Genomic DNA, 69,029 nt, shown 5'->3' on the forward strand with positions numbered 1-69,029 from the left:
CCCACCTCCAATGCTTGTAATTGTGTACTTCCTAACCGTATACCTCACAGTGTAGCAGAAATTTGTCAGCCCTCTGCTCCGGAATGTGCTTTCCCGGGAAAGCAGCTGGATGGAATGTGCCAGAGTAGGGCTTCCTCGCTGCTCAGGAGAATCAGGAAAAGTGCATTTCGCCCCCACGCTGTCCCAAATCTGGGCCTCCCCTCTTTCCCCCTCTCCCCTTCCTCCCTCCCTTCCTTCTTTCCTGTATAAAAAGAGCGCACAGAAATTTTTAAACACCGTCAAATATTCAGCCCACAACACGAGATGCGCTTGTCACTTCAGTCACATCATCCGTGACAGGGACACGTCCACGGGATCAATCAATAGCTGACTCGGCCTTCTGCACTTTGCTTTTATTGTTTTCAGTGAGAGAAAACGCTCACCAACTCCACCCCACACTCAGCTCCCCGCAGCAGTCTAGGAAGTGACCTTGACCCTAAGTGAACGTGACCCTGACCTTGAGCGCTTAGCCCTCAGGCAGGATCCGCGGGTGAGTCAAGAGCAAACCCTTAAGTCCTCAGGCTCTGAAGGGGTAATGGGGCAACAGGGAAATGAGCGCCTTTCAGCCCATCACGTCTTTCCCTCCAACCCAGGCTGGTTTCAGCGTTGAGCCTGAGTCTGTGAACTTTGTGGAGCATGGCAGAACCGCACTTCTTTGCTTCAGGTGGACTGAAATCACCGCGAACACTCCAGACTGACCGGTGCCAGCCCTGGACGCGGAGCACCTCAGCCCCTCTCACATGGTCCAAAGCTGGAGGTTCACCTGGTGGCCCTCCAGCGGGGGGTGCATGTGGGGTGACCTGCCCCGGGGAAAGGGGTCAGGGGCGGAGAGGATGTAGTCAATGCTGAACTTGATGTCCCTGTGCGCGTCCCTCCTCAGGACTTCAGGGCTGGCCGGGGTCGGGGGCTCGCGGCGGGGGCCTGGGGGCTCAGGGGGCCCCGGGGGCGCCCCCGCATCTCTCCCGCGTGCCCCTCTCGCCTCCTCGCCCTTGGGGCCGCGCCGGCGCCGCCGCCGGCGGAAGTTGCCGTTCTCAAAAAGGTCCAGCAGCGACTCGCAGCCGCCGGCGAAGGTCCAATAGTTGCCCTTGCCCTTCTCGTGGCCGTCGGTCCGCGGCACCTGTGCGGACGAGGGGCTCAGCGCGCGGCGGGCTCCCAGGGGCGCCCCGCCCACCGCGCTCCCTCGGGGAGCCCCTGGCGGCCCCGGAAGGATGCCCCGCCCTGGGGGTGGGCGCGTCGCTGGGGAGCTGGCGAAGGCTACGCGTGAACTTTCCAGCGCACGCCGCTGCAAAATGCACCCTCACAGCCCAATCAGGGGTGCCTTGGTCCACGGGTCCCCAGGCCTGGGACACTCAGGGGCCGCACGGGGGTGGGGGGCTCACCTTGACGAAGCAGCTGTTGAGGGACAGGTTGTGGCGGATGGAGTTCTGCCAGGCGCGCTGGTTGGCGCGGTAGTACGGGAACCGGCGCATGATGAAGTCGTAGATGCCGGACAGGGTCACCCTGCCCGTCGGGCTCTGCTGAATGGCCATGGCGATCAGTGCGATGTAGCTGCAAACAGGGGCGCTCAGGCCAGGCCGGGGCAGGGGAGGGACCCCGGAGCGCTTCTGCGTCTGGAGTCTCCCGGCCGCGCGGGGACCACTCCGCTCTGCCTTCCCCGGGGCACCGGGGAGCTGGGGGCAGGGGTGGTTGTTGGAGTCGGGGCCCCCTGGAGCTCCCAGCGCAACTCTGCGCAGACCGGGAAAGCTCACCTTCACACTTGGGGCTTCCCCGGGGAGGATGGAGAACCTTCTCGGCTACCTCCCAACGTGCGGATAAGTGAGCCCTCCCGCACCCAAGCCGGTCTTGGCCTCCTCTCGGAGGAGGGCCCCCGCGACCCCTGCGGCCCCGGCCCAGCCCTGCGGTCACCTGTACGCTGGCCGCGTGAGCCTCTTCTCCTCGTCCGAGCTGCCCGTCGGGTAGTCGTCGGCGTCGTAATTGAAACAATTGTAGGGATACTGCGAGCTGTCAAACATCGCGGTGCGCCTGCCGCCTGCGGGTCGCCAATGCTGCCGCCTCCTCCGCGCCGCCCGCCGGCGCGCTCCAGGACTGCGCGGAGGTTCTCCCCTGTGCGGACCAGCGGCGTCTGCGCTGCCGGCTGCTCTCCGCCCGAGCGGGGAACCTGGGCTCCCCGGGTCCCCCCGCCCGCCCCCACCCGTCCTCTCGCATCCAATCCCGGAGCGGGGGAGGCCCCTGTTGCCGGTAAAGCGGCCGAGGGGAGCGGAGAGCAGGCTCGCGGTGACCCCCTGATCGGCGGGGGGAGGAGGGAGCCACGCGCTGGGTGGTCCGACGGGCGGAGGGGGTGGGGTGGGGGGGCCACCCCCTCCCGCTCCCGCCGACTATGCCTCGTGCTCTTTGCGCTGCCCCAGACTTAAGGGCGGAGCTCCCTGGGTCCCCCAAGCCTGCGAGCACCCCAAGACTCAGAGGTTCTTCCCTGGCTTCTGGCTCCCCAGAGCGCACTCCGGAGCTGCCAGGAGCCCGACCACAGAGAGGGCGGGGGCGTAGCCCCTTCCCCACCAGGCTCTGCCCAGCTACCTTCAGCCCCAGTGCAATGGTGGCCAAGGTGTGTGCCGCCGGGACCCTGGATCAGAGCTGGACACAGGGTCCAACCCACCCTGGCACGCTCTGTCCCCGCTGTGCTGTCTCCCTCGTATCCTCCTTGGGGGGGCCCTTTGTGGAGCTCTGAGCCCAGTGGCCCCCTGCTCTGTAACTTCCTCATCAGCCAAGCCTCTGCTTCACTGGTCCTTCTGGGGGTCACCGGTGGGCGCCTGGGGGAGAAAAGACAGGGGGAGGACGTTTTAGCAAGAAGTCAGGTGGGATCCTAAGGAGGGCCCTTTGTTTCAAGGTGGCCGTACCAGCAAAAGGCATGTCCACGAACAGTCTGCAAAATTCTGGCCATGAGCCCTGTCAGTGCGTCTGCCCAAGGCCAGGACACCTGAATAGTCTTCTTCCAGAAGATTCTACCTTCAGAGCTGCACCTACAGCTCTGAAATGATCTGTGCTCCGTCCAGCCTGTTGCCCCAGCGGGGGGTGGTGGCCGGCCTGCTGATGTGGGCGCCCAGGACCCAGGGGCGCCGTGCCAGCTCCCTCCTGGCTCCGACTCCTGCAGTGGGATCTGAGGTGCACTCGGGCTCAGACACAGTCAGGGGCTCCGCAGCATCCTCTCTACCAGGTGTCAAAATGAGAAATGCTGGGATATGGGAACATCAGACGGTACAGCCCCTCAGGAAAACATTTTGGTTGTTTCTTTAAAAACTAAACGTGCAGCTACCATGTGACCCAGCAGTTGCACTCATGGGTGTTTATCCCAAGTGAAGACAGAACTTTATGCAAGCACTTGTGACGTGTTCAGAATGATTTCATTCCTCTTTTCCCCAAATTGGAATCAGCCTGGATGTCCATCAGCAGGGAGGCATCGGGCAAGCTGTGGTCCAGCCACACGCCAGGCACCACCACGGTGCCGAGGTCCTGTGGCTGGTCCGGAAGCCCCCCGACAGAGTGAAATGAGCAGAACCCTCCCCCTCACAGTGAGAAAACCAGCGATCTGCACAGTCATGACTTTTCTTGAATTTGTCAGAGAGCTAAGGTTTCAGGGCAACAACTGAAACCCAGGGGACCAGGCCCATCAGAGGAGAGCAGTCCTGAAAGCCCGTGCCTGCCGTAGGTGGGCCGGGGTGGAGAGTTGCTGAAGCCGCAGGAGTGCAGCCGGCTCTCCTGTGGGCCTCGCTGCACCTGGGAGGGGAGGAGAGGATGCAGGGGCCGGTCTAGGGGTGCAGACTGGCCCAGTGCCCGCCGGAACCCATCAGTGTCGGCCCGGGGAGGGCCAGCCAGCCAGGGCCTCGTCCCCAGGGTGTGGCCAGTTCAGAGACAGGTCTCGGGACGAGCTTCTGTTGCATAAGAGAGTGGATGGTGGGAGAGGCACTTCAATCTGGTCACTTGTTTAATTGAATCAAACATGAAGGCTGATTGGTTAGAAAACCTTCCCAACGTGTTTTGGTTCCTTAGGTGTCTGAACCTTGCTTGGCTTCCTTCTGAAAATGACTTATTATTTGGGTCATTATTTGGGGCCTGGCAGTGGGAAGAACGGCTTCTCCGGTCTGTCAGCCGGAAACGTCCTCAAGACACCGCTGAGAACAACAACCCCATGAGCCAGGCCGACCGTGCAGTCCCCTCCACAGGCCGGGAGGGTGACCAGCTCACCTGAGTCAGGTCACCCGTGTGGGACCTAGGCCCTTCAGGGGAGGATGCGGCTGCAGTTCCAGGGTCAGGGGCGGCCTGCGGGCGCTCACATGCCTGAGCACAGGGGGCCTGTGTGAAGACGGGGCACCAGCTGGGCAGAAGGGCAGCCCTGAGCCCCAGCAGCCCTCACCCAGCACGTCCGACACAGACGTGGCACAGACGACCCCAGAGAACAGGAGGAAGACGGGACTTCGTGTGACCTCTGCCCTTACACACTTTTGTATTTTGTAATTAAAAGTTGTGTTACAGAAGGTTCATAAAGGACAAAAAGGTTGAAAATTGAAAATCTCAGAGACAGAAGCCGTCCCCCTCTGCAAAGGTGGAGAGAGGACCCGCCGTGCCCTGTCGCTCCGCTGTGGCGGTGACCGTCTTCCCCTCCAGGGTCCTCTCAGCCTCACCAATCTGGACTCCTCTGGGGAGGGGGCTCGCCAGGCCTGAATCCCAGGAAGCGAGACCACGGGGGGCCATGCACAGGGGAGTGGGAACTCTTGAGCCCGGCCATGGGGTCTGCGTGGGCTCGGGCTCGGGTCGGAAAGGCCTGGGCTCGGGGCTGGGAGGCAGGCGCTCCTGCGGAAGTGGGAGTTCAGGGTGGGGGGTGGCTGGGCCGCTGAGAAGGGGCTGAGCGGGCGGAGCTGCTGGGGTGCTGGGCCGCACCCCTAGTCCTCACACGGCCCCGTCTGGTGGGAAGTGGACCCGACCTCAGATCTGCAGTGGGAGGGGGTGTGGGAGAGCACGCTGAAGTCACCCAGGCTGGAGGCCAGGAGACCTTCCAGGATGAGGCATTTGGGCAGCACCTGAAGGTCAGAACGAAATAAGGGTGGGGTGGAAGGCGGGGCTACAGCCCAGGGCTGCCCAAGACGGTACTTCTAGAAGCTCCAGGAAGGCCAGGGCCCTTCAACCCTCCATGTAAATTCTGTCCTCTCCTTCTTCGGTGCTGAAATAGTTACCAGTGCACAGAACTCCTGTTCAGCACTCGCTGAAGAGTGACCGTTGACCCCACGGGTGTTTTTGGGCCGGGCGCTGCCTGGCTCCTGGACACAAGGGTGGCAAGGCCACCTCCCCTGGCTCCCGGCCTGCCCTGGGGGCTGGCGGGGCCCCGGGCCCTGGTCACCGAACGGGCAGCCGGCCCGCTCCGGGCCCCGTGGCGGGCAGGCCTTGCTGAGGGCTCACCAGGCCGACGGGCCCATTGGGCCGGAATTGCAGGTTGCTGGTTCTGAGGCCTTGGACTCTGATCGTGAATGCAGGTGCTTCCCAGGCGGAACTGGTCGCCTCTGCCGTAGGAGGCTGCTCTTGCTTTTCTCAGGGTCTCCTCTAGATGGTGCAAGGGAGCCAGGCACAGCGTGTCCGCCACGGCCTCCCAGGCTCCCCCAGGACGACAGTGACCACAGGGCACGTCTGACTGAGTGTAGCTGAGGGGTTGCAACCTGGAGCAGGGACGGGACAGAGCTCAGGCCTCGGGGGGGGTGGGGGGAGCGGCCAATCCGAGCCCCTGCAGCCCAGCGGGGCTGCTCTGGACCTGGGCGGCCCACTGTGGCCCCACAGGCCCCCTGCTGCCGTAGGCCCCCTCTGATCCCATTTAAGCTGCAGGCTGGGAGCCACCCCCCGGAGGGTGAACACGGTTCCCAGCCCCCACCCGGCCCGCAAACCCCTGCTCCTGAACGCCAGCTTCAAGCAGAGTAAGAAAGACCCAGGTGTCCAGAACAACATGTGGACGCCGGGCTGGAGAGGGAGGGGGAAGGGAGAGACAGGAGGGGAAGGGGGCGTGGGAAGAGTCAGGAGACGGATCGACACACAGGACGACCGCCTGTGAAGCAGAAAGCTGGGGGAAGCTGCCGTACACGCGGGGGGCCCAGCTCGGTGCTCCGAGGCGCTCCGTGCAGTGTGGGTGGGGGGAGGTGCAGGAGGCGATCCTTGCCTGGAAAATTCCACCGACAGAGGAGCGGGCTCTAGTCCATGGAGTCAGAGTCGGACATCTGTGAGCACACTCGCATAGCTGATTCTGTTGTACGGCAGAAACTAACACGCTACAAAGCAACTATACCCAATTTAGAAAAAGGTAAGAAAGACCCCTCTGTGCACGTGGGGACCCCCGACACGGACTCTCCTGACCAAGGCGGGTCCTCGTCCAAGCCCCTCCTGCCCCCAGGCTTCTGGGTGCCTCTGCTTCTGTTCCATCTGGGTGAGGGCTGGGGCAGTGGGTTGAGGGAGAGTTTCTGGGGGGACTGGGCAGGACCCTGGGAGGGTAGCCTGGGGCCCCTGAATCCAGGAACCTGCACCTCTGGGCGTGGCCTTTGGGGGGCTGGTCCCAAGAATTGCACACTTGACTTGCTCCCCCGTGGGGAGGCAGGGCCGGGGCCTCCCTGTCCAGCGGCCTCCCTGTCCTCTGTCTCAGGCTTGTGGGTGGGGCCGGGAGAGACGCTGAGCCCCCCACCTGCATCTCTGCAGCCTCCCGGACACACTGCATCCCTCAGACCCAGGGGGCAGGGGCCGCACATGCCTCCCCACCCAGATACTGGCTGACTTGTCCACTCAACGCGCTTAATTCAAGAAGTGCTCTCTGCCCTCAGACGGCCGCCGCCTCCTGCCCCCTGATTTTACATAACCAGCTCTCAGGCTGACTGAGGAGGGCTTTTGTTTGGATTTCCCCCATTTGTTTTTTCAATCACGCTTGAATTCTTGCCACTTTCTCCATGGCCCTGTGGCAGGTGCTGTCCTATAACACTTGTGGACCAAGCACGCCGCCCAAATCTCATGGGGAAGCTGGCTCCCAGAGAGGGATTTAACTGAAAGCCTCTCCTGGCCTGTTCACAACGTCCTCTGCCTCCCTGGCCCCCTCGGCAACCCCCCCCAACCCCCCACTGCAGCAGTCTGAGTCCCAGGCACCAGGCACTCCCACGATAATTTGGGAAAGTCCCTTCACCCGGCTGGGCATTGGTTCAGATGGTGAACTGGCACATCGGAATTCAGATTTCCTGCACAGCTGCGCTGAGACGCACACAGGACCGGGCCGGGGGCCCTCGCCCAGCTCACGGCTCAGCCCTGCCCCCCTCCCTCCTCCCGTCCAGCAGCTTTATCTGCTGTTTGAACCTGTATCAAAGTAATAGATGGACTGTGGCTCAGATCGTGAACTCCTTATTGCCAAATTCAGACTTAAATTGAAGAAAGTAGGGAAAATCACTAGACCATTCAGGTATGACCTAAATCTAATCCCTTACGATTATACAGTGGAAGTGACAAATAGATTTGAGGGATTAGATCTGATAGACAGAGTGCCTGATGAACTATGGACAGAGGTTCATAACATTGTACAGGAAGTGGTGATCAAGACCATCCCCAAGAAAAAGAAATGCAAAAAGGCAAAATGATTGTCTGAGGAGGCCTTACAAATAGCTGAGAAAAGAAGAGAAGCGAAAGGCAAAGGAGAAAACTAAAAATATATCCATTTGAATGCAGAGTTCCAAAGAATAGCAAGGAGCGATAAGAAAGCCTTCCTCAGTGATCACTGCAAAGAAACAGAGGAAAACAAAGATGGGCCCAATAAAGGACAGAAATGGTATGGACCCAACAGAAGCAGATGATATTAAGAAGTGGTAGCAAGAATACTCATAAGAATTGTACAAAAAAATCTTAATGACCTGGATAACCATGATGGTATGATCACTCACCTAGAGCCAGACATCCTGGAATGCAGTCAGATGGGCCTTAGGCATCACTACGAACAAAGCTAGTGGAGGTGATGGAATTCCAGATGAGCTGTTTCAAATCCTGAAAGATGATGCTGTGAAAGTGCTGCACTCAATATGCCAACAAATTTGGAAAACTCAGCAGTGGCCACAGGACTGGAAAAGATCAGTTTTTATTCCAATTCCAAAGAAAGGCAATGCCAAGGAATGTTCAAACTACTGCACAATTGCACTCACCTCACACACTAGCAAAGTAATGCTCAAAATTCTCCAAGCCAGGCTTCAACAGTACATGAACTGTGAACTTCCAGATGTTCAAGGTGGTTTTAGAAAAGGCAGAGGAACCAGAGATCAAATTATCAACATCCCCTGAATCATAGAAAAAGCAAGAGAATTTCAGAAAAACATCTACTACTGCTTCATTTACTATGCTAAAATCTTTGACTGTGTGGATCACAATCTGTGGAAAGTTTTTAAAGAGATGGGCATACCAGACCACCTTACCTGCCTCTTGAGAAATCTGTATGCAAGTCAAGAAGCAACAGTTAGAACCAGACATGGAACAATGGACTGGTTCCAAATTGGGAAAGGAGTATATTGGTCAAGGCTATATATTGTCACCCTGCTTATTTAACTTATATGCACAGTACATCCTGTGAAATGCCAGGCTGGATGAAGCACAAGCTGGAATCAAGATTGCTGGCAGGAATATCAATAACCTCAGATATGGAGATGACATCACCCTTATGGCAGAAAGTGAAGAGAAACTAAAGAGCCTCTTGATGAAAGTGAAAAAGGAGAGTGAGAGAGCTGGCTTAAAACTCAACATTCAAAAACTAAGATCATGGCATCATCACTTCATGGCAAATAGATGGGGAAAGAACGGAAACAGTGAGACTTTTTTTTTTTGAGCTCCAAAATCACTGCAGATGGTGACTGTAGCTGAAATTAAAAGACACTTGCTCCTTGGAAGGAAAGCTATGACCAACCTAGACAGCATATTCAAAAGCAGAGATGTTACTTTGCCAACAAACGTCCATCTAGTCAAGGCTATGGTTTTCCCAGTGGTCATGTATGGATGTGAGAGTTGGACCGTGAAGAAAGCTGAGCGCCGAAGAATTGATGCTTTTGAACTGTGGTGTTGGAGAAGACTCTTGAGAGTCCCTTGGACTGCAAGGAGATCCAACCAGTCCATCCTAAAGGAAATCATTGGAATATTCATTGGAAGACTGATGCTGAAGCTGAAACTCCAATACTTTGGCCACCTGATGTGAACAAAGACCCTGATGCTGGGAAAGATTGAAGGTGGGAGGAGAAGGGGATGACAGAGGATAAGATGGTTGGATGGCATCACCAAGTCAATGGACATGAGTTTGAGTAAGCTCCAGGAGTTGGTGATGGACAGGGAGGCCTGGCGTGCTGCAGTCCATGGGGTCACAAAGAGTCGGACATGACTGAAGGACCGAACTGACTGACTGAATAGACGGACCCAGTTTCAAAAGTCAAATAACATTACCGATCAGATCAGGGAGAAGAGTGGACCCCTGCCCACCTCACCCCTGTTCCTGAAACAAAGGCCCAGAGAGGTCGCTTTGTGTCCACCTTCCTGGGTTAGGGTTAGGGTTAGGCTGGGCTGTCCTGCCTTGTTTGCATGTTATCTCCATGTTTCTAAATGGCAAACGTTTTATTTTGTAAGTTTTATAACCCCCCCCTTTTTTTTTCTTTTTTTAACCTCCCATCTTCCTGAGAGAGGCCTTGGGTCTCCCCATTGCCTTTCAGTTCAGCTGCATCACATTCTCCTTCTGAGGGAAACAGCGCTGAGTGCTGCCGTGGCCGTGGCTGGGAAGCTCAGCACGGCTGAGCGGACTGTCACCCAGACGTCATCTGTCCCTCGGGCTGTCCTCACCGTGACGAGGGCTCCTCCGTCCTGGTCTTTCTGGGTCTGAGCCCGCTCTGTGCCTTTCGCCGTCACACTGGGGCCTGGCCGCCTGCCGTTGCCCTTTGTCCTGACTTCCTCCCCGTCCCCAGCCCACCAAGCAGTGTCTGTGGGCCCTCGGTGTGTGTGCAGTCAGGTTGCTGCATGTCCATCTGTCCAGCCTCACCTCCCGGCTTCCAGGAGGCCTCAGGGGACTGCCCCAGCTCTGAGCCTCTGAGCGCTGCCTCGTGTGGTGAGGGGATGAGACCGTGCTACTGGATGGGTGTCCGTCAGACTCTTCGGGAGCCTCTTGCAGTGAGGCTCCTCTGCGGTCTGACTGTGCATCACCCAGTCTTCATAAGAATCCTGTTAACTCAGGTGGACTGGAGACCCCCAGCCCACCGTCACCGGGAACTCCACCCGCCCCTTGGCCGGCCGGCCCCACCTCCGGCCGCGCTGGGCTCCCAGCTCGTCCTGGACTGAGGCCCTTAGTCCCCGCTGCACTGAGGCCGAGCAAAGCTGTCTCCAGGGCTTACCTGCTGCCCAGCTCTGGGCCCCTGGGCAGCTCCGCGGAGCTCAGGGCCTCCTTGGTGAGGCTGCGTGCCCTCTGGGGGGTAGGAGATGTCCCCCAGGTGTGCCCCTTTGGCGTGGCCATCACTTTGAAGAATGGAGGGGACGTTGCCCTTGGGGGAGGGATGTTCCATGGCTGAGGGAATCTTTCTCTGCAAGTGTTCCTCTCCGCCCAAAGCGGGGGTGCCTCTGGATCTGGAGAGACTCTTACTGGGGAGAGCACGAACTTAAAACACATGTAACCACCACAGCCTTGGCCCTGCTCCCCCTGGTCATGGCCAGAGCAGACTTCCCCTGCTCCCTTCTCCTTCTGTCTTCAGCTCAGGGAGTTCTGATGGATGGGGAAGCTCTGGGTCGGGGCTCAAAGGCCGCTGTACTGGAACACCACAGATGGGGCGGCTGAGATGCAGGCTCTTCTCTGTGTTCTGGGAGCTGGAAGCCCAGGCCAAGTTTCTGGCGGGTCCTCTCTCCCACCTTGCGGATGGCCGTCTCCTCCCCGAGTCCCCACGTGCCCCCATCTGTGTGCCCGGGACACTTGCAGGGACAGGTGAGGGAAGCCTAGTAAAGGCACAGGGGCTGTGATTTCTCTGCTCGAAGAACAGGAGGTTCAGGTGAGCCCTCGGCCGGCAGGCTCCTCCAGGGCCCGGCCTGCCTGCAGGAGGCGCTCTGACCCACTGCGTCCGTCAGTGGGGCCCTGGGGGGCTGGGTCTCTCCGGCCACCCTTGGCTCAGCCCCAGTGCGTGCCAGTTCCTGCAGGTGAACACGGTGCCCATGTGATGCCAGCCCTGGAGAGACTTGGGGAGCTACACTCAGTTCCCTGGAAGCAACCACACCAGGCATGGGACAGGCACGCCCTCCTTCCAGGCCGGACACTGGCCATGCCCAAGGGTGGACAGGCTGCTGGGCAGCAGGAAGTGAGGGACCCAGATGCCAGTGAGGCCCGAGCACATACTTGCTTCATCTTTATTGCACTTTTACCACATTGCAAACTATTCCATGAAAATGCCTCGAGGGTAGCCAGCTGCAAGATTGGTAGCATGTGCACAGGCTCCAGATGGTGTGAGGACTGCGCGGTGCCTGGGGGACGGCTGGCCCTTGACTTCGCCTGAAACCCACGTGGTGTTCATCCCTCGACGCGAGTCCGTGAGGGCCTCGGGAGCCTCCTGTGGCCCCGGGAAGGGAGGAGAGTTTCTACTGAGAGCTCGGTCCAGAGTGGGAGCCCTTCTCAGGACCGTCTGGACCGACGGGTGGCCCCCAGTGTGGCCTGCGGGTGGTCGGGGTCTGTACAGATAACGTCTCTGTGTACGTACATTTACATCATGTATAAATACAAAATTGTAAGTAAAGGCTTCCTTTCCGTACAAAAGGGTGCTGGCCCGCCACCAGGCCGCCTCTGTCCGTGGGCACAGCGTGCGCCCCCGGCTGCCCGGGTCTGAAGCGTGGCACCTGCCCCGGCAGCCTGTCTGCCCTGTGTGGGCTCAGGTCCCGGGCAGCTGGCCTGGCCGCGGCCCGCGTTTACTACCTCCCAGCCGCGGCTCTGTGCTCGGGGCCCAGGTCGTCCTCCACGACACTGTGCAGCCCGTCCTTCTCCACGCAGTCCCCGACCGCCTGCAGCACGATGCGCAGCCGCCGGTCCAGCGCCTCCAGGTGTGGCTGGAACAGCACGGGGGCCACACGGTCCGCGCGCAGGGACTCGGCCATCAGCAGGCTCAGCCGGTGCTCCTCCTGGGCCAGGAGCTGCAGCCGCAGGTATGTGGACCGCCGGATCCTGCCGGAGATGGAGGTCAGGCTGGCGCCCAGGGAGGAGCCTGCCTGAGCCTCATCCCTGTTCTGGCCAGCTTCGGGTGTGCCGGGGAGGGTCCCACCTGCAGGGGGTTCCAGCAGGCCCCGTCCTTTCTGGCGGGAGTGGGGCGGGAGGCAGCCATGGCTGGCTCCGTCTCTGGGCCAGGGGCATGCGGAGCCGGAGGCTTGGCCCTACGGCCTGTCTCCCCAGTTGTTAAAGGGAGGGGCTGGGTTCGGGAGTCACATGTGGGGAGCGTGGGGGCTGGGGGCCTTGGCGTCTTCCTTTGCATGGTGGGCGGGCTGTTGTGGGGACAGGGAGCCGGGTCCTGGGAGGCACTGCCCCCGGTGGGGTGGGAAGGCTCAGTCTGGCCTGTGGCTGCGGGAGGGCTGGGCCGGGGCGTCTGCAGGGGCAGGGCCCTACCTGCAGCACTGCTGTAGAGGCACCAGGATGGACAGCTCGTCGTGAGAGTGCTTTCCAAACCTGAGGGAAGAAGGGCAGAGCTGGGGGGTGGGCGGGGGCACATGGGCAGAGCCGCCAGGCCGCCCCTGGGGCTGGGCGGGGGCCTGCTTCCTGCCGTCCCCAGCCCAGACGCAGGGCCTGGGATGAGGCAGGTGAACACAACCTGTCGGACCCTCAGCCGCTGGACTGAGCGGAAGCTTGCCAGTGAGAGGCCCTGGCCGGGCTGGGTGGACAAGGCCCGAGGGCAAGGGGCCTCGGATCCAGCTGCAGGGGTGTCTTTTCCAGCTGAGAGTGAGGGCCCCACACACTGCCCAGGTGCCCAGAGCTGATCCCCCGAGGTGTCCAGGCACTTGCAGCCCTGACAGCCGGACGGGCCTGAGCCCTGCATACACGCCCGCGCTGGGGCCCCGCCCCCCAGCTCACAGGAGCCCAGGCTAGGGCCCTGCGTCACCCCAAGGGGCCTTTGGGGGCCGGGCCATCCCTCCCACAAAGCGCCTGCCCCCCGGGTGTGTCTGGGCCGGGGGACAGCTGACCCCTCGCGGTGGCTGGAAGGACTCACCCTCTCCCGTTGTCCAAGTGGATGATAAACGTCTCGTTCCCAAACTTCTCGAAGGTCTCATAGTGATGCCGGTCCATGTTTCCTGTGGGGACAAGCCTGCTGGGAGCCTGCGTGCGTCTCGGAGGCGAGCCCTCCCTGCCCGTCTGGCCTCCGCGCGGGGAGCATTGAGTATGAGCACGGCCGCGGCGGCTGGACCTGAGCCGGGCACTCGCTGGCAGGCCGGGGGCCCTGGACATACCCATGAGGAAGTCGAAGATGCTCATGTCCATGACATCCAGGATGCGCTGGCTGCTGTCGTAGGGGGGCGTCTGTTTCACCTCCTCGCAGTAGTCAGGGTCCACTTCCCACCTGCAGGGGACCCGGCATCAGAATGGTGGCTGGTCTACGACAAGGAGGCCCAAACCACCCCCTGGGGCTGCCCGGCTCAGGACAGCGCATCCACGGGGCCGCCGGGGGACCGAGTGAGAACACGTGTCACCGCAGAGCCAAGGGGCTGCAGGTGACAGCGGCCTGCGTGGGCTGAGGCTGCATTAACAGGAGCTCGGGGCCAGGAGGTGACTGGACCACGCCTCCCGGAGGCCACATGTGTGGACAGCCCGGGACGGCACTCTCGCAAGGACATCTCCATGGCTGGAGGGTCAGCGTCTCTCTCAATGGGGGAAGGGACCTGAAGCCTCGTCCAGTCGTGGAGAGACCCGGGGGGCAGTCGGCACCCAGTGCCTGCGTGAGGGGCCCTTTCTGATTATCTGCGGCCTCAGGCGCAGCCCTGCTGCTCCTCACACCGTCTGCTGTGGACGAGACCCCGGGGCTCGTTCTCTGCAGCAGGTCAGGCAGGAGCCAGCCCTCCCGAGACCCCAGGGAGGCAGGATTCCAGAGTCCCCGGCCCAGCGCGCCCCCAACGCACTCTGCCTTCTTGCGCTTGTGGTACGAGCGTCGCCAGGGGTTCCGCCAGGTCTTCCTTTTGGCCAGGGACAGGTCGGGCAGGAAGGCGGCCAGCGAGCCCTCGATCTGGTCCGGCTTCCCGCACAGGGCATGCTCCGTCGAGCAGTAGTACGAGCACTCCCCGTAGAAGCAGATGTTGTTGGCTGCGGGCGGAGGGGCGGTCAGCAGGGGCCCGCGGGCGGGGTCTGCGTGTTGCACCCTGTCTGACTCGTCCCTCCCCGGGCGGGGCCCGCCCACGGTCTCACCCTGGACTTCAGCCACCTGCCTGAGCCCTGCGTCGCAGACCACGGGACCACACAGCTCGGGATGCAGAACTCGGATCGGAGTCTGGGTTCTTCCCCATTACCGTCCAAACTAAGTCTGGGGTCTGTGGAGGTTCTGTTCAGTGGTTTGCAAAAGGCCCTCATTCCAAAGTGAGGCAGCGTGGGGGAGATGCTTGCAATCATGACCGAATAAGCACCTAGTACTCGCACAAGAAGCCTTCCATCTCAGTAATAAAAAGATAAATAACCCAATCTATAAATGGGCAAAGGAGTTCAAGCATCCTTCTCCAAAGAAAATATAGAAATGGCAAACAAGCACAGGGAAAGATGCTGGGCACCGTGAGTCACTGGGGAAATGCAAATCAAATCCACAATTTCTCACCCACTAAGACAGTTTTGATCAAAAGAACAGATAATAAACAGTGTGGTTGAAGGTGTGGAGAAATTGGCTGCACCCTGATGCAGCTGTGGTGGGAATGTCAAATGGTGCAGCTGCTGCGTTGGACACAGAACCGGTGATCTGGCTACCCCACTCCCAGGCACACACCCGAGAGAAAGGAAGACACACGTCCACGCAGACCCTTGACAAACATATTCCCAGCAGACCATCCCCAGAGTCAGCGTGGTTTGTCCATAACATGGAACAGCATTTAGCCACGAAAGGAATGAAGTGGAGCACCGCGCGGATGAACCATGAACATTATGGATAAAGCCAGACACTATGCATGAAACCCTGGGAACAGACAAACCTGAATGGAAGCTGGCAGCTCTCAGAGCAGAGAGGAGGGGAGAGTGGGGTGACTTTGAACAGTGATGGCTTCTTTCAGGGTGAGCAAATATCCTGGAATCAGTGGGGACTGTTGCACAACACGGAGAATGCACTAAAAACCACTTAACTGTACACTTCAAACACTAGACTTAAGACATGTGGTCATATCCCCGCAGGAGGAGAGTGGAGAAGCGCCTCTGGGCTGGGCGGCGGGCGTGTCTGTGCGTGCGTTTACCTATGGAAACACGTTCTTGCGCTCCATCACTGCCTTTGTTTGTGGGGGAAACAAGCCCCAAGCCCGTGGCCCCTCTGCCCTGGCCCCCACCCTGCCAACAGCAAAGCCCGCCCGGCCGCCCTGCACCTCAGGATCCTGCAGTCACTGCTGCGACCGGGCTCAGCCTGAGGTCTCTTGTGTCGACATGATTCAATCTCGGCCGTTATCAGGAGGAAAATCCTCTCCGAGCCCTGGAATTCGTGTCTGTAACCTCTAAGCCTAAGCTGGCTTTAGATGGAGTCATGTGAAGAGAGAGGCATTTCCTGGGCCCGCAGCCTTTTCCTCGTCAGGAACCCAAACCCGGCCTGTACGGGGGCGTCAGGGTGGGGCTCCTCCAGCCTGTGGCCTCTCACTTCTCCACTCTGCAGCCCCATGCGAGGCTGGGGCCTTCATTCCTCCAAGCCTCGGTCCCTGAACAGGGGGCTGTGCAGTTCCTGACCCAGGGAACAGAGAGGACAGGTGTGGAGAGGCTGGGCTTGGGGACGCAGTGCTGTTCCCCTTGACAGTGATGCCAGGGCAGCGGGCCAGATGGCGGGGAGGACCTGAGGACTCCAACGGGATGGGCTCCCTGGGGAGGGCCCTGGTCTCCGTGAGGATCAAGGGGTCCCAGCCTGCCAGCCTGAGGGTCCCAGAGAATCCAGGCTGGTTCCTCTGAATGTTTTGGGGCTTTGCTGGCAGGAGGGGTGAGTCCTTGCCCATCTCAGATGCCCCGAGGGTGTGTGGGGGGTGTCACAAGGGGCAGGGCTGCTGGGGAGGGGTCTGTCTGCTCTGGGAACCTGTCTGGCCCCCGGCAGGAGTCTGGACACTGACCACAGAGTAACAGAGGCCCAGGGACCACCCGGCCACCCCCAGCTAGTGTGGGGAAGAGCTGATGTAAAGGTGGCTGAGTGGCAGGGAGGGGCAGGAGAGGCTGGGGGGGTGCACGACGCGCCCTCTCCCCATCTGCCGCGCCCCGCCGCGCACCCCGCCCCTTGCAGCCTAGACCTGCACAGGACGCGGGCTGATCTCGGGATAAGAGACGCGGTGACAGTCACCAGGAAAGCAGGAGAAAGGTGTCACATGGCAGACGCGGGCTTGGCCGCTGGCCCCCACTCAGTCCTATGGTGATGGGGACTCAGCTGCCCCCCACCTGACGCTGCCCCCAGCTGGCTGGCCACCCCACCTCTTAGCCCACCGGGCTCCCCAGCCTCTGCACGCTGCACACATCTCCCCCATTTTGACTGACCCCGGAGCAGGGCTACTCAGGGCCCTGAGGCTGGAGGCAGCAGCATGCATCGGCGCCTCCAGCAAAGTTTGGCCTCTGCAGCCTTCCCGGTGTGCTTCTACACCCCGCGACGGGCGCAGAAATGCCAGCAAAGCAGAAACGCTCCAAAGGAATCTGAACAGACCTCATTTTCTACAGTGTGATCAAAGCTGGTTCCTGCTAGCCTGCTGCTTAAGAGAAAACCAAACGCTTCCCAAGGCTTTGGGGGAGAAATCTGGCTGATGGAGCAGAGGCGGTGGGAACAGAAACAGTCTGGGCAGAGAGGGCGGGTGTCAGCGGCAGCAGGCGGAGCTGAGCCCAGAGCCTGCGGCTCCAGGACAGGGAGCAGGAGCGCATCCAGGCGGGGCCAGACGCCAAGCTGGGGACCCACAGGACCGGGAGAGCGGCCAGGAGCCAGGACCCCCACAGGTCCCGCCTCTGGGACTGACCAGGCTGAGCGACGGTGCGGCTTGGGGCCGCGAGGGAGGGTGTCAGCACCCGCCGATGACGACGAGGGAGACCCGGTCCGGGTGCGGACGGGTACGAGGGTGGGGTGGGACGCCTGCATCTCAGATCACCCGCCTAGACTAACAATTGACTGTCTGCTGACCGAGGAAAGGAGCCCTTGCTCCTTTACAAACCTCCGTAAGACCACCGAGCTCGAGGAACACAGCAGCGGCACAGCTAGGAGGCCCCTGGGCCCCAGTGGGAGGGAGATCCAGCGGAGAGACTGCTTGACTTGTGTCCGTTTCCTGAGATTTCGGACTTCAGTGCCTCCGCTTCCTTGCAACAAGCTACTTTGTCCCTTCTGCTCGGGCTCATCAACCGGTTCAGAAATGAAAGGGACAACACGGGACGGGCCGCAGAACCAGAGACTCAGGGTAACGCCGCGGCGGGAGAGACAGCTGCCCAGTGCCTCCCCCCAGCGAGGGACTGGTGGAAGCAGCCCCGTCCAGACAGAAGGCGGGCGCAGGGCTGGGAGGGGACCCTGGGGATGGACTGGTCACCTTCGCTGTGAGGATGCTTCCAGGTGTAGCGAAACTGCTCAGACTCCAAGCGGCAACTAAACCATTTAAAGCCGGGTTGTGGGGACAGGGGGCCACCGGGGGCTGGGTGAGCCTGCGTCCCCTGGACGTGACTGAGGTGGGCACGCGCCCCCACAGGCCGACAGGGCTCAGGCAGGGTGGCCGGGAGGACCTCAAGAGACCCTCCCAACAAGGCTCTTGCTCGCGCCTTTGGTTTCGTCACGTGGGCCAGACACTCGTTCAAAGGGGATGGAGCCCTCTCGCCTCAGGGGTCCCGTCCTGCTCTCCTCTCTGTGGGCTCGGAGAGGAGGAGCCGTGAGCACTGGGTGACAGAGACGGCGCCTAATGAGACGAGGGCTATGGGCCTCAGTTCTGACCAGTTCATCACGTGGCCGAGAAGCGTGCTGACCTACAAGGAAGGAGCTTCTGGGCCAGTGGACCTTTGGACTTGGCGAGTGGATTCTGTGTGTGTGAACTGGCTGGGCAGGTGCCAGGCACAGCTGAGGCAGCCTGCAGGGCCCGGCCATGCTCTGTGGGTCTTGGTGGCCCAGCTGGGTCGCTGCACTCCGCTGTGCCAGCATCACTGGGATGACGCAAATGTTCCAAGACGAAATGCAAGTGACAAAAGCCCCAGGATGTAGGAGGGGTTCCTCGGGGTCCAGTCTCAGGAGGGGTCGCCTGGGCCAAAGGGGGTGGTCAGGAAGGGAGCCCAAGGATCAGATCTGATGCAAGCGGGCAGACGACCCCACTGAGCCTGACTCTCCTTAGTGTGTGCGCTGAACGGTGACACCACGAAGTCAGGACCTAATGCACCTGGAGTGGGCAGGGGCTGAGGGCGGGGCAGTGCCAACCCTCCAGGGACCAAGGGACGCCCCACTCTGTGTCCAGCGCTCCACAGAGGAGAGGGCAGCTGCAGGGCCCTAAGCCACGTGAGGGTCTTTCCGGGGTGTTTTTAATCTGGGGGCGTCCAGAGAACGGAGGTCTGCTCTAGCTGCACCACCTGGAGAAGACTTCCCGGGAGGGTGGGAGTTTGCCTCAGCCTTTGGTAGCAGCAACATCTCCCGCAGCCCAGGGGCAGAGTCAGGAACGATGAAGACCACCTGGCAGCTCTGAGGCTTAGGGCAACGCAGACACAGCGCTGAAGCCAGGCTGCTCACGGTGCAGGGGCAGTCCCGGGCACCCGGGGAGGGGGTCACCCGGGGAGGGGGTCACCCGGGAAGGGGGTCATCTGGAGAGGGGTCACCTGGGAGCGGGGTCACCTGGGGAGAGGTCACCCGGGGAGGGAGCTCATTGGGGAGGGAGGTCACCTGGGGAGATAAAGAAGGTTCTCCACAGCTTCTTGTCCCTCGTGACGTCCCGGATCTCCTTGGTCATGTTGACTAGCCTGCCGGCCACGGGAGGAACCCGGCGGAAATCCAGGATCCTGGTGGAAGGACAGGGAGTGGCGTCCTCACTCGTGCCTCTGGGCGCTCCACCGGATCTGAATGGACTTGCTCTCCCCTGTCAGGCCCCAACCTCCGCTCCTCCCCAGAAGCCAGGGGCCCTGCAGAGCCCAAAAGGAGTATATCCTCTTCTGCAGAGCTGCACCAGATCCAGGGCCACCAAGGGAAGGGCCGTTTTGCGGGACTCGCGACCTTGGGTCTCATCAGAGAAGCTGACGCCCCAAGTCTCCTGGCCCCTATTCCTGACAGCCAGCTCACAGCAGCCCACACCTGCGGTGGCGATGACGCGGGGCGCCCGCTGGGGGACGATGATGATGCGGGGCGCCCACAGGGGACTCACCTGTCCAGGTGGAAGGCGGCGATCTCCGCATTATGCCTCTCGTAGTCGGAGAAGTAAAAGAAGTCGGGAGGCGTCTCCTGCTCCCTTGTTTGCCTGGAGAGAACAGGACAAGACAGAAGCAGTTTTCAGGGAGAAATCCTCCCAGTGGAAGGCTGCATGGCTCGTGCCAGCTCCAAGGAGCTGATTGTCAGGCTCTCAGGAACCTTGGGAGTGAGTGTTAAACGTAGTCATGGGGAGGGCCCTGCTCCGAGGTGTCCGCTCCGCTGTCCCGCCTTCCTGGAGTCTTCCCAAGCTCAGTCAGCCTCCCGTCCCCACCAGCCTGCAGCTCCCAGCATAAAAGGAGTCCTCAGAAATTCAGTCCTCAGCCAAAGGAATTCAGAGTTTGGGTAAAAGTCCTACAGAGCGCACGTGAGCACCCTGAGAGCTCTGACAAGGCCTGCAGCCCGGCCCATGGGGCACGTGAGCACCCTGAGAGCTGACAAGGCCTGCAGCCCGGCCCATGGGGGTCACAGCGGACACCGTGTTGTACACATGTGAGACCTGCCAGCTAAGCTCTCACTGCAATCTGTTGCCTCTTCCTCGGAGGTAGCTCCTTTCCCAAGCCTCCCCTGACCCACAGCGAGCATGGCCACCTCCATCCCTCACATCCCGGGCCCCCGGGAAGCCTTGCTGGGCCGGCCGCCCAGTCTCCATGGGCGCGTGTGGTGAGGGGAGCAGAGCCCGGCCCTGCCTGGGCCCCACATCCCCCCGAGACGGGAGGACTGAGGAGCTCCAGGAGCCCATGGCTCTGATGTCCTGGGCACCCCCATGAGCAGCAGACAGCCCCCCACCCAGCCACGTGCAGGAGGCCACAGGCAGGACAGCGTTGAAGGGCAGACGTCACCCTGCAAACACAGCGATGGCCGGTGTTTGACCTCACATGTGGGGACACCTGCTCCCTGTCCGAGGCCGAGCGGGAGCGAGCACCCTCCCTGGATGAGATCCAGGTCTGCTCCAGGCCCGCCTCCACCACCAGGACCCTCTCTCCAGGAGGCACCACCCAGGAGGAAGCGCAGCCCTCAAACTACAAGCATCTGCAAAGGTCGCGACCTTTCCCCGAACTGGGAACACAGATCCAGCGAGAACTCGGGCCTCCTGTGGCCTGGGGCACAGCACACCTCCCCTCAGGGCGGAGGCGGAGGTCGGGCTGGAATGCGCCAGCCCAGCGCATTTTCCAGGTGACGCTTCCCAGCCTGCTCCCCTGTCCGAGCCTTCCTCCCCAGTACGCAGCAGGGCTCGGCCAGAGCCCCTGGAGCGTCCTGCCGCCCCTGCCGCCGATAGCACCGCCGGCCACACGCGCAGGTGCTGGGACCACACGGCCACCCTCGGGATGTGAGGCTCAGGCCGGCAGGGCGCAAGTCCACTGGTGGGCCTCTCACTCCCTGTGCTCTCAGAGCGCCTGGCAGGACACACCCCTTCCTCCACGCTTCCCTGAATGTCACCTGAGTCAGCCTTTCCAGGAACCAGCTTGTGACTGGCAACAGACCACTGCCCACAGTTCCAGCAGGGGTAACACTGGCCAGGACAGGACTCTGGCTGGGGCGGCCTGGCCTTGCCCCGGGCCCTTTGTGAGCTGCACAGGGTACCCCAGGGACGGCTGCTGGTGGCCCAGGCGCAGGCCTCCTCGTCCCCAGGCGCGGGTTTCTCCGTCACAGACCCTGGAGGGGGCTGGCACGCGGGGCGCAGGCTGCAGGGTGCCCAGCGGAAGGGAGGGCCACACTAGTGAAGATCCTGAGACTTCATGGAGACCGAGTCCGCGTTTCTTGGTGGAATATCCTGATTTTAAATGCTGGCAAGCCAGTTTTTTTTCAGAAGACGCTGTGGTTCAAACCAAATAAGTGCGGCTTCCTTACTGGAAGCCGCCCACGGCCCTGTGTCTGCAGCTGCTGGCGGGCTGGGCATTTCTGAGGCTGAAAGCGGCAGCTGACTCAAGTCCCTGGTTGAGCCGAGCATTGTCTACACAGCACTGGTTCTCCAGAGTTTAACTGGAAAAGGGGTGGTGCAGATTATAGCAGGTTTCTTTTCTGCAGACCCTCTGTGCGCCTGGAGCATGCAGACCCCAGGACGGCCCCCTCCGAGAGGCGGCGTCTTTCAGTCGCCTGCAAACCCCACCCCACATGTCCCTGGCCTTTTATTTTTTCAGTCTGTTGTGGAATTAAGAATTATTTTTGTTGGAAAGTACGTCAGAACTCACTGCCAGCCTGTGGCGCAGAGCCCTCCAAACAGAGCCCTTTAAAAACATGGGCTGCAGTGGGCCCTCAGACCCCGCCCCGGGGCCCCCGACCCCGCTCCAGGGCTCCCGTCACCGACTCTGCTGGGAGCGGCCTGCACTGCCCTCCCCAGCCCGGCGCGGTTCAGCAGGACCTCCGACCTCAGTCGCCACCACCACCATGGCTTTAGCCTTTGTTCCCTCTCCTTGACCTTGGCTCACCCCAGTGAGGTCACCTGCAATGCAGGTGGCTCTGAGCCTGCGGCTCTTGGAGAAGACCAGACACTTCCTGGAGGCTCTGTGACCAGGTTCCAGAACAGTTCCTTGTTCCTTCCCATCTCCCACCTCGGGCTTTTCCAGTGACCTCCGTCCCTGGGCCATCCACAGGAAGGCAGCTCTGCTCACCCACTGCCGGATGCCCTTTCCAGCAGCCCAAGCCTGAGAGGAGACTGCAGGGTTCAGGGCTGTGCGTGGGTGTGGAGGGCAGGTGTCCAGGGCCCCACTGCTGAGCCGGGCACAACCTGTGTCCGTGGGAAGCCGGGCCCAGGGCACCGGCCCCTCTGGGGAGAATAGAACTTCTTTCCTCACCTGTCTGCCCACTCTTCTGCCACTTCCTGGGTTGGGCTGGGGAACAGCAGGTGCTTTGGAAAAGTACTGAGCCCAGTGCACCGGGTGGGAGAGTGGACTCGGCTGAACCAGGTCGCCTGGCAGCCTCTCCTTCCTTCAGGTGTGGGACGGGAGTCCTGGGGCGAGGCCCATCACAGGCCTTTTCCTCAGAAGGGGGGCATGCGGATGTGAACAGGAGGTGCTCTCGAGGAGGCCTTAGAATGTCACACGCCTCCTGGCTCAGAAGCCCCAAGGCCACCAGAGAGCAGGCTCTGCAGGGCACCCCGATACCTTCAAACCCCAGGCCTGTGAAACCTGGCCAGTGTTCTGGGGGCCGCATGCGTGCCCCTCTCTCCTGCCTCTCCAGAGGACCACAGCCAAGCCCCTTCCTTTAGAGGGACTTCCCTGAGCTCAGAAGAAAGCACAATAATACCCAATTGTGGTTGTTCAGACTAAAGTGAGACTGACTACTATGCTGACCTCCCCCAGGAAATCTGTGATCAAAATCCCTAGAACCTATGAATATACCACCTTAAATGGAAAGAGGAACTCTGCATATGTGATCTAGTTAAGGATCTTGAGATGCAGAGATTATCCTGGATTATCTCCATGGACCCAACATCATCAAAAGTGTCCTTAAAAGAGGGAGGCGCAGGGAGACTTGAAGGCAGGAGAGGCAACACTGACTGCTTTGAAGACAGAGGCTCTGGGAGGGGATCTGTTGCCTTCTCCAGCGTCCCTCAGCAGAAAGCCAACTCCCTCCAGAGTCTCTGGAAGCCCACAACCCACAGATCCATTTTAGATTCAGACCTCCAGAACCATAAGAGACTAGGGCTGTGTGGCGTTCAGATCAGATCAGTCGCTCAGGCGTGTCCGACTCTTTGCGACCCCATGAATCGCAGCACGCCAGGCCTCCCTGTCCATCACCAACTCCTGGAGTTCACCCAGACTCACGTCCATCGAGTCAGTGATGTCATCCAGCCATCTCATCCTCTGGCGACCCCTTCTCCTCTTGCCCCCAATCCCTCCCAGCATCAGAGTCTTTTCCAATGAGTCAGCTCTTCGCATGAGGTGGCCAAAGTATTGGAGTTTCAGCTTTAGCATCATTCCTTCCAAAGAAATCCCAGGGCTGATCTCCTTCAGAATGGACTGGTTGGATCTCCTTGCAGTCCAAGGGACTCTCAAGAGTCTTCTCCAACACCTCAGTTCAAAAGCATCAGTTCTTCGGCACTCAGCCTTCTTCACAGTCCAACTCTCACATCCATACATGACCACTGGAAAACCATAGCCTTGACTAGACGGACCTTTGTTGGCAAAGTAATGTCTCTGCTTTTGAATATGCTATCTAGGTTGGGCATAACTTTGCTTCCAAGGAGTAAGCGTCTTTTAATTTCATGGCTGCAGTCACCATCTGCAGTGATTTTGGAGCCCAGAAAAATAAAGTCTGACACTGTTTCCACTGTTTCCCCATCTATTTCCCATGAAGTGATGGGACTGGATGCCATGATCTTTGTTTTCTGAATGTTGAGCTTTAAGCCAACTTTTTCACTCTCCACTTTCACTTTCATCAAGAGGCTCTTTAGTTCCTCTTCACTTTCTGCCATAAGGGTGGTGTCATCTGCATATCTGAGGTGATTGATATTTCTCCCGGCAATCTTGATTTCAGCTTGTACTTCTTCCAGCCCAGCGTTTCTCATGATGTACTCTGGATATAAGTTAAATAAACAGGGTGACAATATACAGCCTTGACAAACTCCTTTTCCTATTTGGAACCAGTCTGTGGTTCCATGTCCAGTTCTAACTGTTGCTTCCTGACCTGCATACAGATTTCTCAAGAGGCAGATCAGGTGGTCTGGTATTCCCATCTCTTTCAGAATTTTCCAGTTGATTGTGATCCACACAGTCAAAGGCTTTGGCATAGTCAATAAAGCAGAAATAGATGCTTTTCTGGAACTCTCTTGCTTTTTCCATGATCCAGGGGATGTTGGCAATTTGATCTCTGGTTCCTCTGCCTTTTCTAAAACCAGCTTGAACATCAGGAATTCACAGTTCACATATTGCTGAAGCCTGGCTTGGAGAATTTTGAGCATTACTTTACTAGCATGTGAGATGAGTGCAATTGTGCGGTAGTTTGAGCATGCTTTGGCGTGGCCTTTCTTTGGGATTGGAATGAACACGGACCTTTTCCAGTCCTGTGGCCACTGCGGAGTTTTCCAAATGTGCTGGCATATTGAGTGCAGCACTTTCACAGCATCATCTTCCAGGATTTGGGAGAGCGCCACTGGAATTCCATCACCTCCACTAGCTTTGTTCGTAGTGATGCTTTCTAAGGCCCACTTGACTTCACATTCCAGGATGTCTGGGTCTAGGTCAGTGATCACACCATTGTGATTATCTGGGTTGTGAAGATCTTTTTTGTACAGTTCTTCTGTGCATTCTTGCCACCTCTTAATATCTTCTGCTTCTGTTAGGTCCATACCATTTCTGTCCTTTATCGAGCCCATCTTTGCATGAAATATTCCTTTGGTATCTCTGATTTTCTTGAAGAGATCCCTAGTCTTTCCCATTCTGTTGTTTTCCTCTATTTCTTTGCATTGATCGCTGAAGAAGGTTTTCTTATCTCTTCTTGCTATTCTTTGGAACTTTGCATTCAGATGTTTATATCTTTCCTTTTCTCCTTTGCTTTTTGCTTCTCTTCTTTTCACAGCTATTTGTAAGGCGTCCCCAGACAGCCATTTTGGTTTTTTGCATCTCTTTTCCATGGGGATGGTCTTGATCCCTGTCTCCTGTACAGTGTCACGAACCTCATTCCATAGTTCATCAGACACTCTATGTATCAGATCTAGGCCCTTAAATCTATTTCTCACTTCCACTGTATAATCATAAGGGATTTGATGTAGGTCATACCTGAATGGTCTAGTGGTTTTCCCTGCTTTCTTCCATTTCAGTCTGAATCTGCCCTGTATCAGTTTTACAGCAGCACCAGGAAGGAGTGCAGGCTCTTTGGCAACATCACAGCAGCACAAAGGGCACAGGGTTTAGCAACCTTGGAAAGGTTGTGAAATGCAGTCTGTCTCCTCCAGAACTGATTATGCTGAAACCACCACACTTTTAAGAAATGATGCAGAAGGTTCTGAGACAAGGCGCCTCTGTTTCCACAGAAGCCTCGCGGGCCCTCCTTGGGCTGCACGATTCATCCTGGGGCAGCCTCGCAAGGCTCTGATCCTTGTCCCTGTTTTCTGGTCGTTTTTGATTTGGGGCTTAGAGGCAGACGGGATCTTAGTTCCCCAAGCAGGGATTGAACCCCCTTCTCTGGGCACATGGAGTCCTAACCACTCAACTGCCAGGGACATCCCCTGTCCTTGTTTTAATGACACAGGTCATCTGCAGAAACACACAGCTGGGAATGGCAGGCCCTGGTCAGGAACCGGGTGTCTGACCTAGTCAGAGGCGCTTTCTTTTGGGCTCCCAAAGTCAGACACGGCTCCAGTTGTGGGGCCTGAAAATCAGAATCTACCAGGATCAGAACCACCTTCCGGCACAGTGAGGCTCGAGGGTGCTGGCCCCCAGCCAGCTGGTCAGTGTCTGCTCACAGAAGAGAAGGGGCCACAGCCCCAGAGGGTCGGCAGCGAAAACCGTCCCCGTGTCCCCAAGAAAGGTCCTGGCTCCCAGGGAGGACGTGCCCCCGGGAGTGCATCTAGTCTCTGCAAGGCGCTGCCCCGCCCCCCAGGGCTTCACCGTGGTGCCCCCAGAGCTGCTGCCGGACCACCGTCCCCTCTGCAGAGGAGCAGCCCCCCGACTATTCCCACTGTTACCGTCAGCATCTCAGCCTTCGTCAACTTGTGGGAAAACAGAGAACTTTTGCTTTGGTTAAAAATAGAGTAAATTGGCAGCTTATGACCAAAATCTGTGAAGGAACAAAAGCCAACATTTAACCAGCTCTTCCTCCGAGCAGACTGCCCCGCTGAGCACTTTCTGTGAGCACAGTCCCTGGGTTGTGACGTGAAGCGTCCCCCACCCTGTAGACAAGGACACAGCCAGCGAGGGGGTCCACTCGCGAACAGAGGGGCCCCAGTGCAGGGCCCAGTGCTGGGCTCCGAGGCCCTGCTTCAGCCCACGGGGGCCCTGGACTGAGACGGAGGCTGGGGCTGCACTGGGCGGAGTGGGCCCCTCTGCACTGGACGTCTGGGAGGAACACTGGCGGGGAAGCTCTGCCCACCCAGGCCCACCCTGGCTGCCGCCCTCGCCAGGCTGATGGAGCGGGTGCGCCCCCGATGCCCTCTGAAGTGTGGCAGGTGCTATGGCTCGGGGGGACGCCTGCAGGGGGAGCAAAGCCCCACGGACCCCGGCCCCACCCTGCCAGCCCATGCAGAGTGGGACGGGGCCACGCACTCCCACGCAGTGAGCGGGAGAGAGGGCAGCTAATTGTCAGGTCAAACTCTGGAAAAAGAGCACTGTGCGACCGCTCAGGGCACACACAGCTCGCACACGGCCTTCCTGTGTCCCGTCTGCGCTGAGGGCCCCGAGTGCCTGAACTCAGGCCGGAAGCTGAGGCCCAGACAGAGGGGCCTGCTGCGCGTCGGGCGGGGACGCGGGCATCCCGGGGTGGGGAGCCGCCCCTGCAGGGCCCACTCGCCTGGGGCACAGACAGCGCGGGGCTCCCGCGGGCCTCCCCCGGCCCCCGAGCCCCTTCTGTGGTCGTTGAGCAAACGACAGCTCCGGCTGTGCAGAACTCTCCAGTGCCCGGCGCTGCTGCCAGGGCTGTGCCCACAGGCTCGCACGGTCAGGGCTCGCGGCAGGCAGTCTGACTGGATCCCCTCCCGGGTGAGGTGGCAGGGTGCGGGGAGGCCGCAGACCGCAGAGCCCAGCAGCTCCTGTGTCCCCGCCGCCTCTGGGGAGGCCCCCTCTTCCTTTCAGGCGCTGGGGCCACGGGGAGGGGGTGTCTGTGTCCTGCAGTTCTGGGGACCAGGACCCAAAACCAGGGCCTGGGTAGGTCACAGCCCCCCAGGGACTGCGGTGCGGATCACTCCAGCCCCGTTCCACTTTCTTGGGAGCGTGGACCGCTCTGCCCCGTCCAAGATTTCTGGCTTTCTCGGGGGTGGGGACCGCCCTGGCCCCATCTAGGTTTCTTGGGGGTGCAGACCGCCCTGGCCCCATCTAGGTTTCTCAGGGGGCACGGACCACCCCGGCCCCATCTAGGTTTCTCGGGGGCGCGGACCGCCCTGGCCCCGTCTGGCTCTCTCGGGGGTGCGGAGCGCTCTGGCCCCATCTGGCTCTCTCGGGGGCGCGGACCGCCCTGGCCCCGCCTGGCCCCATCTAGGTTTCTCCGGGGTGCGAACCGCTCTGGGCCGTCCGGCTTTCTTGGGTCCCGGGTCTGCCTCCATCACCACATCCCTCCTCTGGTTTCTCGTCTCCAAAGGACACACACAACTGCACGGCAAGTCTGCTCAGGAGCCCAGGTGGCCGCCTCGACCTCGGGCCCTGACCCCGCCACTTCCGTGAAGACCCTGCTGCTGACCAGGTGGTACCCTGGGGCAGAGGCCACCTCGGGGACGAGGCTCCGCCTCCCGACGGGGGCAAAGCCCATGGGGAGACCTTGCTTCTTGCCAGACGCACCAGGTGGGCGAGGGAGCAGAAACCAGCCTTCCTGTCCCGAGCCTCCCTGCCACTCACACAGCAGAAGGCAGCCACCTTGTCATTAAGGAGATATATTAAGCTGTTTAATATCAGGTTTTCAGTGGTAGATGCTCAGGGCGGGCAGGCAGGCCGCTCCCTCAGTAGCTCCTGCTAATTCTGGCCCCTGTGGGGGTGGGGGTCTGTTTGGGAGAAGGCACTTGTCTTACTCAGAACCTTGGGCATCTGCGCTCCACTCCTACCGTCCTATCTCCCTGTCGGGAGGATTTTCCTGGAGGCCGCGGGCCTCAGGATGACCAACCCGAGGACGGGAGTCAGGCGCAGAGCAGCCGGCCCCCCGCAGGCCACGTGGCCCAAGTGTCAGGGACCAGCGCTGACTGGCCGCTCTCAGGGGTCCCAAGGGGCTTTCACCCCCGCCGATCCTCCCTCCCCTCCCAGGGTCTCCAAGAGATAGCTCTTCAAAGTGGGACACGGGACAAGATGCTCACTTATGGTTGGGTAAAATAATTAACTCATAAGACACTCAAGTGTCTTAAGGTGGATTTCATGCAAACCAATCTGAAAACAGTTCAAAGGTCTGTAACTGTAAAGCAAGTCTGACATCGCTTCCATTAGAAGGAAATGTAGTGACGCTCACTTTCCGAAGCAAAGGGGTGGGGAAGGGAGGGGGTAGATGTGCTTGAAAGTGGAAGCTCTACTCTGCTCTAAATACTGTTCTGCCAGCTCGTCTGGGGTTTGAGGATGTGACTAAGGAATAGAATTAGAGTGGAAATGAGTGCTATCCCCGGCAACCGTGCACACAGGCCCCCAGTTCTTATCCTTCTGTATTTAAGCCCCTGTTCCTCATCTTTTTATTCAAGGTAAGAAAAGATGCCCCTAATCTACTACACTGTAGAGTAAATATTTAGCACCAAGGTGACTGCTATGATGTTGTTTTTCCTCCCCAGCATAGGGAATAGATTCTGGCTCATTCTTAAGGCTTTTTAAGAGCTCGGGTCTGCAATATTTCCTTTTGGGGCATAAAAAACAACTAGCTGATCAAACTACTCTTGAGACCCCCAATGTGGCCTCTTTCCCAGCACGAGGGAGCTATGACCAGAGTTCTTCCCTCCTTTTCATTTTCTGCCCCTTTCACGACAGCAGAGCGACGACCCCCAGGGAGCAGAGCCCAGAGGCCCGAAGCCCAGACAGAAGCACAAAGAGACTCTCTCTTGCTGTGCAGGAGGGTGTTTTCGGAAAGAATGACTTGACGCTTTGATTTGAACAAAGGGGATAATCTTTTCCAGAAGCTCCCAAGGAAACGTGTCATGGCCCATGAGGGCGGGCGTCCTGAAGGAGCTGGGGGCCTGGGAGACAGCACGGCCCCCACCTGCTCGACGGGGGCGACGCGCGGCTGGGCCAGAACCACACTCTCGGCAGGCTGTGGTAAGCTTTTACTGTGTAGCTACCTCCCTGCCAACCTCCCTGCAACGGTTACAGATTTAATAATGACTCCAAATTCCCAGTGGGAGCAGGAGAAGACCGTGGACCCCTGTTGTCACCTGAGTTACGCAGTCGGGGCCCACAGCGAGCCAGCAGGCGTTGGTGGAGCTGGAGTGATGGCGCCCCGGCCCCTCGAGCCCGTGGATGGCAGCTCCCAGCACAAGGGCTGGACCAGCCACTAGGACCCGTGGGGCGGCCCGGGGCGGGCCGTCCGCTTGGCCTCAGCTTCCCCGGGGACACTGGACAGGTCACATAGCAGCCCCACAGCACCGCACCCAGGGCTCAATGGGGGTCAACTGAGGCTGCGAATAAACCGCAGGGCTCCGGGCAGCCTGGCATCCAGGGCAGGGGCTGGGCCTCCCCAGGGTAAATGCAGGAAGGGGACCCGGGTGCCAGCGGCCTGCTGAGGCAGGGCAGCCAGGCCGGCAGAGCACAGCGCGGCCTGGGGGCGGGGAGGCTGAGCTCCAGCGAGAGGCGGCCTCCCGCCTGCACTGCTTCTGCGGCTGCCTGTGCGTGCCCCTCGGGCCTCCTGACAGCTGCTCAGGGCCAGATTCTCTGGGAGGGGCTCGCACGCGCATGCTCACACGCGCACACACACCCTCTCCTTCATAACAGGAGCCTGCGCACCTAGAGTCTCCTCATGCGTGGCGCCTGAGGAGCGGGCGGTATGGGCGCCCCCCACCCCCAGCAGAACCCCGGGTCCAGGCTCCCCGCCAGGCTGTGCCCCACAGCCAGGGACCTGACGTCCCAGACCCTCGGGCCCCAGCAAGGCCTGGCCGGCCGCCTGCTCCCGATTCACATTTAGACCTCGGAGCCTCAATTTCCTCCTCCTTGAATGAGAGCTGGTGATAAAAATAAAACCACCTGACGTATCAGTGACAGGGTCCCTGCCTCTGCTGGCCGGAGCGGAGGCTGTAGAACCCTGACGAGCTCGAGACTGGGAGGCCGTGGGCCCTGGAGCGGGAAACCCTGGCCCAGCGCAGCAGCCTCACAGAGACCAGGCTGCGGCACGAACAAGGAGCGCGCGGCGGGCAGCGGCGGGCATGTGTCCCTGCAGGGCCTGCAGCAACATGCCTCCCCCCCAGGCTCCACAGGGCTTCCTCCAGACCAAGGCACCCAGGGCAGGACAGCAGGGAGCTGCTGCCCGCAAATGCAGGGAGTGAGCTCCACGGGCCAGACACGGGTTAGGCCTGGCCTGGTCCAGGTGGGCAAGTCGTTCACCACCTGTGAGCAGTCCAGGCTCTGCGTGTACCGCCATCACGGGCACTGGCATCCAGCCTGGGCACTGGGGGAGGCATTTCACAGACACACCGGCAGCAAGGGAGGGGGGCAAGGCAGTGAGGATTCCCGTGTCAGGAACGGGAGGGCAGGGGTCACCCTGGGAGGCGGAAACTGCAGGAGTCACCGGAGCCCGGGGGCTGCCTGTTGTTCCTGATCTGGGCACCTGGGCCCCTGGTTGCTTGCCTGTGCTGCAAAGATCTGCTTACCATCTGCATTTCTGTATGAACGCTCCAGTCAATGCAAATCTATATTTTAAGAAGTTGGGACAGTGCGGAACTCGAAGCGTTGGTAAAGCTAAAGCTGTGGTGCGTTTTACGAGCACTGATGACATCTGCCCTTGATCTAATCAGCCCGCCCTGTCCATCATACAGAGGAAACCAATGCGGGCAGCGGTGAACCCGTCCACAGCGAAGACGGAAGCGCTTTCCTGCCGTCGTCACCAGGTACTGGGAAGCGGTGTGAGCACAGAGCTCGGCTCACCTGTATGTGGGAGAGGGCTGCGCCGTCTTCTCAAGTCCCAACCCAGCCTGTAACTGTGGCCTTGCTCAGAAATAGGGACGTGGCAGACGGGATTCTCTAGGAAAGGATCCCGTGGATCGGGCTGGTCCTGAGTCCAGTGCCCGACGTCCTCGTAAGAAGAGGGTGGTCTGGACTGAGATGCATGGGACAGGCCGCGTGAATGGAGGTGGAAATGGGGGTGACGTGGCCACGGCACAGAGCCGAGACTCGACGCCACACCCAGGAGGGAAAAGGCAGGAGGGCCCCTCCGGAGCTTTCGGGGAGGTGGCACCGTGGTCTCTGACTCTGGAGCCAGAAGAGCTTCCTGATCCCTTAAGCGGCCCGGGCGGTAACGGCTCCCCACTGCAGCCCCGACACCCACATGGTGTGAACAGGCCGGGTTACAATCGAACTGTACTACACTTAAGGAGCCAGGAAGGAACCTACATGTTAGTGACGTCAAAGATCACAGTGGCCGCTGCTATGAGATCTGAATAGGGACCATGCAGTGCCCACTCCATCACACTGGCTTTCCTGGTGGCTCAGCTAGTAAAGAATCCACCTGCAATGCAGGAGACCTGGGTTCGATCCCTGGGTTGGGAAGATCCTCTGGAGAAGGGAATGGCTGCCCACTCTAGTATTCTGGCCTGGAGAATCCCATGGACTGTATAGTCCATGGGGCCCCAAAGAGTTGGACACGACTGGGTGACGCTCACTCTCAGTGGTCTCTCCAGCTCCACCTCCTGCTGGCTGGTGCCTCGGGCACGTCCCCGGCCACTCTGAGCTTCAGCCTCCCTGTCTACAACCATGGCTACAGGCAACAGTGGCCTCTCTGTCTGGCCCATGAGGCCTGGTGTGGTGCCCTTTCCTGGACCTACGACCTCAGCCCCACCTGCCTCCAGGCCGGGTTGGGGCCTTACTTGGGGGCACCTCCCACTGTCCCCCCAGCTCCCGAGCCTTGGACGACAGGTGCTCGTTAAGCCAGACTTGAAATGACACATTTCAGATTCCCTGAGCCTGGCCCACGGGGCTTTTCTCTTTCTCTTCTGGTTTGCGAGCAAGGCTGGGTCTGCAGAGTTCCAGCAGCAGGCCCGTCTGTCCCGGGTGTGTCGCCTTGCTGTTGGAGTTATTCTTGCCTCAAAGCGACCTGGGGGATGTGTGCTTCCCTTCCCTCCCTGCATCTGAACATGCTTTGGATCCCAAACCACACGCGGCACAGAGGGCGTTGTAGCTCTGGGTTTCAAACTCTCAGGTGGTCACCCGGCTGTTTTGGTGGAAACGGGGATTTCAAAGCAGCCTCGCCAGGCTGCGGGGAGTGATGAGTCTCTGCTGGCCAGCGACCTGAGCAGAAGCACAGCTGCGGCTGGGTCTGCAGCCTGCGTCCAGCTGTGCACCCTAAACAGCTCACTCAATCGTTGTCATCCTTCTAATGCCTACAACTCAAAACTGAAAACCTCAGGACACCCAGACAGTCAGGAAGGATGGGGAGGGGGCTGCAGTGGCTCCCAGTCCCCCACCAGTACAAACCCACGGCCTCACTGGCTGAAGACAGAGAAGTCCCAGAGGGCTGGGACCCAACGCTTCCTGTTGTCCAGCCTCAAGCAGCAGAAGGCGACTGCAGCCCAGAGATGGCATGGGGGCTGCAAGGTCTTACAGAAAGGATGCCCTCCATGATGCAGCCCTGCCCTGTGCTCCTGGCCCACCTGGACACCCCCCACAGGGCCCCCTGGCCACTGTCCCCCAGGCCGGAAGCCTTCACTCTCTCGGCCCCAGCAAGTCTGTCCCCGGGCCCAGGGCATCTGCCTCCCCCCTGCACCGACGAGTCTCTAGGACCCAGGCTTGTCCCCGTCCTCACCCCACACCTCATCTCTTGTTCCTGTGGAGCCCTCCCGCCCTCCCAACTCTGTGCCTGCACAGCGGGGGAAGAGATCATATCCAGTCCAGATGCCCGCCAGGGCCTGGCCCCTGCCTCTCTCCAGCTGCCTGGCCTCATCTCCCCACAAGCTCTGTCCCAGGGAACTTTCTGTGACTCTGGGCATGTCCAACATGGCACCACCAGCCACGTGCAACCCCTGATGGCCCAGGTGTGGCGAAAGACTAGGCTGCAACCTCATCTTGTTTAAGTTAATCTCAGTTTAGAAAGCCACATGGTAGTCCTCCACACAGTGGCCCTGGTCCTCCAGCCTGCAGAGGCCACCCAGTCCTAGAATGCGTCACCCTCTCCAGGCTGGACTCCTGGCCTGGGGTGATGCCCACTTGACGTTCACACGCGTGCTCAGCCCTCCTTCCCCCGTCTGTCCTGAAGATCAGGCCTGAGCACCAGGCCCCGCACCCCATGGTCAAGGCCCTCAGAGGCAGGAGCACCAGGCCTGAGTCAAGCCTGCCGCTGCGCCTGGCAGGAGGCCAGGCTGGGCTTGCTGTGAGTGTGGTGGCTGATGTACATTTATGCCAGGAGGTGGTCACAGCCAGCATCGTGAGCAGGCCCGGAAGCTTCCTTTCTAAGAAGCATGGTGAAATCTGATGTACACTCTGGCTTATCTGTGCCATCTCGCCCCGCCTCGCCAAACCACCAACCCCTGCCGGCTTCCTTCCATAAACGCGGTGCCCTGTCTCCTAAGGCCAGTCCAGTAGAGCTTAGACCTCAGTCCTTTGCCTACACCGCCCTCGTTGACAGATGGGTAAACTGAGTCCCTGGGAGGGAAGGAACTTACTGGAGGTCACACATGCACGGCTTTGCCAGGCCTCCTGTCTCTGCAGACACACCAGGGCTTCCATCTAGGCACACACATCACCGGCACCACTGCGAGCTAGCATGGACTTCTTCTGACGTTAAAATTTAAATACTGCACCAGAGCACGAGCAACAGCAACACGAGAGTCGGATCCAACGTCCTCCAAACGAGAACCTTGTGCCTCAGAAGACTCCACGTGTGTGATGAGGGCCTTGAACCCAAATAAGAATTCTCGCAACTTACTAACGGAAAGATGACCAACTGAATATCAAGCGGCAAAGACCTGAACAGACGCTTCTCCAAAGAAGATCCAAATGGAACTGAACATCAAGCGCCAAAGACCTGAACAGACGCTTCTCCAAAGAAGATCCAAATGGCCAACAAGGACGTGAGAAGATGCTCGCAGTCATCAGTCAGGAGAGAACTGTGAGTCAGAACTGCAGAGAGACACGGTCCACCCCCACCAGGTTGGTGAGGATCAACAGGGACGATAAAGACAAGGGCTGCGGAGCCTGCAGAGATCGCTGGGGAGGGCGGCCGCTGGGAGAGGCGGCTACAGCTTCTCAGCAGCCGCGCCGAGTTATTCTGGACCTGGCAGTGCCACTCCCAAGCTTACACCCAAAGAGGTGGAAACCTGTACACAGATGGTCACACAACGCCGTCCATGCACTCGAGAAGTGGGGCTGAGGCAGATACCCGTTGACAGGTGAGAGTAAAGTAAAGCAACTAAGTCGAGTAAAACGTGGCCCACTCACACCAGGGAGCATTGTTCAGTGTTCAGCCACAGAAAGGAAGGAGGCTCAGATACTCGCCACGACGTGGGTACCCTGAACACCCAGCGCTCTGCGAGAGAAGCAGATGCAGAGGCCAACAGTGACTGACGCTGTTCACGTGAAATCCCAGGATGGGCAAGTCCACGGAGACGGGAAGCAGACTAGTGGTGTCCAGGCCTGGAGGAAGGGCAGCTCTTCACAAGGTTTCTTTCCGGAGTAACGGAGCAGTTCAACACTGTGGGGACGGCCGCACGGTTCTGTGAATATGCTGAGAGCTACTGGGTGACAGACTCCAAAGGGCTGAATTGCGATCTATACGAATTGTATCTGGATAAAGGTATTAAAACATCTTACTCTAACACTAAAATCAAGACTATCCAGCAACTGACAGACCAACGTGCTAGTTATCCATTTTTCAACGTCTATTAAAATATACCCATTAGACCCTGAGTGGCCCCTCACAGCACGGGGACCGCAGCCTACAGCCCTGCCAGGCTCCCCTCCCGCCCCAGGACCGCTCCTGCCTGGGTCCTCTCAGGACCCGTCCTTCAGGGTCTCAGAGAAAAACTACCACCTGATTAATTCAGAACGTTCCGCTTACAGAGCTATTACGAGCTCACCGAAGAAAGTTGTTTTTTTTTTAAGGGAATTATTAATCATATTTTTATTTTCTTAACGCTACGGTCAGAAACCACAGCTGCTTTCCTGCTCAGAACACGGCGCAGGGGCAGGAATGGTGTGCCCCAGGGTCATCGGGAGGGTGGCGGCTGCCAGCGACCAGACCTCAGCGGATGCCGGACTTGGGGTGGGTCAGAGCCCAGAGCCAGGGTCGGCTTGGGCCAGGCCAGCCAGAGCAGCAGGAGGGCTGGCCAGGGCATGAGGTCAGCAGCGTGAGCCTAGCAGAGCCTGCCCTGCGGCCAGGGCCTGCCGCCCGGGAGCGCAGCATGCAGGGAGGCTGGCTGTGCACACACCCGTCCTCCGGTCTCAGCCTCCCCGGCCCCCAGGGGGCTCCCCACCATTTCCACGCTTCAGCCCGGCCTCAGCCTCAGCCCATGGGACATGGCCACACCCTAGGCTGTCCCTCCATGCGCGGCCTTCCGACAGGAACTTTGATGTCCTTCCCAGGACACACAGGCTGAGGGCAGAGAGTTCAGGGCAGGTGTGAACTCTGTGGCCTTTCCAAGCGGCCTCCGGAGCCTGGCTGCCCCGGCTGCCAGGGCACAGAGGCTGCCACTCACGCCTCCTGTGACCACGGAGGTGACGGTCACCCCACGGTAGGGGGAGGCTGGAGAGGCCGAGAGGGGCCTCTCCAGGACAGGCTGGGCGCCCTGTCCTTGGGAGGCTCCAGAGTCTGGGTCAGCCTTGGGTGGTCTGCACCGCCTTGCCAAGCCCTGATTCCCACATCTTTACATGGCAGAATAATAACAACAGTGACCTTTCCTCTAACCCACAGAGGTGCTTGAGCACTAAACCACACAGTGTGCAAGCCCTCAACACGGGCGTGCCCCGGGGCACCTGCACACACAGCACGGGGATGCCCAAGGTGAGCACTGACCCGGGAGAGTCCCCCGAGAGCCCCCACCCCCACCCCGAGCCAGGGTGCGGAGCCTAGAGCCACCGCCCTGGCGGGCTGCCAGAGTCCCAGCAACACAAAGCCCTGAGCCCCGGGGCCCTGCAGAGGCTGCCCTGCCCGCACCTCCGGACTCCTGCCCCCAGGGCCAGGCGTGCCACCCCCTCCCCGCCCAATGGCTCTGCGCACTCCCGGGGTTGGTCTGCTGGACTGTGTTCGATGCATCCTGGAGACGAGAGACCTGTGCCCCAAAGTGCGGCTGAGGTGGTGACAAGGACGTGGTGGGTTTTGGTTCTTGTCCTGGATTCCTGTGACTGCCAGGGAGGGCCAGGCCCACCGGTCACTGGGCCAGCAGTGAGTGTAGGAGCGTCCCCTGCCCAGAGCATCCTCCTCCGCAGCACATCGCCGAGGTATCAAGGGCCTGAAGGGGCCCCTCTACTCAAGCTCCAGCCTGAGAGGGCACGCAGGTGCCCGCGGTGCCAGGGGGTTCTGTCTCCTCCAGGGCCCGAGGAGCCCACGTGCAGCCCACGTCACCCTTCCTGAGCACGGGGCACGTGAGCCCGGGTGGCCGTCACAGTCACGGAGCAGCGGTCAGCCAGCGGTCTCCCCGACTCCACAGGACGTGGACTCCCTTCCACATAGACAGAGTGGCCTCATGGGCCCCTGGGGGTGCAACCTGTGCTTTAAACACGATGAACCCTCTCGTCAGGACAGAAATGGCCCATGTGAAACTAACTGAACAGCCCACGGGAGACACCCAAGCCCTGGGACCGCCAGGGTGGACAGCACAGGCCACAGACGCACGTGCTGAGTCTCCGGGGCTGTCTGCCTTCCAAACGTCCCTTCTCCACCGTCCCCACAATTTTCAGATGCCACTGAGTGCTTCCTTTTGATTTTGGGAGCACAGTTTCTATTTTATCTGGAATAGGGATCAGGGGTCAAATCAGCTGACGTGCTAGCTTCAGAAATAAAGCTTCACGGGCACAGCTGAGCCCATGCACATAGAGCCTGGCTGCCTTCTGGTGAGGAGACCAGGGCTGAGCGGCTGAGACGCAACCTCACGACCCTCGCCCCTCGCCCCGGCACTTACTTCATGGGTTTGAACAGCGCCTGCCCGTAGTTCTGGAAGGTCATGATGAGCTTGAGCTGTGTGCCGCCGGACTTCATGGCTGCAGTGGGAGGGAAAGAGCCCCGTCACCTGCTGCCCACAGAGGCCTGTGAGCGCGGACGCACTGGTGGAGAGGGGAGCCCGAGACCCGGGCGTGGCGGGTCAGGAACGGAGGCCTGAGACAGGCGGCGTGTTCAGGGTCAGGAAGGGCTGCCCGGGCTGGAGGAGCCATAGCAGGAGGGTGGCCAGGCCTGGGAAACGGGCGACAGCGATGGATCAGAGGGATGGGAGGGCCGCAGATGGGAGCGGGGCGCTTGGCTCCCCGCTCTCCCACAGCCGCCTGTCTCGAAGGGGGCTCCGCACCCTCGCCCAGCACCCCCACGGGGCTGGGGCAGGGCTGAGACCCACTCCCAAGAAAGGGAAACCACAGCACCCCTGGTGGAAAGCAGCTCCCGCCCAGGGCTCGGGAACCCACTCAGAGCGCCGTCCACTGGAGTCCAGGGCCGCGGCCACCGTCAGCTCAGCGTGGACGGAGCGGGCACTGGGTCAGCACCATGGGGGCTCTGTCCTTCCGCTTCGCCCGACAGCGGAGAGAACAGGGAAGGGACGCAGCTGTTCGCCGTGTCCCCCTGGAGCCCTGAGGCGCCTGGGTCCTTGTTCCAGGATGACAGAGGCCTTCTGGCCCCAGGCTGGGCATCCGGCTTACAGGGCACTTTTGGTTCCCCGCCACTGAGTCGGAAGAGCTCCGGGCACTAGGGCCCGAAGTGGTGGTGTCCCTGGGTGGGCCTGGGACTGTGGCCTTCCTGGGACCGGAGCTGCCCTCCTGAGGGGCCTGCTCACTAGGCGGGGTGGCCTCACGGCCCCCAGACCCCCGGGGCAGCTGCCCGAGCAGGCCAGGGAGTGTCCGGGGAGTCCGTCCAGTGGCGCCATCTCCTCTGCTCACCTCCACCCACAGCTCCGTCCTGACCTGGACAAACAACTGCACGGCCTGCGCTTCAGGTCAGAGGCTGCCCGAATCCTCTCCTGCAACGTGACTTCTTTTTAAATGACTCAGAGCACAGAGTAGTCGATTGTGTCCTTTACTCTGTATGCGGAATTGTCCACGATATCCATTTAATCGTCACCACCGTCACCGGCAAGGCCAGGCCTCCACAGGCCTGGCTTCAAGCTGCACAGAGGCAGATAATATCTGAACTCTTTAAAGGCGGCCAAGGGCCATTACCACGCAGCCAGGAGCCCAGCGGTAAAGAAATGTCTCTGGGGGTCTGGAAGGAGCCACTCTCTTTGCCACACCTTCTCTCAGGTTCCAAGACTGAAGAGACCGCTCAGGGCGGGACCGAGCCAGGAGCTGGGGGCAGGAATGAGCTGACCACGGGCAAGCCCGCCCTCTCGGAGGCCTGTTCGCTTATTTGCAGGATGGGACTTGGGAGACAGGCTGGATTTCTAGCTCTTCTTCCATTTTAAGCTCAAAAGGATGGCGGTGCTGAAGCCTGACCCCAAGGTCGGTTTCAGGCTCCCAAAAGTGCTGCACCCCAGGCTCCCAGGGGCCTCTGAGGGCTGCACCCACCCACAGGTCACAGTAGTGCCAGGGGCAGGGCCCCCAGCAGCAGACAGCTCTTGTCCAGGGACCCCTGTCTCTAAATCCACCCTGTGGTTTTGTGAGGCCAAGGGCCCAGTCAGAAGCCACTGTCTCAGCACTGGGGTTTTTAATCAAAACGTCCAGCCAGATGGGAGGGCCAACCCCACCGCCCCCGCCCCAGGGAAAGCATCCATTCTCCAGGGGAGCCCTGTGCCTGGCCAGACCAGCCGCACTCCCAGTGAGACGCTCTGCTTCTTCAGGAAGAGGGTCTCGTCCCGAGTGTGGGACTCCCCGGGAGTGCCTCCAGGCCCAAGGCTGTGCAGAGTGGGGCTGAGCGTCCAGCTGAGGCCTTCACCAGGCTCCAGGTTGCCCAGCGCCGCCGCCCTGTGCAGAGGTGCCCCAGCCTCTGTTCCCACCTCTCAGCAGCCCCCGAGGCAGCCTCAGACACACACCCTCCAGGGCATCCAGCCCAGAGGGCCTGCAGCCAGGGCGGGGCGGGGCAGGGGCAGACCCCGGGACTTAAGCACACTGCCGTGTCCGCAGAGGAACATGAGAACATTCACTCCAAGCAAGAAAAACGAAGATTCAGAAACAGCCTCTCATTTTAGGTTTTGCCTCCATGTCCGTTCATGTTGGGTCGGGTTTTGCCGTCAAATGGGTTATGATTTTGGATTTGCAAGCTGGAGATTACAGGGTCGAGGTTATGACCACCTCTGTGATCCGCAGAGACTCCAGGAGGCCCACAGAGCTGGATTTGTCTGCCCAGAGCCACTCCGGCCCATGACTGGGGGAGCCAGGACACACTGAGCCCGCTGTTCACTGTGGGGGACGCCGCCCAGGACCGTCACCAGTCTTCCCATGCTCATTGGGCGCCTGTGAGTGCCAGCCTGGGTTCTGACTGGCCCACGGATTAGGGCCAGCTGGCCAGGGTCGTCCAGCGGCGAGAGCAGCTCCAACAGCCCGCAGGACACAGCTGGGCAGGCCCTCAGTCCAGGCCCCACTGCTGGGCACAGAGCAGGCTAGGGCTTGGGGGTGCGCCACTGGGATGTCAGGCAGCCTGGGCACCAAGCCTGGGATGGTCAGACCCGACGGGGGTGGCCCAAGGTCAGTCCCCAGGGCACGGACGAGGCCCGTCCTCTTCCTCCAGGGCTCCCAGGCCCCTGGGCGCAGAGCAACGTCGGGTGAGAGCGAGGCGGCCAGCCGTGCCCTGAGGACTGAGGGGAGCCTGGCCAGCCTGTGGGGTCCTCCCAGCCCTGCCTCTGCCCAAGGCCCTGCTCAGAGCCCGAGTAAGTGCAGCACACGCCTGGCACATAGGCCAGCTTCCTGGACTAAGACGCAATGTGCCCGAGCATACTGGATGGGTGGGAGACCACGGTGGGCAGTGGCCTGCAAGCGTGAATGCTTTAGTCCCCTAAACCCTAGTTTTCAAACGCTGGTGTAGTTTCCCCCCAAAAACCTGTGTTCTCTGCCGGCTTCCACTGTGAAAGCCTTTGTCCCATCCAGGACCCAGTCCTGCGGGCTGGCGGTCCCCTCCTCACTTATCGCCCTGGAGTTTCTCTGCCCATCCTGTGTGCACTTCCGGGCCCCCAGGAACAAGCAAGTCAGGATGTTGCAGAAGTCTGCCGGGGTTGGGCTTACCCCAGCTGCCTGCCCAGACAGGGCCCTGAGACGCGGAAGGTGCTCAAGAGAGCCTGTTGAACAGACGACGAGTGGTCACCGCACTGGGTGTTGCTCGAACAGCCTCGTCTGCTCAGGAGGGCAGGGGATGCGGCAGCTGCGGCCTCTCCCCAGCAGTCCCCACCGGCCGCACAGACCGCCTTCCAGCACAGGGGTAGGCTGGAGGCGCTTAGATTCCTCCTGGGTGGCGTCGAGGAGGGGAGACCACCACCTTGCCCCGGCCAGGAGGGTGTTCATCATGTTCTCAGGGTGAACAGCTAGGAAGAGGGCGGGTGCCAGAAATAGCTCAGCACCAGGCTGAGACACCCAGCGCAGCCTCTGAGGAGCTCTGGGAACCCCCAGCCGCCAGCCTCACAGGCAACACCCAGCTCCCTGGCACCGGCGACAGACAGAACCCAGGTCAGCAGAACCTCTAAGCCACAGGACAGTCCCGACATCAGGAAGACGCTGCCTGGAGCCCCCTGCTCCCAGCACCATGCTCCGGAGTCCTCCTCCACCCTCTAGGCCTTCCAGGACTTCTCCTCCCAGCCAGGGCCTCTGCCTGCCCCCTCTGCTTTGGGAGCCACTGGTGACTAACCGGGGACCTTCACAAACAATCGCCTACAGGCCTCAGAACAATGGCACCGAATCTCCACACTTAGAGACCACTGACGACACATTTTCTTGAAATCAGTAACTGGATGCCCTGAATCCTCTGCTTCAGCAGATCCCAAAAGTCCTCGGAGATGTCACCTCCAAAGCACTCGGTGCATGGCGCTCTGCCCCGGGCAGAGTGGAGCCCCGGTCACTCCCCGTCCACCCCGAATCCAGGAGCAGATGTGAGCTCCAGGAGCCTCTGGCCTCTCTGCGGTGTCTCCTTGCGGCTGCCAGGGCTGACCCTTCCTCACCTGCAGGGTTGGCCCCCACCCCCCTGCCCGGCAGGACAACAGGGTGCGCTGGGCGGCATCTTGTCCTGCCTTGCTTGTTTTGGAGCAGAAAGCAGCCCTTCCCTCTCCACCACACCCCCTCAATTACAGACAGCATTGAAGGCCTGTGGGTGCCTCCTCCAGGAAGGCTGCTGGTATAACTCGCCCAGGAGGTGATGCTTCAGCAAGAAGCCGGCCAGGCACAAGGGCACCTACCCACACTGGTGATCTTCTGGGTGCCCAGGTCTTGGAGCAGGGCCCCCACTGCCGGGTTATGTCTCGAGTACAGCTCATATCGGTTGATGCCGATGTGGAACTTGAGCCAGTTGGGATAGGAGTCCACGGCCGCCTCCCCGGTGGGCAGGAATTCACCCTCAGGGCCTTCGTGTGGCCTGCACAGATGAAGGTGAGCCAGGTCAGCAGGGGAAGGACAGACAGCAAGGTCTCAGGACGGACAGGGGAGTTGGCCCCGATGCCAGAGTTTTCACCGTGGATCCAAACGAACGTGGCTTTCTTTAGAGGAGCCTCTGCTCAAACAGGACCCTGCGACGTCCGCACTTTTTCTGTGGCTGTTGTTCAACTGACTAATAACATATCTGAGGGCCCGTAATTCTCACTTACCCTCGAGAGACGCCACAGACAGCTATAACTAAAGGAGACCAAACCCAGACTGTCAGGGCCTGGCCCCGCCGGGTCTGTCCTGGGGTCTCTGAAACAGCCTGACAAGCACGTTGTCAGCCTGGGGTATGAGGGGCTGCTGCCTTCCTGGGAGCAGACGAGCCCAGTCTGGCGGAAGCCTTCGCTGGGTATTCTGCTTCAGGGCAGCAATGATGCAAGAGGCTAAATTTGATTTTCAGGAAGCAGCCTTGGGTGGAGAGAGAGGAAAGTGGTGCTCACTCCAGCCCAGGCGCAAATCGAGGACCTGCTGCCCACGTGGCCCGTCCTTGTCTCTGGAGTCAAAGGGCCAGTCGGAGGGAGGACAGAGCCTGTTTGCTGCCGGAGGGAACAGCGGAACTTGTCTAAGTTGTAATTCACCTGCAAGTGAGGCCTTTTCAGCCAAATGCTGCCCCAAGATGGACATGACGGGTCACAAGAAGCTGCCCAGGGGCCCCATCACTGACTGCTGGCTCCAGGCTCGCTCTCTCTCCTACAAAGAGGCTCAGGCCCTGGCTCACGGCTCCGCCTCTCAAATTGCTGAGCATTTCGGTGAACCTGGCCAGCAGACAAAGCTCAGAGGCTACCAAACACCTTGGTGTGTTTAGACTGAAAACCCTGGGCCTGATCCAAATGCAAAGGAGAAAGGCTTTTATGAGATGTTTTGGAAAACTGGCCTTTCCCCTCAGCTGCTTGGGTAACCTTTCGCAGGTAGTTATTTATGTTGGCCTTGCTGCTGGTTAATATTTCATCACCTGGGCTGCAGCATCTGCTTACTTTGGTCTGTGTGGCTGAGGGCCTTGGGGGCAGGGGTTTAAAGCGGTTAAAGGGATGCCCCTGGGGGACGCCACTTGCCTTTTAGGGAGCTGCTGCTGTCTGCAGCTGGCACGGTTGGCACCCTGGCTTGGAGAACCCCTCAGTAATGCCTCAGGGGGGTCAGCATGCCCCTCACTAATTTTGTTTTCAGGGACTGGTTTACAAAGCTCCTTAGGCTGCTCCAGACTTTCCTGACATGTCCACCAGAGCAGCGTTGCCAAGTCCCTGGAAGCCGGCAGCCAGTCGCTTCCCAAGGAAGCGCTTTCGCTCCCTGCCCGAGTCCCTTTGTGAGCCAGAGATCAGGCCCTGCAGGCCAGCACTGCTTTCCGGGAAGTGCAGAACCCACTCTTCCCGGCTCCCGCCTGCCCCGCCTGCCTTCCAGGCCAGTGGCCACAGGGAAGAGCTCCCAGCCGCCCAGCAGTCCTCCTCAGGGAGGCGGTCATTCTGGAGACAAAGGCAGTGCCTGCAGCCTGCCTACTGCGTGCCCCCAAACTCCCCTTCCTGGGGCTCCTACTGCAGGGTCCACGCCCCGGGGAGTCCCTGACCCTGACGCCCTTTACACAGCACCTTGGATGTGCAAGGGCACCTCCCAGGAAGCAGCCCTGGGTGGGTCTTTATTCTCAAATGGCTCCTGGCTGCCTCAGGAGTCCAGCCTTCCAGCACCCACCTCAATGACCACCGCCCCACTCACCAGTCTGGGTTCTCCGCCGCCGCTGCCTTGGGGTTGAACCTGATGTCACTGTTCACGTTGAAGAGGACATCGCCCTCCGTTAGAGGTGGAATGGGGACCTGGTACAGTGGGTGCTGGAACAGCCTGGTTAGGAGGGAGCCGTCCCCGCTCAGGCCAGGGGGCAGCACAGGTCCACGCGGGCCGGGGTCGCGGGGAAGCGGCCGGTGAGCCGGATTTGGGGGGCGCCGGACTCCAGGATCCTGCCCCGGCGGGGCGCCCTCGGCCGCTTCGGCTGCGGGGGGCAGTTTCTCAAGCGAGTGGGACGTGAGATTGGAGGAAGGGTCGGAGCTGAAGTCCTGCAGGATGCGCAGCGTGTGCTTGTTGGGCCAGCCCGCTTCGCCGGCGGCAGAGGCTGCGGCCGCCAGCTCCCCTCCGGGGTGTCCGCGCGCCTGGGCCCAGCCGGGGGCCGCCGCCTCCGCCGCGGGCTGAGCGCACGAGCAGCCGGGCTCCCCCGAGGGCCGCGCCGCGCTCCGCTCCAGCTTAGGCAGCAGATCCAGCACGAGGTGCAGCGCGCAAGCCGCCAGGAAGGCCATCAGGATGAGCACGCGGAATCTGCGCACCAGAATCATTTTCATGGTCCCGGACGAGAGCGGCCTGGACCTCCGGGCGCCCCCGGAGCGCCGCCCGCCCGTGCCCCTCTAGCCTTGACTCGGCACGAACGCGGTGCCGCCGAGCGGGTCAAGGTCCATCTGGCGTCGGCCAGCTACCAGCCCTGGGGCTGTCCCATGCGGAGGGCGCCCGACGCCAAAGCGCCCGCTCGCCCGGCCATGTCCGGGCAGTTCCCTCTCTCCTCTCCGGAGCGGCGGCGCCCTCGGCCGGCCCGGCCCAGCGGTCCTGGTCCGCGGAGCTAGGGGCGCAGCCTGGTGAGGCCCCGCACACGTAGCGGCCCGCTTGGGTCTCCGGGGCCGCGGCCGCGCTCATCAGGCGCTCAGGGGCCGGACACTTAGGCCCATCCCGGCCCAGGCGCGGCGGCCCGGAGGTGGCGGCGGCAACCGTGCGGCGCAATCCGATCCGAGGCTCGGAGCAGTCTCCACGGCTTCGTGGGCCGCGCTGGGTGCCTGGCCGGCCAGGCGAAGGGGTGGCTCCCTGGGCAGGGGTCGGCGCTCTCTCGCGCGCGCGCGCCGCGGTCCGCAGGTGGGGACGTGGTGGGGAACCAGGGCGCGGGGACGCTGGGACTGAGGAGAGGGCGGGAGCAGGGCCGGCGGGGGCAGGGCGCGCGGAGCGGCCGGCGAGGTCCCGGGCAGGTGCAGCGGCCGTCCCCGAGCGCGGCGCCCTCGCGGCCCAACCTCTCGGCGCCCGGCGCCCCGGCGGGCGGGCAGATATCCGAGCGCCGCGGAGCCGCCCCCCGCGTCAGCGCCCGCAGATTGGCGGAGCTGGCGTCCCGGGAGCCCGGGCCTACTCCGCTGTCTCCTTTCTCCTCCCCTCGGCCGCGCCCCGCGATGCTCTGCAGCGCCGGGCCCGCTACGGAGAGGGCGCCTCCTCCCCGCGGTGTGCCGAGGGAGTGCGGAGAGCCAGGCGGAGGGCTCGGGGACCGCGCTGAACAGGCTCCGCCGAGAGGGGCCCCGCGCCCCGACCTCGGCCCGCTTCAGCCTCCCGGCTCTCCCGGAAGAGCCAAGGGCCGAAACCCGGGCCAAGTCCCTCCCTGAGGCCGCTGGGCGTCTGCGCCGCCGAAGGAGCTCCCCCCGGGCGGCGACCTTGTGCCCCACGCCCCCGCCTCGGGCGGGTCCCGCGCCCCTGGCCACGCGGACGGGGAGGCGGGGGTGTTGTGGCCGCCGCCCCTGGAGAAGATGAGGGGGGCGGGATGTTTGGCCCAAACCCGGAGGGGAGGCCTGTGCAGCTTCGGGGCTACTGCGCGCGAGGCCACTCCACCTCCAGGGGACCAGCCTGCTCCTTAACTCTGGCCCCGCCGGCGCCCCGGTTAGAATCCGCCTGGCACGGAGAGAGGGGCCTGGGTGTGCCGAACCTCCCTCGCTTTGGGCGGGACAGTGTGTGTGTTTGTGTGAACACTGTGTGTTTGTGTGGACAGTGTGTGTGTGTGTGTGTGTGTGTGTGTGCATTGACCTCCCCACATTAGCAGAATCGGCCACCTACAGCTAGAGGGGCGGTACCCCTCGGCCCACGCAGCTTCTGGACCCCAAGTAGGAAATATTAATGTGCATTTCCGCCTGAAATCATAGTTGGGACGGGAGGTGAACTTTGCCAAGGGAGACGTCACAAACACACCCACCACCAGTCTCCCTGCCCCCTGTCCTTAGGCCCTACAAGTTTCCAGAGCAAATAGATGACGCCTCTCTGGCAGGACTGAGGGGAGGCCGGTCTCTGGTGGGGGCCCTGGGTGGGACCCCTACTCTCCCACCAACTCACTGTATCGCTCTCTCAGGACCGATGTTTCCTCGAGTGTGAATTCAGGGTCCACTTTCCCTGAGACTCAGCACTGAATCTCAGTGCCTGACAGTCAGAAGGTGCCCATTAGATACTTGAGGTGAAGAAAGGGAGTCCCAGCCCAGCAAGTCAGTAAAAGAGATGTTTCTGAGGCCATGTGAAGGCTGGGCCCTCCTGGAGCTGGTGTGGGTGATGTGTTGCGGCCAGGGCTGAGGGTGGGTGGGGAAAAAAGGCTGAGGTGGGCTTGACCGGAGATGGGGATTTGGGGGCATTCACCCCCCAGATGTGGAATCCCTTCCCCACTCTCACACTGACAGTGCCGTTTGTGCGCAGATGAGGTTCTGCACAGGGTTACTCAGAGACCAAGGAGGTGACGCAAACTGGGTCGGAGGTTGAGAAGCAGCCCCCCATCTGGGGAGGGGAACCAGGCAGGAAGGTGCTTAGGTCTGAGATCATCAGAGTGTCTCCCTTGGCCCTGGGGTTCTGTAGGCTCCAGCCCCACTGCCCAGGCCTCGCACACTCAATGTCCTTAAGTGGCCATGGGGTGGGCAGACCCCAGAAAGCGTGGACGTCAGGGCTGGGGCCTCTCTGGGGCTCTCTGTGACTTCGGTGACCTCTCCGCACAGTCGCCATGCTCTTGGGAGGTACGACGGCTCCCACACACAGCTCTCGCTCTATTTCAACTATCATCTGGCAAAAGCCTTGTCTCACTAGCCCCACCCACCTTCTTCTCGACCTGCCACTCAAATTATTTTCCCACTGACGCCATCATGATACCAAACCACCTTCTGTTCTCTTTTATGGTTTCTGTCCCTCAAAACGCACATGCTCCACTGAGATCAGCGCCTTCTTCACACCCTTGCCCTGGTCAGGTGCAGGGCATGTGTCAAGGAAGGAACCAAGAGCCACTATCCAACTTGGGGTCCAGTGTCAACAGGCAAAGAGGACAGAAGCCTTTCAAAACAGAGTGTTCACCGCAGGAGGTCAGGGGACTTCCTTTGTTGCTCAGTTGTAAAGAGTCGGCCTGCAATGCAGGAGACCCGGTTTCGATCCCTGGCCACCCACTCCAGTACTCTTGCCTGGAGAATCCCATGGACAGAAGAGCCTGGTGGGCTACAGTCCATGGGGTTGCAAGAGTTGGACATGACTTAGCGACTAAACCACCACCACCACCACCACAGGAGGTCAGAGAATGGAAACTCCTGGCCAAATCTTTCTGCCTGGTTCCTTCATATTTTGCTCTGAGAAGTAATTTGGTTTGGTTTAATGGTCTCATCCTCGGAAATCACAAAAAGGAAACATATACATACACAGACATGCACAGACACACACATACACACCCACACACAGAGAGGCACAGGCACAGACGCACACACATGCAGACACACAGATGGGTATGCACTGTTATTCAGTCACTCAGTCGTGTCTGACTCTTTGCAACCCCATGGACGCGGCACACCAGGCCTCCGTGTCCGTCACTGTCTCCCTGAATTTGTTCAAACTCATGTCCATTGAGTTAGTGATGTCATCGAACCATCTCACCCTCTGTCACCCGCTTCTCCTGCCCTCAACTTTGCTGAGCATCGAGGTCTTTCAATGAGTTGACTCTTCTCATCAGGTGGCCAAAGTATTGGAGCTTCAGCTTCAGCATCAATCCTTCCAATGAATATTTAGGGTTGATTTCCTTTAGGATTGACTGGTATGATCTCCTTGCAGTCCAAGGGACTCTCAAGAGTCTTCTCCAACACCACAATTCGAAAACATAAGCTCTTCAGTGCTCAGCCTTCTTTATGGTCCAACTCTCACATCTGCACATGACTATTGGAAAACTATAACTTTGACTATATGGACTTTTATTGGTAAAATGATGTCTCTGATTTTTAATATGCTGTCTAGATTGTTCATAGCTTTCCTTCCAAGGAGCTGCCGCTGCTGCTGCTGCTGCTAAGTTGCTTCAGTCGTGTCCAACTCTGTGCGACCCCATAGACGGCAGCCCACCAGGCTTCCCCGTCCCTGGGATTCTCCAGGCAAGAAGACTGGAGTGGGTTGCCATTTCCTTCTCCAAGGAGCAAGTATCTTTTAATTTCATGGCTGCAGTCACCATCCACAGTGATTAAATAAAGTCTGTCACTGTTTCCATTGTTTCCCCATCTATTTGCCATGAAGTGATGGGACCAGATGCCAATGGTCTTAGTTTTTTGAATGTTGAGTTTTAAGCCAGCTTTTTCACTTTCCTTTTCACCTTCCTCAAGAGACTCTTTAGTTCCTCTCTGCTTTCTACTATTAAGGTAGTGTCATCTGCATATCTGAGGTTATTGATACTTCTCCCAGCAATCTTGATTCCAGCTTGTGCTTCATCTAGCCTGGCATTTCCCATGATGTCCTCTGCATAGAAGTTAAATAAGCAGGGTGACAATATACAGCCTTGACGTACTCCTTTCCCAATTTGGAACCGGTCTGTTGTTCCATGTCCAGTTCTAACTGTTGCTTCTTTACCTGCAGACAGATTTATCAGGAGGCAGGTCAGGTGGTCTGATATTCCCTTCTCTTTAAGAATGTTCTGCAGCGTGTTGTGATCCACACGGTCAAAGGCTGTAGCGCAGTCGGTGAAGCACCCGTGCACACAGACGCTCGGGGCTGAAGCTCCCCCAGGCCTCCGCTGTGCTGCCCTGGGCAGAGACTGGGCCAGGCGAGCTGCTTCACGAAGGGCACAGGGAGGTCAAATGTCTTACTCCGAGACCAGGGGGCAGTTGTGGGGACTGCTTTCTTCCCAAGACTGGCGCTCCAGTGCATCAGCGTTAACTGAGTCACGCGGCCCCAGGAAGTACGTGGAAAGATCAAGCTGGTGCCACAGAGAGGGAATAATGCACATTCTGGATGTGGAGATGGCTGTTCAGCAGGTACAGCCCCTGAGAAAATGACATTTGCGTAGAAACCTGGCCTGGAGAGAACAGCAGCTTGGAGGCCTGGGGGGCTGGCGTCCCGGGCAGGCCCAGCCTGGTCCTGTGTCTGTTGAGGATCCTGGTCTGGAGCCCCTTTCTCCATTGGACCACCTCTCCCTAGGCTTCTTGAAGGCAATCTGCCCTGGGCCCGTGGCTGCCCTGTGAGGACTGGAGGAGGTGCTGGCTGCAGGGCTGGATGGGCCCCGGGAAGCAGGGGCTGGGCAGAGGACAAGGGGAGTCCCAACGAGGGGGAGTGCTTCAGGCGGAGAGAGGCGAGGTCCCGGGGATTGATCCAGGGATGAGGCCCCTACCTCGTACCCGTTTAGGACCCCTCGTTCCCCACTTGCCATGTGCTCCTTGAGTCCTGCCTCGGTGAGACCGTCATCCTCAGGGAAGTGAGCGTTTCGGTGTGCCAACCTCCCGGGGGTGCAGGGAGAGGCCAGCGGGCCTGGCAGGGGACACAGTTAGTCTTTTCAAGCAAGAAAGCTGGTGCCCGGACAGGGAAGGGCAGGGAAGCAGCGGCCTTTGTGCCGAAGAGGTGTTGTGAGCACCTCGTGGATGACGTGTGAGGCGGTGGGACCAGCCCTGGAACCTAATCCAGTGTCACCTGGGAAGGGGTGCCCAGGCGGCTGGGCCAGGCTGGGAGGAGCCTGTGCCCTGAAGTGGGCGTGTGCGTGTGGGGTGGGCAGGGCTGCCGCGTGCAGGGTGAACGTGGTCCTGCCTCAGTGCCTGGGGGACATTCCGGGGGGCCAGGACCATCCTTCCCGAGGTGCAGAGGAGAGCAGCGGAGCCTGCCCGTTGGCTTGCCCCTCTCTGTGGCTCGCTCAGCCTGCCCGCCCCCGGCCCAGCCTGTGTCCAGCCTGCCGAGCAGGAAGGAGGCCTGCAGGGCCCTGCCCTCCGCCTTGGACCGGCACCCACAGCCCTGTGTTTTCAGAGGATGACTCATCTGAGACCCACCGGGGAGGCTCCTGGGCTGTTTACCACAGGCCTGCCCTGGCCACAGGCTATTCCGGGAGCTGGGGGTGGGGGCAGCTGGCCTGGTGGGAACGCTGGCCTCTGGGTGGTGGGCGGGGTCCTGGTCTGCACAGGGCATCCGTTTGTGCCTGCCCAGGCGTCCCAGACTTCGGGGCTTTAACCCTCGTCTGGGGGACGAAAGAGCATGGGGAGACCCCTGCCCTCCCCGCCTGCCTGGACCTGGGGCTGGTGGGAGTGATGGGCGTCCGCAGGGGGTTTACTCTGACCACTAGCAGGAGGGGGACAAGAAGACCAGAGCCGTCTGGGTCGGGGGAAGCGTCCTGTGGATGAATCCGGCCCCCTGACCCGGCTGGCGGCCCATCAGGCACCTCCTGCGGGAACTCTGGCCCATTCGCTCTCCTGCTGCAGCCACAGGCTGAGGGCCCCTGGGAAACAGAGCCCCTTTGTGCTAACTAAAACACAACACATCAAAAGCAAAAAAAAAGAAAAAGAAAAAGAGGGAATCAAATAAATAAAAAAGCTTGGCTTTATTTTGTACATTTGATATCACTCAAATACATAATTTATATTATTTTCCATCACATATAGTATAGACACCAAAAACTGACCATCTGACTATCAGAAAGATTGTCAAGAAATTTTAAAGGAAGGAAATTTATAGTCTATTCACTGAGTGTGTGTGTGTGCACACGTACACGTACATAAGCGTATATAATCTACGGTTGGTTCATGGAGTCTGCATTTACATATACCCACATACATGCATACAGATACATTTGGCATGTATCATCTACAGTCTGTTCACTGAACACAACGCAGTTTCATCTTAAAAAAAAGGTAAGCTTTAAAAATATTTCTACCTGGAAATTAATACCACGAAAGAAAACACTGCTATAAATAATTTGGGGTTTATGAAGGAAACGAAAAGGCAAATTAGACTATTTGAAAGTGAACACAAATGAGAATAGTCCCTATGAAAACCTATGCATGGCTGCCAAAGGGGCCTCAGAGGAAACCTGGAGTGAAAACTGCGTTTGCTGGGAAACGGTGATGACTGCGTGAACTAAACTTTCAGCTAAAGAAACTAGGAAAAGAACAATAAAACAAGCCCAAATAAAGAAGGGATGATTCCGGCAGAACAAACCAAGACCAAACGCCGTAGAAAGCAAACAACCATGGGGACGGCGGATGTTGTAAGACAAGAGGTATTTCTCTGAAAACGCCAGTGGGAGAGGGAAAACATTGTGGAATCTGGTGGAAGAGAGGAGAAAGCCGGGCTCTGGGATAGCGGGGGGTGGGGGAGGGCGGGGTGCTCAGAACTGTGTGAGATCTCCGTGGCCCGGGGCGCGGCCTGGGGGTGGAGACCTGCAGGTGGAGGAGGAGGACTCGGGTCTGGCAGAGCGTCTGGGTGCCAGGGCAGAGACGCTCCCCCAGGAGCTCCAGGGCTGGTTTGTGGGTCTGGGGCTGGACGCTGCTTGCTGGGTCGGCCGGCTGCGGCACCGGCAGCAGCAAGGTGCTCCGTCCTGTGAACAACCAGGCCCCACAGTGGAGGCGCCTTCAACCCAAACAGAAAGGCACACTTGAGTATTGGGGCACTGCTTTGGGGCCGCCTGGGTCATCCAGGCCGTGGCCCCCAGTTTGGGAGGTCCGGGCAGGAGGAGGACCCGGTGACTAAAGACATTATTCACTCAGTCATCCCTTTCCCTGCGATGACCGAGGGACTTTACTGGTTGTCCACTGCTAATCTGAATGTCAAAAGCCAAAACTGAGAAGACTGACTAAATAATTTTGTCTCCAAGTTACCAGTGACACTGTTCTGTGTTTTCCTGGGCGTAGGGGAATAATTTTAGAAGCAGGCATTTTGTAAAAAGGTGTTCAACAAACATCATTATTTTATGCATGAATGTAATTTACAGGCTTACTGATTAGAATGAAAATGCAAATATCAGACAAATAAGATTTGACATTTAAAGGCAAATGCAAGATTCAAGTGAGAGAATGAATTACAGCAAAACTTCTTAATCAGAGCTGTCAACTATCCGGCTCTAGAGCAGACACCTCCTGCTGACACGTGGGTGCCAGTCCTCCCGGGGGAGCAGCCTACTGTGGGGCCCCCTGACGCCCCTCCAGCTTCAGGTCCACCCTGACGGCACCGTCCAACACGCTGCCGGCTGCCGCAGCCATGCTTCCAGTGACGAGCCACGTTTGAGGACCCCACCCAGCTTGTGAAGATCCCATGACTCCTCTAGAGTCGGGGCGACCTGGCCAGAGGGGCCTCCCACAGCTCTCTCCAGGGGCAACCCCCTGAATTAGGGCCTTATGTCCAGACCAGACAAAACCTGTGTTCTCTTTGTTACCATGGAAACAGATACAGGACAGAGCCCGGCACCTCCTTCCTGGCACTCTGGAGACCGTGGAGGCCACGGGTGTTTCTGGCCTAGCCTGTCGGGGCATCTGTGGGCAAATGGCTCAGGAGCACAGCCCTGCCACATGTCAGCCAGAAGGACGGGGCCTGCGTCCTGAGACGGCTTGCAGGGCAGCGTTTGGTAGGGTCAGATGGCAAACAGGGTAAAAGCCAGGGTGTAAAGTGGCTTAACCTAAAGAATCTGGAAACAGCTGCCCAGAATGGTCTTTACATTGGAAAGTATGCCATGAGGTCATTATTTGGGATTTTATAGGCCGTTTCTTGGCTGAGCCCTAGGCTTGGCTTTGCAGAAAAGCGATGTCGTGCTTTACGAAGGCAGATGGCTTTCATCACACCTCTGTGCCATCGCTGTGGTGACAGGCGGTGCGCTGCCTGGGACACGTGGGCAGAGCCTGCAGACCGAGCCTTGAGCGGCGGCCCAGGTGACGCCTGACCAGGTGTGCTCCCCGCTCCAGCTTCCCTGCCGGTCGAGCAGTTGCAGCAAGGACAGCGCCCACGCCCTCCCGCCCCGCCTCTGGGCACAGCCTGGCCCAGACCAGTCTCACAGGGACAGCATTCACTCTGTCCCCATGGAGGCCTCTGGCCTCCCTCCTCCCCCTTTGTTCTGCAGACACCTGCAGGAACCTCCTTGGCCAAACCCTGTTCTCTTTATGAGAAGACAAGGAAAGCAGCTCCTCCTCTTTGAGCCTCTCCAGCCCAGGCCCTCATCGAGGGGTGAAGGCCAAAGGCCCCCCCTCCTCCGCTTGCTCTGTCGGACGCAAGGCCGACAGACCCCCCCCCGGCCCGGGGCTCCTGTGACTGAGGCCCGACCTGCCCCAGCCTCGCCCGTGCTGCAGCAGAATCAGGACAGGGCTGAGTGTGCTCCAGGGAAATCACTGCGTTTGGCCAAAAGAGCCTGCGGCTTCGGCCTCCTCCCAAAGCTTCGGCTCCTCGTCTGCACTCTCTCCAAAGATGAACGTGGGCCCGCCAGAGCTGGGCCGGCTCCTGGGAACCAGCTGAGCCACAGGAGGAGTGGTTGGAGAAAGGCTGGGCGTGGCACCCAGGGCAGGAGCAGCACGCGGGGCCCTCTGTGGGGACTGATCCCAGGTCGGGGCAGAGGGACTGAGGCCGGCCAAGACAGGAGGCTGTCCCAATGGCCCAAGCCCATGTCACCAGCTCCAGGCGGGAGGAAAGCCAGGTGCTAAGCGGACTCACTTCTCTCAAGCTCTTCTGTGACCTGAGTCAACACAGCAGGCGCCCCGAACCTCCCGGACCACCATCCCCACCTGTCCCTCTGAACAGAGCCCTCCCTGGGGTGTGCCCCGCAGACAGGGTCTGACTATGGTCCACACTGGGGCCGCCCAGAGCCATCTTGATTTTCTCTGAGGAGCCAGGGGAGGCCTCTGAGAGGCTGCGGGGGCAGCAAGTTCTCTTTGGAAAGTGCCCTGCCCCAGGCCTTGGGGGCCTGCAGGGGAGAGGACCCTTCCTGGGACACAGCCTTGGCAAAGGTCTCTTCTCCCCCCTTCACATCTGATGTTCAGCCTGCCCTCTCACTTCAGAAGGCAGGTGCAAAGATCTGAATGATGTTTTCAGAGGCCTCAGCACTTTGGAGTAAAACTAGGGTTAATGAGAAGTGAAGAGGCAGGAGTGGAAGGCTGGACAAACACTGGTGCCCACCACGACACAGAGGAATGGGAACTCTCCAGAAACTCTGCCCTATAGTCACGGGGCTTCCTGCCCCCGGGCTGGCGTCCCCTGCTGGACACATACCCTTTGTGCTGCAGGATGGGCGAGGGGAGACCCCAGGGTTTGGTTTCCCTCAGAGGCTCCCAAGGCCCTGCGTTGCCCGCAGGGGTGTGGCCTGCGTAATTCACAGGAACCTGGAGTAGCTCCCTCGGATTCTGGGCACACAGCCAGCAGCGACGGGCAGCAGGGGCCCAGGCGCAACTGGGGGGCATTGCTCCATCTTGAATACCTGGGAAGGGCCCCTTGGACAAAGTCGCCAGGCTCCCACAAGGCTGAGGAGACCCCCAGGGTCTGGAGCCTCAGCTGTGACCCCAATTCAGTGTCTTTGGACCAAGAACAAAGTATTTGGGGTGTGGCTGATGTTGTTTTAAATACCTATGAGGCCAGTCGAAAAACAAAGCCATTCTCTGAAACCACTGAGCTTGAAAGCAGCAAAATATTTGGCTCCCCCGCGCCCCCCGCCCCCTGTTCCAGTCCCGCCTCCGTCCTGTGTCTGCAGCAGCGGGGTGCAGGGCGCCCGCGTCCGCGTCCCTTCAGCAGCGGCGGGGTGCAGGGTGCCCGCGTCCACGACCCTTCAGCTCCTGTGGTCCCCGTGGGTCTCTCAGGGCAGTCAGGGGACTTTAACAGAAATGCTGATTTCTCCGCTGGAGGCTGGATGTCTAGGTCTAGGCGTCTGGTGAGGTCTCCCTTCCTGGTCACCAGCTGGCTGCCTTCTCACTGAGTCCTCCTGGCTGAAGGGGAGAAGAGCTTCCTGGGGTCTCCTCTCACAAGGGCACCGATCCTGTTCACGAGGCCTGCACCCCCGGACCTCACCCGCCCCCGCCAAAGCCACCTCCTGATACAGTCACGTCGGGTGTTAGGTCTCAATACCCAAATGTGTCGGGAACCCAAATGCTCAGTCTGCAGTAGAAATGGTGCAGACACGCCTGGGTCGCGTCTCACCCCAGAGCCCCATTGGTGAGACAGAAGGAGATGGACCCCTGCTTGGACCAGCCACCATCCCGCCCGCCCACCTTGTCAACAGCAGAGTGAGTAGGGAGTGAGTATCGTGTGCTCAGTCATGTGCGACTCTTTTGACCCCGTGGACGGGAGACCACCAGGCTCCTCTGTCCATGGAGCTACCCAGGCAAGAATACTGGTGTGGGTTGCCATGCCCTCCTGCAGGGGATCTTCCTGACCCAGGTGTCTCCTGCATTGGCAGGTAGATTCTTTACCCTTGAGCCACCTGGGAAGCATGAACAGCGGAACAGTGTGGGAAGTGCTCAGAACTCAGACCAACCACCCGGTGGATGGCACACGGCCCGGGAAGAGAGCTGGAAGGGGAAGGGGAGGCCAGAGAGCTCCTCTTCCAGCAGAGAGGCCCTGAGGGGCTTCCTTGGGGCCCCTGCTGGCCCAGCTGCCAACCCAGCCGCTGCTCCCCTGGGGCCTGATCACCCTCTGCCCCACACCACCTGCAGACCTGCCATTTCTGTGTCTACGTGGGTGCAGGCAGGCGGGCCTGGCTGGCCTCCAGACGTCGGTGCTCAAAGCAGTGGCTGCTTCAGCCACGATCCCTTAGCCTCTGGGCAAGTTATTCCCAGTTCCTGAGATGCATCATTTCTCCTCTGCCTAGAAGAGCTGGGCCACCGGGATGCCTGGGCCACCAGCCTCCTCGGCTCTGCCCCAGCCCTTCATCAAGCCCAACGCAGGAGGTCAGGGCTCTGGGGTGATTTAGCCTCCGCCGGTGTCACTGGTGGGAGGCTGGGGCCCAGCAAAACTCCACCACGGACACCTAAACTTCAGTTTCATGTGATCTGCACATCAAGAAAGAGTCTTCTTTACATCTGTTCGCTACCACCTGTATATACAAAAATCATTTCAGTTTGCTGCTAAGTGAAGACGGAAGCAGAACAGGATTCCAGAACTGCAGTATTCTGCCCTGGCCTCAGATGGCTCTTCTTAAAGAGACACTTTGGTTTGCATAACTTTGTATACCGGAATATTGTATAAAGTTTCTGTTTATGCACATTCTTTTTAAAGATGGCTGTGTTACTCTAGGACCACGCTTGCTGCAGAATTTGAAGATTCCCTCCTAGACTTCTGGGCCTCAGGCCACCCATCCCAGAACCTTGGTGGGGGCAGCTCCTGAGACCACGCAGCCCCCAGCTCACACGTATCAGACCACATGGGCCGGCCACACCACCCACCCTCTGCAGCTCCTTCTGCCGAAGGACCCCGCGTGCTAAGGGGTGGCCACCAGCTGAGGGAGGTGAGTGGTGGCCCAGGCTCCATGTGAGGGTCAGAGGCATCAGTTCTCTGGGTCAGCAGCAGCGGGGAGCTTGCTCTGTTTGCTCTGGAGCTTGTACAGAGCTGTGCGTACACTTCAGAGACTCGGGTCCTGGGCTGGGGGCTGGCACACAGCCGTACGCAGGTGTGGGAACTGGAAAAGAGTCCCAGGCCTCTACCCGGGTCCTCCCACAGGTCCTCCTGACTCAGGAGCCCACTGGGGCCTCAGGAGCCCGCTGGGGCCCCCGGAGAGCTCGGAAGGGGCAGTGCGCCCCACATACCAGATCTCCAACTTGCTCCAAACAAGCCCAGGAGGCAAACAGCAGGCATGACGCCCTGGTCCCGCTGATGTGGGTGCAGGAGGGTCCCCATCTTCTTGATCCCTTAGCAGGGTTTACGTGCAGCTTGGCGGCGGGAGTGGAGGGTGGTTTCCTGCGTGTCCTCAGATGTCTGGAAGGGACATACAGGTTTTCAGCCAGCATAGGGGGCGTGAGGCTCCTGGGGGCCCCACAGCAGGTCCAGGCAGAGGATCCCTCAGAAGACCAGATTCAGCGGTGAGGCCTGAGCACCATTCCAGCTCCTGCCCCCACAAAGAAAAAAAGGCAGAACCTTTCTCTTTAAGCCAAGGATAAATTAGCTAAGGGCAAACACAGCACAATGATCATTTATCATCTCAAGCCAGAGAGGGGACTGGGAACCCTGTCCCGGCCTCAGGACTCAAGGTCAGAGCTTCTGCTTTCCCTCATTATTTCTATTTTTAACAATTGTGCTCAGGCCTCTTGCAAAAATAGCAAGAGGTGAGAACACTTCAAATGCTAACATGCTCCCCTTTGTCAGGAAACCGCAGGGATGCAGGAAAAACCGGCCAGGATCTGGGCAAGTGGCACTGTGTCATCCCCTGCCAGGGTTGGTGGGCCCTCAGCTCGCTGCACAAGTGGGTAAACTGAGGTGGGCACACCAGGGTTGGCCTGAGAGGGAGGCCCTGGAGCCATGGGTACTGGTCCCTCTGAAACACAGGCCCCGGTGGCCAGAAGGCCCAGGTCTTGGTCCTGATGGCAGGGGAGCCGTGCGGGCAGGGCTGCCACCCACAGGGCTCTGACAGTGGGGAGGGCCTTCCCAAGCAGTGCCTGAGGGCTCAGACGCTGGGCACTCAGGCCCATCACAGGGAAATCACGACGTGCCCCTTTGGGAGGAGCTGCAGGACAAGGGACATGCGTGTGCACACACAGATGTGGGTGGGTGTGCACGTGTGTACACGCATTCCTGTGTGGAGTGTGTGCACACGTGTATTGACGCATGTACATGTGGGCTGGTGCATTGACATACGTGTGCACACATGTGGGTGTTACTAAGTGTACACATGTGCTGTGCTCAGTCGGTCAGTCGTGTCTGACTCTTTGCAACTCCATGGACTGTAGCCCGCCAGACACCTCTGTCCATGGGATTCTCCAGGCAAGAAAACTGGAGCGGGCAGCCTATCCCTTCACCAGGGGATTGAACATTGCAGGCGGATTCTTTTTTTTTTCCAACTGATTAATTTATTTTAATTGGAGGCTAATTACTTTACAATGTTGTAGTGGTCTTTAGGCAGGCGGATTCTTTACCAGCTGAGCTACCAAGCATGTGCAGGGCCCTGTCCCAGGCCCAGAGGTCAGGAAGCCCCTGCTCCTCCCCATCCAGGAGGCCGGGTGTTGGCTGTATCCTAGAGCAGCTGCCTGGAGGTGAGTGACCCCCGGGGCCACGGGCCCTGCTGTACCAAGTGCTAGAATCACCCGAGAGGGTCCAAGTCCCTCGGACCCTGCTGGTCTGGAAGGGTCACTTTCCACTGATGCCCCAGGGCCACAGCCCCCTCTCCGCTCTTATCTCCACCTGGGAGGCGGCACCTGCTCCAGCCTGGAGCCGTTCAGGAGCCCTGGGCACAAGCAGAGGCAGCAGGACGGCCGTCTGCCTCGTCCTCCTGCGGGTCCTCGGCGGCCCCAGCCCGCCCACCTCCACCCGTGCTGGCTGGCCATGGCTCCCTGGAAAGGGCCCCCTGGGGTTGAGGGGGCCTGCACTTTCACACATCTTGATTAAGCCTCTGGACTACTCACCTGTTTGTTGGCTGAGCATACGTGGCACCGCGCCCACAGGGAGCTGGGCGCACTCAGCTCTTAGCGTGGCTGCGTCCAGGACTGAGAGGCCCGGGACCCCCGGACGGCTGCCTGGGGCTCCGCTCACGGCCAGGCAAGCGGCGCCTCGCTCCTTCTCCAGGGTGGGCAGGGGCCCCAGAATCACATTCTCAGAGGCTCCACGACAGCCTCTCAGGACGGAGGCCGCTTCCTACAGCAGGGCCCCGTCCCGCAGACAGCCCTGGGCTAGCACGGCCTTGCCCTGTGGGGGGCAGCTGCAAAGCTGGCTGGCCAGGGCAGATGGTGTGGACCCCTGACAGGGGGAAAGGCACGGAACTGTGAACTGGTCCAAAGTGGGCGCTGCTTCCCACATCACCCAAGGCTCAGCATCGTAATACGACAGAGTGTGGCCTCTCATGTTTTCCGTGGTCAGGGGGTCTGGTGGCCTGGTGAGTCTCCAGCCTTGAGGGCCGTCATGGGGTGGGGTAGGGATGCCCCTGGTCTAAGCCACACAGGCCTCTCTGCCTCCTTCTGCTCACAGCAGAATCAAGAGAGAGAGAGGGAGAGGAAGAGGGAGACGGAGGGAGGTGGGGGTGTCAGAACCGGATCACTGAGCTCTGAGGAGGCCTCCGCCCTGCACTGTCCCGCAGAACCTAGACCAGGGTCCTGGCCACGCACTCGGTGAGGGGCTGAAGGAGGGTGCCTCCTGTCGGGGATGATGACGCCGAGACGTGACTCTCGCGGGGGACCCCAGGGCTGGGCCTGTCCTCTGTCCCAAGTGCCTGCCTCAGCTCCATCCCGAGGACCCACCCGGGCCCCCCAGAGGCAAGTCTCACAGCCCTGCGGTCTGTCAGTCAGCCTTTTCGAAAGTCAGGACTCTTAAAAGTATTCATCCCATCGACCTCAGAAGGAAACTACTCAGTTGAAAAACAAAAACATAATAGCAACAACAAAAAGGCCTCCATCCCTAAAGATATTTGTGGTACATCGTGTAAAATGGCTTCCCCAGTGGCTCAGCAGTAAAAAAACTCGCCTGCAGCGCAGGAGACAGGAGATGGATCGCTGGTTTGGGAAGATCCCCTGGAGGAGGCAATGGCTCCCGCTCCAGGACTCCTGCCTAGAGAAGTCCAGGGACAGAGGAGCCTGGTGGGCTATAGTCCACGGGGTCAAAAAGAGTCAGACACAACTTCACAACTAAACAAACGAACAAACAAACAAAATGTGTAAAACGCACACAGGGAGGAAGAGGACCTTTTAGCGCTGGAGGGCGGGAGGTGAATCGCAGCGGAGGAAGCTATTGAATATGATGTAGTCACACCAGGCTCCAGCGTGACTTGGGTCTTGAGAAACAGTGTCAAGTATGTTCTAGAACAATGGTATGTGCGCTGAGACAGAGGTCACGTGCAATGTCCACATTAGTGCTGAAAATGTGGAAAAGGATTTGTTAAAGTCACAAGATTACGGGCGGTGTTTCCTCAGATTTCTCTCCAACAGAGAGACCCAGGCTTTGCTAACAGGAGACAAGAGCTCAGGGCTGGGGGTCCTCACTGAGCCAGAAGGGCCTGGGGGCTGAGGGCGCAGGGGCTTATGGAGTGGAGCAGGGGGGTCTGTGGGGGGAGGTCGGGAGAGCGTCTGAGTGAGGGAGCCCCAACTCTGGGGGCCTCCCATCCAGGCTCCTCATAACAAAAAAACGAAGATCAATGATGCTAACATTCTCCCAAAATGATAATGGAGGAACTAATTACAGGAAAAATTCAAGATAATGGGAAATGGGGTGTGTGCATATATGTTCATCCTTCAGTCAGAGGTGGTCACACAAGGCAGTGCCTGGAGCTGGTGTGACAAGAAGCTTCCCTCCCCCAACGTCCAGGCCCTCATTCAAGCTGAGGCTGGGACATGAGAAGCAACTGCCCACCTGGCTCATTTCATGGCTCGTTAAGCAGGCACAGCGGATACCCAGTCCTGCTTTGACCTTGAGGAAAGCTTGAACTTATGCACTGCTAAGGAGGCTGGACTTAGCCAAGGTCAGCGGGAACATTCAGGGAATCCTTATCCACACAGAGTCAGGGCCCCATTTCCTCCTCCTGCAATCCTGTGGGTGTGACTAGAGCCAGGCTGGAGCCCACACAGCAAGGAAACTGCAGGGCAGCCTCATGCACAGGGGTGGGGGCGGCTGGAGCCTCCGAGGGACAGACACACCCCCGTCCCGGGCATCAGGACAGGAGCAGCCCTGACTTCATGAGCCTTTTTCAACCCACGTCACATTCAAAGATTTAATAGGAACCAGAGGAAGACAAATATCATATGATATTATTTATGTGTAGAATCAAAAAAGAAAAAGGATACAAATGAACTTATTTACAAAACAGAAGCAGACTCACAGACTTAGGGAATGGATTTACAGTTACTGGTGGGGAAAGCTGAGGCAGGGGGATAGTTAGGGAGTTTGGGACTGACACGCACACACTGCTATATTCAACACAGATGACGAACAAGGCTCTACATGGAATGCTGCTCAATATTTTCTAATAACCTAAATGGGAGAAGAATTTGAAAAAGAATAGATACATGTACATGCGAGAGTGAATCACTTTGCTGTATACCTGAAGCTAATACAGCGCTGTTAATCAATTATGTGCTGTTCCAAGTCGCTTCAGCCATGTCTGGCTCTTTGTGACCCTATGGACTGCAGTCCGCCAGGACCTCTGTCCACGGGGATTGCCATGCCCTCCTCCAGGGTTCTTCCCAGCCCAGGGATTGAACCAGCGTCTCTTACGTCTCCTGCATCGGCAGGTGGGTTCTTTTACCACTCTCCAGTATAAAGTAAAAATTAAAAAAAGTTAAAGTTCAACCCTGACAGATTGATTGGATGAATAGATACCAAAAATATATGTAAATAAAAGTGGATAAAACATCAAAATGGAGCTGCTGAAGGAACTGCAAGGGATGGGGAGCCTGGAATCTCTCGACCCTGATTTTGGCGGGCCCAGGGACATCCCTACAGCGCTGCAGGGTCTGAGGGGCTCTGGGGAGACCCTGGGCCCTTTAGACTGGGAGCAGCCAGCCAGACCACACAGGGGTCCCCAAAGCGGGGGCTCCCCGCAAGCAGACTCCAGTTTGGGAGGCTGGTTGGTCTGGACAGAAGCATGGTCTCCGTGACCAAGAGGACTGTGCTGCCTGAGAGACCACTGACCCACGGACACCACGTAACTGCCAGACAGCTGGGTGGTGGACGAGCGACCCTCGCACGGAGTGGGTGGGCGGCTGCCACCGCCATGGAGAGGCCCTGCAGGCCCTGTTTCTCCTGCTGGTGCTGGCTCTGCTCCCCCATCGGAGGCCGAGCCTCCTCTGCCTGCCCTGCGGGCCAGGAGAAAGGCGCACGGGATCCTGCGAACTGACCTCCCTGGCTCTGACCACTCGGCAGGAGTGATCAGCCCGCCGACGTCAGCAGCGCAGCGGGGCCAGACGGCCGCCTCCACGGAGACGCTGTGCACCCCGCTCCACGCCCGTGCCCTCCGGGGGACACGAGCGCCTCTGCTTTTAAGAACGCTGGGCACGCCGGTGCCGTCGCTGCGGCTGCGCGTTCGCGGGCTGCCTGACTTCCCTGCGCACGTTTCTGAGGCAGAGCAGGCCAGTGTGCCGGCCGGGTGTGAGGGGGGACCTGCAGGCCTGACCCAGCCGGGGTAGAAATGCTAAAGACAAAGCCCTGTGATGTGCGTCTGCTCCGTGCGCGATCTGAGGAGCCCTGGCTGGTCCTCTGGAGCTGCTGTGGCCCCGGATGTTCGCCTAAGCCCCGAGACCCACCCACGCTCCTGGGTGGTTATGAAGAGTTCCTCAGCCTTAGTTTCATTTTAACTTTAGTAATCTGTAGTGTCCATAACTAGGCTTGTCCTTCATGAAGCTAGCCCGTCACCCCCTGACACTGTGTACACCACGTCCTGCAGCTGGTATTTGCTCCACCTGCACTATCTTAGAGCAAATCACCCCTCGGAGCTGTTTGCATTTGCAGAAAGAAGGTCCCAGGCCGATAACCCAGAGACGAAAGGACCCAGCCACCCGGCTGCCTGACCTCAGTGGTGACTTTTAAAACAATGCAAGGAGAAGAAGGGTGCAAACCCACTTCACCTCTTTGATCCTAACCACTTAGCCTGGACTGTGAGTTCCACCTGTAAGTCTCCTTATGATCCCCTGGGAGGGGGCACAGTTCTTGAGGTGCTAGCCTGCCGTGTTCTTCCTCCGGCAAAAGGAATAAGGCCACTCTGTTTCTTCCAAACTCTGTCTCCCTATTTCTGTTCAGCATCGGTGGGCTGGGAGCCGAGATTTTGGTAACAATTTATTTGTCTTCTGGCAAACAGTGACCAGGAGCTGTTGTTTCTACTTTACAGAACAGAAGGCTACTTGGGGAGGTCTGCCCAGCACACCCAGCATGGTTTCCTGGTGCGTGTGGGGTGATGCCCACCCCCTGGTCCAGCAGGGCCTGGATGTCCACCTGTGGAGCTGGGAGAACTGGTATGAGACATGGGTGTGAGGCTAAGAGGACTGTCCTGCTTTTGCTCTGGTACCATCTGCTCAGGTTCTGGGTCCTACAAGCAGCCAGGGCCACACAGACCCGTGAATGTGACACACGACATGACCACACAGAGCTGGACTGAGAGAGCCCTCGCCCTGACAGATGCAGGCTGTGTCCTTCACAGGCACAAGCTCGCCAGCTCCTCCCTGTGTGAGGCCAGGGGTGGGCTTTGTCCGAAGCCTCGGATGAGCTCTGCTGTGGAGAGCAGCCTGGTCTCTTCCTGGATCTGGTGGCATCTGGCAGGACCTGGAGGGGCCTGGTGGGGCCTGGTGGGGCCTGGAGGGGCCTGGTGGGGCCTGGAGGCGCCTGGAGGGGCCTGGTGGGGCCTGAAGGGGCCTGGTGGGGCCTGGAGGCGCCTGGAGGGGCCTGGTGGGGCCTGGAGGGGCCTGGAGGGGCCTGGTGGGGCCTGGAGGGGCCTGGAGGGGCCTGGTGGGGCCTGGAGGGGCCTGGAGGGGCCTGGTGGTGCCTGGAGGGGCCTGGAGGGGCCTGGTGGTGCCTGGAGGGGCCTGGAGGGGCCTGGTGGTGCCTGGAGGGGCCTGGTGGGGCCTGGTGGGGCCTGGAGGGGCCTGGAGGGGCCTGGTGGGGCCTGGAGGGGCCTGGAGGGGCCTGGTGGGGCCTGGTGGGATCTTGTGGATCTGGTGGGACCTGGTGGGTATGTACCTGGCTGAAGCTGGCCAGTCTGAGCCCCTGGTCCTTCCAGTGTGTGATGGGCCCAGGCTGAGCATAGCCCCAAGGCCTCAGAGACTGCCTCGCAGGCTGATGTGAACTCAAGTTTGGAACAGAGAGGAAAGGTCTGTTTCTCAAGATCACCAGCTCGAGAGAGGTAAGTCCAGAACAGGTCTTGCTGACATTTGTGGAGGAGCTTCTGGAGGGCGAGGCTGCACTCAGGGAGCAGTCCTGAAGATGAGGGACGGAGGGCCCAGAGGCTCTGCGGTGTCCAGGCCAATCTGTCTGCCAGAGTCCAGCTCCTGGAAATTTTCAATGATGTGAGCTAATAAAATCATGTTTACTTTGTATTTTGTCTGATTTAGTTTGGCTTTGACTTGTCTTATTTCAAACCAGAAGAATCTTAGAGAGATGCTACTTCCTTCTGTAATAGAGAAGTGAGACTCACATGATACAGTGGGCTGAATGTTCAAGCCCCCAGATTCATATGGTGAAATCCTAACCCCTGTGGCATGGTGTCTGCGCTGGCCTTTGGGAGGCGACCAAGTCATGGGGGCGGAGCCCTCACAAATGGGGCGAGTGCCCTTGTAAGAAGAGACTGGGTCCCCCGTGTGCTTCCGCTGAGTGAGGACAAGGCCAGGAGATGGCCGTCTCTGAACCAGGGAGGGGGCCCTGCCCTGACCCTGCTGGTGCCCTGGTCTTGGACCCAGAACTGTGACCAGTAAAGACCAGTCTGTGGCATCTTTGGTTTGGCAGCCAGAAGCCCTGAACAGATGGGCAGGGAGGTGCCCAGGGTCATCTGGCTGGGAACAGGGGGAGCCTCTCTCAGCTCCCGTGGCTCCCGTCACCAACAAATGCCTTTACTTCTCAAGCTCCCATGAACATGGGATTCACTGAGGAAGCTTATTACATGCAGAAGGCAGGGTCTCTACCACAGTCTTGTTCTGCAGGCCCCAGGAATCTGCACTTTCATAAAGTCCCAGGTGATTCTGGCACAGACCACAGCTTTGTTGTTCAGTCTTAGTCGTGTTCGACTCTTTGCGACCCCATGGACTGCAGCACTCTAGGCTTCCCTGTCTTTCACCTTCTCTTGGAGCTTGCTGAAACTCATGTCCATCAAGTCAGTGATGCCATCCAACCATCTCATCCTCTGTCGTCCCCTGTTCCTCCTGCCTTCAATCTTTCCCAGCATCAGGGTATTTTCTAGTGAGTCAGCTCTTTGCCTCAGGTAGCGAAAGTATTGGAGCTTCAGCATCAGTCCTTCCAATGAATATTCAGGGTTGATTTCCTTTAGGATTGACAGATGTGATCTTGCAGTCCAAGGGACTCTCAAGAGTCTTCTCCAACACCACAGTTCAAAAGAATCAATTCTTTGGTGCTCAGCTTTATGGTCCAAATCTCACATCCATACATGACTACTGGAAAAGCCATAGCTTTGATTAGATGTAACTTTGTCAGCAAAGTAATGTCTCTACTTTTTAATACACTGTCTAGGTTTGTCATAGAGGTGTTCAGTGATCTGCTAAAGTGACAAACACTTTATGTTTACTTCTTTATTATAGTAAAGACTTTATTATAGTAAAGGAAAACACTCCTTACGTTTATTATAGTAAACAGTGTGACCTAGATATGACTGCCTTTTAGGTGGGCAGATGGCCACCTGACTTATTTCTTTTTTTAAGTTTTTGAAAATATATTTATTTTATTTGGCTATACCAGGTCTTAGTTGTGGCATGCAGGATCTTTAGTCTCAGCATGTGGGATTTAGTTCCTTGACCAGGGATCAAACCTGGGCTCCCTGCATTGGGAGTAGAATCTTAGCCACTGGACTGCCGGGGAAGTCCCAGTCACCTGAACCATAGCTGAATTTTCCAGACTCTGCTGAAGGTCAGCAGGTAAGTTGGAGATGAAGATGTGTAAGCAGGAGTAGTGTCTGAGAGCTTTTGGAAATCTTGAAGTTGGGGCGTGGTCAGATGTGAAGGCTGGAGCTCCAGCAGCCACTTTGGGAGAGAGACGGGAAGTCATGAGAGCAAGGTAGAGGCATTCTTGGTCATTAGTGATCCTGGTATGAATTCATGTGACCTAGGAACGCCAACCTCCATGCTTCCTGTACATGAAATAAAATACACTTCTGACTTATTTTAGCCACTGTTATTTTGGGTTTCTGTTTACACAGCTGAACCTAATCACGGGAATAGCAAACAACACTGGCCACATCTGTGACTACTCCGAGGCAGCTGCTGCTACCGGAACACGCAGGGCCTCCATCAGCATTGCTGCCACGGCTCAGTCCCCGGGATGCTAAGAAGAGCTGACCACTTCGACCCTCCTCAGGAGGCAGCTTTTGCATGTTCCAGGAAGCCCACCGCACCATCTCCAGTTCTGCCTCAATGTCCACCTCGCACCACAGACCCTCCCCTGACCAGTTAATGTAAAGTCTCACCTTTCTGATCTCGTCACCAGGTAAGATCTCCTGGACCCAGGTCTTCTGCCCTGCAGACCACACCCTCGGTCACAGCTTCTGGGCTGAGACACGAGCAGAGACACACCAGGGAGGCAGAGGTCTCCAGAGGGGCCTGGGAGGGACACTTGCAGTAACCACCTGCCCGGGGGCTGGCTCGAGGAGGCTTGTCACCTCCTTATGTTGTATGCTCTCTGCAGTACAAGGTGACACCCCAGCTCTGGGGATGGAAGGCAGGTGACCACCCAAGTTCACACAGCGGATGTGCTAAAGGTCCGTCCAAAACCAACGTGTTGTCTTGACATCTGCTCTGTGTGAACAGGCTGTGATGTAAACCATGTGCAGCCTGTGTCCGGGTGTCAGTTCCCCCACACCTGGAACGTCTGCACTGCTGAGGGAGTGCGTCACCTGCCCAGGAGGCCTGAGTCCCATGTAGGAGCAGCTGAGCCAGCGTGGTCATCTGCAACTGTTCCCAAAATGCAGCCACATTGCTGTCCGAGACACACAGGTCCTGTAGAGAATGCAGATTCCGGAGGCACCAGAACTCCAGGGATGGGACAGGAAGAAACAAAGGCTCCTGAGAAAATTCATGTTCTCAGGCCAAGGTTGCTGGGAAAGGCCAGGCCCTACTTCTAGACCTTTCGTGTCAGCAATGAAGCTGTGGTTTTATGAACCATTAAGCTGACTGTGCTCACTGATGGTATTTTAGATTCCAGTGAAATTCATAAGCTGATCCACCTTTTGTAATAATCCAACAATGGGTCATCTGTCGTGGTTCCAGCCTCAGAAAGAGGGCAGCAAGTGTATGTCCTGTAATGTTCCCATCAGTGTTTATTTTTATTTAATTATGTCTGGAGAGCAGCAGTCTGTTTGGATGGTGGACAGTTAGGGAGGGCTTGTGAGGGGAACTGATGGGAGGCCACATTGGTGGTCTCTTTATTCCAAGGAAGATCCAAACATGATCTGAAAGCTGCGCTCTTCTTCCATGTGGCCTGCACGCACGCAGCAGGCCGATGCCGAGAGGACGCTGGCCACAGGACTGCAGCACGTGGCTGCACGGTGTTCCCACCACACTGCCACCCCTGTTTGACGTCTCTGGGATGTCACTTAGACCCATTGTCACAGACACACCCATTGTGTCCTGTGTGAGGGGGTTCTATTCAGAAGCAGCTTGGGCGAACAGTCCCGGGAAAAATCCTTCAGGTTCTCCAGCCCTGCTCCGGGGAGGTGGCCAGCCCAGCCCAGGCTAGCCACCCACCCACACTGTGTCCGGGCAGACACGAATCACCTGTCCCCAGGGTCAGCCTTCCGCGCCCTCAGGAGTGCCCACGAGCCCATGGTCCCCCAGCCCAGACAGCCCCAAATGTCTGTGGAAGCGCCAGACCCCTGAGGGCAGCTGCAGGGCCTGCTCGGCTCCCGAGCGAGGCTGGGTGTGGAGCAGAGCAGGTCCAAGGCCGGGGCAGAGGGCTCAGCCACAGCGGCCGTCACAGCACCCTGGAGAGCTCGGCTGCTGAGCGAGGAGGGATGGGTCACTGGCCACCAGTCTCTTAGAGGCTGCTGAGGAGAAGGAGGCTGTCTAGTGGCTCTTGGTTTTCCACGAGTACCTGGGAATGTGTGGTGACCCTCACAGGGTCCCACTAAGGTCTGACCTCCCAAGGACCAGGAAACAGCATTCTTGGCCATGTTGTGCTCAGCATGGACCACAGGGCATTTGCAGAGTAAATGCACAGCTTGCCACAATTATGAGTCAAATAGAATAGCTGAAAATCACCAAAAATCTATGCAAAAATGGGTGCACCATGCAGTGAGTTGATCTCCTTGTATCTGGGCTCCGCACTCTAACAGCCAGGTCTCAGAAGCAAGAAAGCGCACGCGCACACGTGTGCACAAGCCTGTCGTACATTCTGGTAACGAGTCTGGAAAACACGGTTTAAAAATAATTAAAAACACACAATACTTTTCATTGTAAGTTCCAGACAACCAGTTGACTCTCACAGAATACTGTTGATTTTTGGAGAACTCTTATATCTATCGGTAACCTATACTTTTAGGTGACCAGCAAGGGTCCTTTCCACACGTTGGTGGATTTCCTCCTTTTTTTTTTTTTTTTTTGCCTTAATGGATAAGACAAAAGTGAAGCCACAAAACTCAGTCTGATCTTTTCTTGCTTGTCAGTGACTTCTGTCCTGAATCGGATCTTAGTTTTCTAATACGAAAAGAGTATTTTCTCCATTTTCTTGTGCTGTTGGGTGCATTGGCTTCAATACAGTATTGAGCACAATCAGCACATTTTCTCTACCCTTTTACTGAGTTGAGACACTCCGGAAAGCAGTACAGCTGGGGTGTAAACACTCCTGCTCAGGCCCCGTTCAAGCCACACCTCACAGGACTGACAGAGTGGGAGCGATGGTTGGCGGCCATTGTGGGCGGAACCAGGAAAGAGGAGACACAGGGGGTCTGAGGCACGCACACTGCCCCCGACACCAAGGCCAGGGATTAACTATGGCTCTAGGACTATAGGCACATGCATCAGCTTCACAAAGGGAGAGTGAGCGTCTGAGAGGAGCTGGGAGATGAAAGGGCAAGGAAGAGGCAGCGGCGTGGGCAGTGCTCGCGTTGCAGGGCTGTAAACAGGCC

At 59.0% G+C, this 69,029-nt stretch overlaps 2 protein-coding genes across 2 annotated transcripts; both read right to left on the reverse strand.

Annotated features, from left to right (window-relative positions):
• Window positions 1-392: 392 nt before the first annotated feature.
• On the reverse strand, window positions 393-2,051 carry FOXL3 (forkhead box L3). Its single transcript, XM_055562786.1, has 3 exons — window positions 1,945-2,051; window positions 1,419-1,587; window positions 393-1,156 (listed from the first exon to the last, which is right to left on the reverse strand). Exons 1-3 carry the CDS (start codon window positions 2,049-2,051, stop codon window positions 776-778), a joined length of 657 nt encoding a protein of 218 aa, XP_055418761.1. The 3' UTR covers window positions 393-775.
• A 7,508-nt stretch (window positions 2,052-9,559) lies between these two features.
• Window positions 9,560-44,467, reverse strand: FAM20C (FAM20C golgi associated secretory pathway kinase). Its single transcript, XM_055561629.1, has 10 exons — window positions 43,835-44,467; window positions 41,890-42,065; window positions 37,495-37,573; window positions 19,582-19,674; window positions 19,107-19,222; window positions 14,188-14,368; window positions 13,522-13,631; window positions 13,284-13,365; window positions 12,686-12,745; window positions 9,560-12,250 (listed from the first exon to the last, which is right to left on the reverse strand). Exons 1-10 carry the CDS (start codon window positions 44,446-44,448, stop codon window positions 12,001-12,003), a joined length of 1,761 nt encoding a protein of 586 aa, XP_055417604.1. The 5' UTR covers window positions 44,449-44,467; the 3' UTR covers window positions 9,560-12,000.
• Between the last annotated feature and the right edge of the window lie 24,562 nt (window positions 44,468-69,029).

Source organism: Bubalus kerabau, chromosome 23 (assembly GCF_029407905.1).
Source record: "Bubalus kerabau isolate K-KA32 ecotype Philippines breed swamp buffalo chromosome 23, PCC_UOA_SB_1v2, whole genome shotgun sequence".
NCBI lineage: Eukaryota > Metazoa > Chordata > Mammalia > Artiodactyla > Bovidae > Bubalus > Bubalus kerabau.

Coding starts and splice junctions, on each gene's coding strand:
- FAM20C (XM_055561629.1), bottom strand. CDS start 44,448: ATGAAAATGATTCTGGTGCGCAGATTCCGCGTGCTCATCCTGATGGCC. Junction 37,574..41,889: donor CCAGAAGATCACCAGTGTGG/GTAGGTGCCCTT, acceptor CTCCCACTGCAG/CCATGAAGTCCGGCGGCACA. Junction 12,251..12,685: donor CCTCTACAGCAGTGCTGCAG/GTAGGGCCCTGC, acceptor CATCTCCGGCAG/GATCCGGCGGTCCACATACC.
- FOXL3 (XM_055562786.1), bottom strand. CDS start 2,051: ATGTTTGACAGCTCGCAGTATCCCTACAATTGTTTCAATTACGACGCC. Junction 1,588..1,944: donor CTCACGCGGCCAGCGTACAG/GTGACCGCAGGG, acceptor CCCTGTTTGCAG/CTACATCGCACTGATCGCCA. Junction 1,157..1,418: donor TCAACAGCTGCTTCGTCAAG/GTGAGCCCCCCA, acceptor TCGTCCGCACAG/GTGCCGCGGACCGACGGCCA.